Source organism: Fistularia commersonii, chromosome 10 (genome assembly GCF_037954325.1).
Source record: "Fistularia commersonii isolate RoL2024-O1a breed Wild chromosome 10, RoL_Fcom_v1.0, whole genome shotgun sequence".
NCBI classification, from domain to species: domain Eukaryota; kingdom Metazoa; phylum Chordata; class Actinopteri; order Syngnathiformes; family Fistulariidae; genus Fistularia; species Fistularia commersonii.
Window position 1 is genome coordinate 19,195,607 of NC_141293.1, and position 72,089 is coordinate 19,267,695.

Below are 72,089 nucleotides of genomic sequence, written 5' to 3' on the forward strand. Positions count from 1 at the left end.
ACATTTTGCTTCTTGTAATGGGATCAATTCTCCACCAGAGTTGTGAAGGGTGGGAATCAGCCAGAGCTGAGCAAGTAAGAATAAGAATAAGAATAAGAATAAGAATAAGAATAAGAATAAGAATAAGAATAAGAATAAGAATAAGAATAAGAATAAGAATAAGAATAAGAATAAGAATAAGAATAAGAATAAGAATAAGAATAAGAATAAGAATAAGAATAAGAATAAGAACAACTTTATTTATCCCGAAGGAAATTGTTGAAGTAAATGAAGTCAATATATTCACTTAAAATTGAAAGCAAAAAAAAGGCTATGTATCACCTTCATATGGGAAAAAAAAAACACTGCTTTTAAAAATCATGTTTGTTTTTTGTTGTTTAGAGGTTTATCGGGACAGTGTACAAATACATTAAGCACAGAGGCAGAGATGTCTGTACCAGATTATAGCTCATAGCTAATTTCCATCACATTACAGTTAACAGTTAAGACCATTTATATTTCATTGTATTTCTTATTCTTCCTCCCTCCTACTATTATCCATTACTGTTATGTTTTTACTTGAAACTCTGGCACAACAATTTCCTTGGGGATAAATAAAGTTGTTCTCATCTCATCATCATCATCTCATCCGTAGTCCTGATTTTAAATCTTTGTCCTTAAATTATGCAAGAAACCAAACCGAAGGAATTTACAATAACACAGTGAACAAATAAATAAGTTGACCTTCTAATCACATGCAATAAAACTTACCAGATAATCAAAATGCATGTGTGTGGATGTTGTGGTTATATAACGGTGGTTCTTAACCTGGGGTTCGGCGGAGGTCAAGACGCACATTGGTGATGACATCACCGGCTGCAGGTGATCACGCTACATAGCTTAGCCTATCCGTGCCGCAGGGATTTCGGCGCGCTCAGTTGTAGTAACTTGTGACTGTCGTGATGGTACGTCATGTGATTTCTTTCTTAATATTTTAATCCCTTCATACTAATCATGTCGGGCAAAAAAAGAAGAACACGTACAATACGGATTCACATGTACGACGGAACGCGATTGGAATCGATGTCCTAACGGCATGATTTGCAAAGACAAGATGAGCAATTCTAGTCCAGCGCCGGCAAAACTAAGGGAAGGCTTCCTTCAGCTGCATGGAGATGGGAGCTACAAGAACATAGCGCTTGCTGGATTCAAGGTGAAGGGAGCCAGATTCCATGAAAAGGCTCCTCCGCCTGTTCTTTGTACCCATCGACGAACCGATCCTCCATCCAATAAAGAAGGGTTCGGTGAATGCGCATGTAAAACAGGTGGGGTTCAGTACCTCCGACAAGGTTAAGAACCACTGTTATATAAACAATAAAATTGTCTCTTCCTCTTTTTTTTTTTTTGCTCCTGCATGTTAGAAGGTCTGCACTTTGCAAGCAGGACAAGGACTCAAGAGTCCAGAGAAGTCACAGCGACTCAGCGTGACAAATATCCACTCAGGAAGTGCCTCCCACTCTGCTGCCTCTCTAGCTTGAATCTCTCTCTCTCTCTCTGAGAATGTTACTCATGGCGATGTGTTGCTGAGCAGCAGCCAGTCGTGTGTTTTCCACCCAGCGAGCAGATCCTGCCTCCGTCCTCCTGCTCCGACTCTCTGCGGCTCGCCGGACGAAACCTCTATTTCTTCTCTGCGTTATTTCCGCGCATCTTCTTCTTTTTTTTTTTTTTCCCCCCACGATCTATATCTCCCTCTGACTCATCCGTGGAGGTGGCGTCGGTGGGTGGCGAGGTCTTAAAGTTTGTGCTCGAAAGAGTTTGCGAGTGTGTGTATGTGTGTGAGTGTGTGAGTGTTCGGGGGGTTTCGGAATGGAGGCGGTGGCACTTTATACGTTTCGTGCCACAGAAGGGGATGAACTCAGCTTCAACAAAGGAGATATGCTCAAGGTATGTCATTTTTGTTTATTTATGCGTTTATATGGTTTGATTGCAAAGTTAAAAAAGGGAAAAAAATGGACGGTGAAGGAAAAATCTGTGTTAGAATGAATCCACGCTGGGAACGTTCATATGAGTCATGCTCAACTTGATGTTTGTAGTTCTATTCTTACCACATTTGGACGTGCATTTCCTGCTCAGCTGGAGTTTCTGTGATAGAAAGTTGTCGGTGGTGAACATCTGAATAAAATTTGAAATTTTTAAAAAACCTCAGTCCTCCAGAATGTGATGCAGCTGGTGAAGGTTTGTTTCCACCACCGGTCAGAAGGCACGACACCTTCCCTCCATGATTTCTCATTTTTGGGTCTTCCTGAGTGTCCAAATCAGATTCTGCACGTTTGAGAAAATGGAACATGGAAATCTATTTCTTTTATTCATAAAAATATCTCACTGCAAGTGTTTAAAGACATTTGTCAGTTGTGTCTCTATTCAACTCGGTGGAACATGAATGAAGGCGGCTAATTTCCTTATCTTATCTTTTTTTTTAAGTGAGTTGTAGCACGAGGTGGTGCAAAGACAAAATGCTTTAAATTCTGCAATGTGTGTTAATGACCGTGTGCGTGATTATGTGTAAGCGAGACACAACCGAAAAAATATGTTACAAAACGTACTAACTCGAGTCAAATTAAAGCAAAGTACACCCAGATCCCATCATGTACTTGATTCTGAAATGTAAACCCCAAATAAAACATCTGGTAACGCTTTAATATCCAATGGTTATTTTCAACACGAAGGAAATAAAGGCTTCCATCATAGGGAGATAATGGGGGTTATTCAAATGGGTAACAGTGTTTTGACCCCCAAATAAAACATTAAAACTGAATTTAATATTTTCGCTGTCATCCGATATCCACCATATTTGATTTTGATGGTCCTCAATGCGTTGGTTAGCGCTCTGCGTGGCGTTTGCATCATCTCCCCGCGTCTGCGGGGCTTAAAATAATCCTAAATTACCCAGAGGTGCGAATGAGCGAGCGAATAACGGTTCTTCGTTTCCATAAATGGCCCCGTGATCGACCGGCGACCCGTTCACACAGATGATGAATGAATGAATGAATGAATGAATGAATGAATGAATGAATGAATGAATGAACGGTCGCAATTTTACATCCAGTTAATTTCACCGAGTGCTTCCACGATGTTTTACACCCAACGGCGTCATTTGTCTTTGCAATCACAAGCAGGTGCTTGAAAAAATGATATCTCACTGTAATTCAAAATGTCATGTCCTCATATGAGGACACGGGGTGGTACGAGGTTGAGAACTACTCTGTTTTGTTGTTTATTTTGGGCTCCCTGAAACAAATTGTTCTTGCCTCAAACAAAAGAGCTCTGAGTCATTATTGAATTTAGCAGTTTCTATCTTTTATTTGACCAGATTTCCCTGCAGAATCATCCCGTTGTACCAGAACAGTCACGACAAATTCAGATTCTTGGACAAAGGTGGTCTCCGACCAGCAGAAAAAGGCTCAAATCCAAGAAATAGCTGATAAATATAAAGCAGATAAATATAAAGATAAATCTCATTGATTTCCAGCATTAAATATCAATTGTGTAAACACCTCAGCTGCAGAAATGAATGTATTATTCATCTTTTCTTTCGAAACCAAACCGCACCGTGTTTTTTCAGCCTCATTAAGTATTTACTTCAGATGTTTACATCCAGTGCCAACTTTCAATTAGAATAAATTTGATTTATTTCATTCTTTCTTTGAAGCACAGCAAGATTGCACTTTTGGAGCTTAATCGCGTATAAAGTACGATTATGAAGAAGCGCGGGAGAGCAAAGACCATGTCGGGTTTCGATGTTTGACACGAATCAACAATTTATCTATTTATCTCCTTAAAGCTTTAGCTTTTAGCCGTTGCTTTGGCTATAATGAAATAAAAATAAATGATTGAATAGATAAATAAAATTAAAGAGTCGCACTCACGATATCACAAGCTGGGCTACTTCGTCCTTCTCGCTTCATCTGCAGGATATTTCTCCGGGTGCTACGGTTTCCCCGCTCCGTCCAAAAGGATAAATCGATAAAATGATAAATTGCCAAGATGTTTGAATGAATAAGTGAACGGTTTTATGTTTCCAACGGCTAAAACCCCCTGCCACCCTCAGCACGCAGACCTTCGCTGACTTATAAGCAAATAACAAAAGCGATTCATTTTGTCTTCACGCTTTTGGTAGCACTTTGGCGAGCGCCAAAAAAAAAAAAAAAAAAACTCCAGATGTAAAGATTACAAGTCAGGGTGGCGTGAAATCAAAATTTCCAACCTGAATTTGAATTTTCCAACCTGGACTCGGGTTTTTTTTTTTTTTACAAAAATCCAAAGAACGGATTCAGAAAACGGGAAGGAGATGATTTTCTTTCTTTACCTTTTTCGTCAAAGTGAAAAATCGGAGAAAACAACAAGTGACTTCCGGCCACGAAACGTCATTTCTGTGATTGAACAGCGATCGCAGAGGCAGTTAATCATTACGTACGTGCGCTCCATTTTGCACGCGTGCAGTTCCATTAAAATAGTCAGTGCGTGAAATGAACGGGGAAACTTTTTGAGCGACGGGCGACATCGAGCTCGAGTTGTTACGAGTCTTTACTGGCGGGATCCGTTTCAGACACGGAGGAATTTTCGATCCATCAAACCGCTAACCATATTGTCGGGGTTGAGCTCGAGGAGAAAGATAATCCAATCGGATTTCGGGGCTTTTGGATTGGATAACATCAGATACCAAAATGGCAAAATAGGAGAAAAAAAAAAAAAAAACGTCTTGGACGGATGACAATGTAAATACAACATGACAAAAGATGTAGATTGAGGACTGACAAGGACGGGAAATGGATGAAACGCGCTATTTATGATAGCGTGAAGCCTGCCTTTCCTTTCATTGCTGGTAGCGATCAGAAATCAATCTAGCAATATTAGTCTTATTGATTGACAATAAATCTTAGCTAAATAACATCCATTTACTGATCGTAAAAATTCCAAGTGCGATACTTATAATATCTCTTAAATTGTGGAATTACTTCTCCACGCTGACGCTATTCAACCCGCACTAATTTGTCGGTCCTCGGGTGTGTGTCGGTAAAGTATTCTCGCATTTGCTGGTGATCTTTGTTTACTCTTTGCCGCATAAAGATGGATGGAGCTGTTAAAAATACACAAGGAACATGATTGATAGCCACATGGACAGAGAACAAGAATTATACTGACCCTTTCACACAACAGTAATAGCCTGAGTTGACATGGGCAATGTTTCATTTAGGCATATGTGTGTGCATGTGTGTGTGTGCGCGCGTGTGTGTGTGTGTGTGTGTGTGTGTGTGTGTGCTTGTGTATCTCTTTCTCGGTCACAGATCACTAACATGGAAGATGATCCTAACTGGTACACAGCTGAGCTCCACAACAGAAAAGGATTTGTGCCAAAAAACTACATCAACTTGAAGCCGCACGCGTAAGTAAACACACACACACACACTCACACACACACACACATACGCTCTATGCATTTGTAAAATAGCTGAATAATGTTCACACATTGCACTGGTTTATCTAAACAGCCTATCAGCGAGTGTGTGCAGCTTCAGGCATTTGCTGCTCCGCTTTGGACATCTGTAGCCTCCCCATACTCATACACTGCCTTATATAATCACACACACTTTAGCCATGTGTGTGTGTGTGTGTGCATGTGTGTGTGCATGTGTGTGTGTGTGTTTACAGTGAAGCTGCTGGTACAGCCTCAATCTCCATCAGATGCTCATGCACCAGCTGGGCTCTGTTTTAGCAGCGACAAACCCAACTGACGGCTCTGGCTCATTAATGAACAAACCTTCGGGAAATGCGTTGGACGTGCGTGTTTGTGCACGTGCACGTGTGCGTTTGGCTTTCTCTTCTGTCATTCTCATTTCGTATGAGATTTACGGACTGAACAGGAAACGGTTTCACAACCTAGATGAAGACGGCAGTATAATTTGACCTCCCCCATTAGTCTTTGAATCATCAAACCAGACGCTATTTTGGAGAAAAAAAAAGCGATATTTCATAATTTCGTGCCTTAAATATCAACAAACTTCACACTCGAGATACTAATTAGTGAAAAACTGGGATGGATAATGACTTCTATTGCTCTCATTTCAAAGCTGACACTCAAAATCCAGCATTTTGGGAGCATATTTAGCAGCGTGCTTAAAAATAACTTCTAAAACATACTAATTTTAGGTCTTTATAAACCAGTCTTTCAATTATGATCAACGCTTTTGTTATTTCCCACTTTTATAGTCTCATCACGAATCAAAAGCAAAAAAAAAAAAAAACATGACATTACGCATCATGTGTTATTTTTACACATCCAAATATTTTCAACATGAGATCACACGTTTACATGTGATGATATGTGATGTCATCACTTTTACAAGAGAAAATGCAAATCACTTCCTGTGCATGTTTTGCACATTTATATGAAAAATGTTGCAGAAAATTGTCAAAAATGACCAAAGTTCACCTGGAAAAAGGTGTAATTTGACGCATCTACTGGGGTTCAATGTGCTTATTTTGCCTGTATTTTGCAAATCTGAAGTGCATCGTGTGTTTAATCTGAAAGCATTCTAAGTCAGTACATTTCCCCAAACGGTGGATGCAACTGAAAGTAATGGATTCAGCGCCACAAAAAGGAATAATAAATAATCTTATCCCCCTTTTGTGTTTTCCCTCTTGCCCACAGCTGGTTTGCGGGTCGTATATCCCGCGGCGTGGCAGAAAGTCGGCTCCGAAACAGGGAGTGCGGAGCATTCTTGGTTCGAGAAAGCGAAAGTGCTCCGGGAGAATTCTCCATGTCAGTCAGGTAGGACCAATCTGCATGAATGCATGCACGTGCACGTGCGCGCGGGACACACACACACACACACACACACACTCATTCACAAGCCGCTCCTGGTCAAATGTGTGTTCATACATCTCTCCACGGGGATGAATAAAAGTGTATTTGTCTCATCACCGTCCACGCATTCCAATAAATGTCCACTTTTGTCTCTGGGCCATCAGTGCATTTCACGTGTGTGTGTGTGTGTGTGTGTGTGTGTGTGTCGGGGAGGGGAATATGTGGCAATTGCGCAATGTGGCGTTGGATCAGAGCATCAGACGGAGGGACGGAGCAGGACTCTAAGGTGTTGGGTGCAGGATAAGACGGGCAGCTGCTGCTCATCCTGTCCTGCACACCAGGGTTCTGCAGCCGCTGATGAGCCCTGACAGTCGGAGCTGCCGACCAAACTCACGGCTGTGGATGCTGGAGGTCAGCTGGGGAGCTGGGGAGCTGGGGAGCTGGTGGCTGCCGGCCGGGCGCCGCGTCAGGGGGCCGCGGTCCAGAGTCCAGGGTCCAGGGTCCAGGGTCCAGGGTCCAGGGTCCAGGGTCAGGGGTCCAGGGTCTGGACCCGGTGGACAAAGTGTGGCTCCATGTTGGCTTCTCAGGCTGTGGAACAAATTGTCCTGGATTTGTTGTCAAGAGAAGGTGAGGGAAAGGAAAGGAAAGGAAAGGAAAGGAAAGGAAAGGAAAGGAAAGGAAAGGAAAGGAAAGGAAAGGAAAGGAAAGGAAAGGAAAGGAAAGGAAAGGAAAGGAAAGGAAAGGAAAGGAAAGGAAAGGAAAGGAAAGGAAAGGAAAGAAAGGAGAGGAAAAGAAAAGGAAAGGAAAGGAAAAGGAAAGAAAGGAGGATAGAAGAGGAAAGAAAAGGAAAGGAAAGGAAAGGAAAGGAAAGGAAAGGAAAGGAAAGGAAAGGAAAGGAAAGGAAAGGAAAGGAAAAGGAAAGAAAGGAGGATAGAAGAGGAAAGGAAAGGAAAAGGAAAGGAAAGGAAAGGAAAGGAAAGGAAAGGAAAGGAAAGGAAAGGAAAAGGAAAGGAAAGGAAAGGAAAGGAAAGGAAAGGAAAGGAAGGAGAGGAAAAGAAAAGGAAAGGAAAGGAAAAGGAAAGAAAGGAGGATAGAAGAGGAAAGGAAAGGAAAAGGAAAGGAAAGGAAAGGAAAGGAAAGGAAAGGAAAGGAAAGGAAAGGAAAGGAAAGGAAAGGAAAGGAAAGGAAAGGAAAGGAAAAGGAAAGAAAGGAGGATAGAAGAGGAAAGAAAAGGAAAGGAAAGGAAAGGAAAGGAAAAGAAAGGAAAGGAAAGGAGAGAAAAAAAGGAGGAAAGGAAAGGAGTGAGGAAAGGAGGAGAGGAGAGTCTACTAGTTTTTGTCTGTTTGTTTGGCGTAGACTAAAATTGGGTCAGGTGTGTGTGTGTGTGTGTGTGTGTGTGTGTGTGTGTGTGTGTGTGTGTGTGTGTGTGTGTGTGTGTGTGTGTGTGTGTGTGTGTGTGTGTGTGTGTGGTCCGAGCTGTCAGAGAAGAGGTTTTGGCAGCATCCACAGTGACGGCTGGACTCTGGGCTCCGTCCGGCTGTAACGTCTCTGTGAAACCGGATTGTGTTTCAGACGAGCCAAGAGCCGAACGGCTGCCTGAGCAGGTCGGGTTCTTTGTTGCAGACTAATGCCCCACTTTTTTCGCCTTTATAAAACGAATACGTTTCCGTTTTGAAATGAAGCTTTTGTTGATCGGAAGCGTCTTTATCTTTAAAGACAGCAGTTGAGACCGAAATAGAAACGTCGCTTCATCCCTTCTGATGTTTGAATCCCGAACGCTGTCTTTGAAAGGAGTCCGTCATCGGGTCTTTAGGCATCTTGTTCTGCTCTCGTTCCCTCGTCATAATGTTTTTTATTGATCCCCCGGTGGTTTGGACGCGATGGAGAGCGAGTTCAGTCTCTGCAGCTGCGTCGTTGCTCAGCTTTACAGGAAACACGAGGAAAATTCGAGCGACATTCAAATGTCGTGATGCCGTCGTCTCACAACCTCACATTCACACGCAGGGGAGACAGTTTTTGTACACTTTTAGGTTTCTTGCTATTTTTCTAGTTGATTCTTTATCATTATTATTTATTTTTTTTATTTTTTATTTATTTAATTTTTTTTATATATATATTTTTTAATTTATTTATTTATTTCTTTTGTTTTATTTTATTCTTTAATTTTTGAATTCTATCAAAAATAAATTGTTGGTGTCAATCATATCAATAAGTCATGTGGGCATTTTTTTGTGTTACTTTTTAATCTTGTTATTTTTTCGCGTGTTGATTTTCTATGTGTCGTCAGAAGCTTGAATTTTTAAGCCAAAAGATAAAATAGATAAATAGCTAAATAATTAATATCTAACAAAGAAAAACAAATGTGTATCTGCGTGTCTGCGTATGTATGTTTGTGAGTGGGTAAAAAAACATGTTTATACATACACACACATATACATATATATATATATATATATATATATATATATATATATATATGCATACATATATATGTATATATATATATTTGAATTAAATTTAATATATACTGTATATATATATATACATACATATATGCATATATATACATATATACATGTGTATATATATATGTATATATGCATATATACACACATGTATATATGTACATATATATATGCATTTATGCATGTGTGTATATATATATATATATACATACATATATATGTGTGTGTGTATATATATATATATATATATATACATATATACATGTGTGTGTGTATATATATATATGTGTGTATATGTATATATATATATATATATATATATATTAATGCATCAGTAATGAGTTATTGATCATATTATCTTTGGTTGCAAGAATTACAAGAATGATGACAATAAATAGATAAAAATGAAAATTAATAAATACATCTCGAAGAAATCGATGACCAATCGGACAGCTTTTTTTGTTTTTGGCCTCAGACCGTCTGTTTAAGGTGTGATGAGGTGGTTATGAAAGAATTTGCTCCTGGGGACGAACGTCAGACGCCGGTGAATCCGTCCCAATGGGTTATTTAGTAGTTTATTTTAGGAAAGTGGAGCAAAGCAATGCACAGCTGGACTGATAGAAGGAGTTTAAGGGTCCATTTTGTTTTCACAATGCTGCCTCACACACACACACACACACACACAGACATGCGTTACTATTACTCCATATGTTATGTAACTACGTATGTTACGTAACATTGAAGGACAAATATTTCATCAAGATTTTCATAGAAAAATAAACACTTCTTTCAACGTGGCTTTTACTTCTATTCTTATGCTGAACTATTAGGCAGTGCTTGGAATATTAACACATGTTCTGACCCTGATCCCCATCAAATTTGACCTTCTCAGCGTTGCAATATGAAGCGCTAAATGTAATTATTTCATATGAATGTGATATTAAATATAATTACTTTTCATTTGCGTAGCATGTTTTGTTATGTTTCATTCTGTTGGTGCAGAGTTTTGTTTTTAGAGATTAAGGGGTTTTTGGTGAAGTGGAAAATCTAACTTCCTCAATCTTGCTGAGCCCATGGTTTTCATATCACTCATTGGAGTCACGTGCACAACACGCTCCAATGAATGCAGCACCTTGTCAACACTAAACACAGAAATATAGATATAAAGCAGAGAACCGATAAGCATCATTTTAGCTTAAAATAAACTTTCAGAAAGATCATCATGTAGCAGAAGATTCAACCGTCAATCTATTCTTTGCTGAAACAAAGATGCCACTTGTGGTTCGGGTTTCTTGTAATTATCTCATAGACTTTGTCTTTCCCTTCTCGTGGCCAGGCCTTCTACACACAAACACACACACACACACACACACACACACACACACACACGCACACACACACACACACAAATATTGACTTCCTGTGACATCTTTCTCCAATGGCTTTGGGCCAAGAAGAACAAAAAAAAAAATACAATGACAGTTTAGATTGGCTCTAAAAAGCAACACCACACATTATTAGTGTGTGTGTGTGTGTGTGTGTGTGTGTGTGTGTGTGTGTGTGTGTGTGTGTGTATGTGTGTGTGTGTGAGAGAGATGTTGTGAAAAAAAATGAAAATCAACCTCATATTTCATATCTCAAGGTGTTAGCACTTTACCTTTATTTTTATTTTTTTAACTTTTATTTGTTGTCCTGTCCTGACAAGGTTACTGTCTGTTTTTCATTGATAATTTAAATATTTTTTTAATTTATCAAATAGGCTCGGCCAAAAAAATCCCGACAGTCATCTTTTTTTTTTATTTTCAATTTTTTACATTTCTTTTTTTATTAAATTTTTTTTTTTTTACAAAGACAGTTATCACATTAATCCCAGTGAGGATTTCTGTAACGCTGAAAATAATATAGAAAAAAAAACCCTCACGATTCAAACGAGCATCCGGATCGAAGCAGAATGCCAGTTTTCGAATAACTTTTTGTACCTCGAGACTGAACATCACTTGCGATCCGACAGCGATGTCGGTAAGCTGCTGCTTAAGTCGGTCCGAGACGCAAATCGATTTTACACGACCTCACATTTCGCCGCCGGCTCCCGCGGCAAGTGCTGAGTCGGGCCCTTTTGTCAGATTCCCGGCCGTCGGTCATTATCGGCCCCTTATTGGGGTCATTACTCCAAGGAGGAGCCATCGCGGCGACGTGACCCTTCGGCGGCGCTTATTTTACAGCTGCATAATCTCTTGGAAGCTTTGAGTAACTCACCATGAATCCAGTGTCCTGTGAATGTCACCAGTTAGGGGGTAATTTCACAGTAAGTGACTCTCCAACACCCTTCAGATACAAGTACATTGGATTAGCTCAGCGGCGCGTCATCGGCATAATGGAAGACTTATTTGCACGAGGCGTTGGAAAAACGGCGAGAAAAAATCGCGGGTGCCGATAAAGTCGAGGCGAGATACAAGAAATGCAACTTGAATTGAAAGTTAAGGACTTTTAACGCTTCTACCTGGCAATAAATCGTCCAGTGAATGAATTGCAAAAATGACGTACATTTGACTGGAAGTTTTATTGAGTGCAGAGAAAAATGATCTTGACGGATCAATTATTTTGTGCAGAGAATCCAGTTTCCACAACAAATTTGAACTTAACTCATGTTACTGAACACGCTTTAGGTTGAAAAATGTTTATTCAACAAGGAAATAGATTGATAACTTTTTTGTTTTATCGCCGCATCAAATAAGAACCCAAACTATCGCCGGGGAGTCGTGACATTCTCTGAAGCTCATTTTCATTTTTGATTTCGATCGTTTTAATTTCATAGTTCAATTTCCGGGAACCCGTGTTGAAGCCGTAGCTTCCTTTAAAATAACATGTGAAAAATAATACATTAGTAAATGTTTGAAATCCTGAAAAAGCCTCTTTCTTCATTTGAAGCACATTTACTTTAAAACAAAAAAACTTAAGATGTGCCGCAAACACCGCTATAAATTGTACAGAACTAGCCTGGATTGATCTGTACGATTTTGGCTTTTCTTGAAAGCTTACAATCTTTCTGTTATTATATATATTATTTTATTTTGTACTTTGGGACAATCAAGGCAGACGTGCGAGGCAGCATTATGAATAATGAGTCAACCTCAACTATGACTACTACTTGTAAAAATGATTATAACAGCAGTAATAACGGTATAACAAGTTGTGTAAGTGACAATAATAATGATAATGATTTGAATAATAATCATTCACAGCAAGAAGGTTGTTTGCATGTTTCTTCCAGGATATCTGGTTTTATCTCACCTCCTCCAAACGTCCAGCAGGTTGATTGGAAACCCCTAACGTCCCAGACGTGTGAATGAGAGGGTGAACGTTATGTTTTGTTTTATTTATTTGGTCTCTGGTTGCATGTCTCTGTACGTGATGGTCCAGGGTAAATCCAGAGTCTCCACAGCTTGGATGGAAGAGCCGCCATCTTGCCTTGCAGATGTCCGTCACCTGCGGCCGTCGCCGTGTCAGGCGTGACGTGTAGCACGCTAAAGGAAACGCTACGTCCTGTCGTGTTGTTTGTTTTACAGAGAAGTTGAAGGTGGAGGTGGGACTCCATCAGGGATCAGCTCTGAGACCCTTCTTGTTGGCAGTGGTGATGGACAGGCTGACAGATGAGGTTAGACAGGAATCTCCATGGACCATGATGTTTGCAGATGACATTGTGATCTGTAGTGAGAGCAGAGAACAGGTGGAGGAACATCTAGAGAGGTGGAGGTATGCTCTGGAAAGGAGAGGAATGAAGGTTAGTCGCAGCAAGACAGAATATATGTGTGTGAATGAGAGGAACTCGGGTGGAACGATGAGGCTACAGGGAGTGGAGATCAAGAAGCTGGAGGATTTCAGGTACTTGGGGTCAACAGTCCAGAGCGTAGGAGAGTGTGGAGAAGAGGTGAAGAGACGGTCCAAGCAGCTTGGAATGGGTGGAGAAAAGTGTCAGATAGAAGAACATCAGCCAGAAGAAAAGGAAAGGTGTACAAGACAGTGGTGAGACCAGCGATGATGTTTGGACTAGAAACTGTTCCAATGACCAAAAGACAGCAGGCAGAGCTGGAGGTTGCAGAGATGAAGATGTTGAGGTTCTCTTTGGGAGTGACCAGGATGGAGAGGATCAGGAATGAGTCCATCAGAGGAACAGCACATGTTAGATGTTTTGGAGAGAAGGTCGGAGAAGCCAGACTGAGATGGTTGGGTCATGGACAGAGGAGGGATGGAGAATATATTGGTAGACGGATGCTGGAGTTGGAGCTGCCAGGCAGGAGGTCTGGAGGAAGACCAAAGAGAAGATTTATGGACGTCGTGAGAGAAGATATGAAGGTAGTTGGTGTGAGAGAGGAGGATCCAGAGAATAGGGTTAGATGGAGAAAGTGGACTCGCTGTGGCGACACCTGAAGGGAAAAGCCAAAAGAAGAAGAAGAAGAAAGAAAGACTGTGTTGAGGCTCAAGACGCTTCGGGTGTCCGAGGTGTTTCTCTTCTTTCAGGCGTTGCAGACTTGATTCCCCCTCCTTGTTCTACCTGCACCCTCGTCGCCGCCGATGACGCCTGATCTCTCTTGACGTGCCTGCACTGCACGGCACGCCGGCATTTTGTTTTAGACTTCACTCCTTTCTGGTTTCAGAAGTAACTCGGGATAAATGTTCTTTATTACACTTGCTACACTTGATCAAAACACAACATTACTGTTTGTTGTCCTGTCTTGCGTTTTTATTTCTGTCCCGTCTCTGTCGACGCCCGGGATTGTGAGAAACATCATTTCAACTCCTTTGTATGTGAAAGGAAGTGACAATAAAAGCTGACTGGACTTGCAACACCTACAGTAGGAAGTGGCTCGTTCTCCTTATGAAGAGTCTCTTGGTTGATTTTTAATCAACAATTACATCGGTTAAAACGGTTAAAAATTTGAAAACAAGGAAGAGCGTCTGGGTTTAGCCGTGACGCTATCAGGTGGACGGCTGCAAGGAAGGACCGTACGGTTAAAATAGCAGTTAAACCCCCGGTTTATTTCACCCCAGATTTAACCTTAATGAAACACAGAATCATGAGTTGAATTGCATGGGCTCAGAGAAGGCCTCAAGTTGATCAGTTGATCAGTTGATCAGTTGATCAGTTGATCAGTTGATCAGTTGATCAGATGATTAGAACCCTGCGAGGGTTCTTAACTTCTCATCTTTCCACCTGCTGTCCCCCATTCTTCCCCAAACCCATTCTTCTCCCGATATCATGGATTCTTTCTCTCTTCACCGCTTTCAAAATCTTCTTCTTCTTCTTCTTCTTTCGGCTCATCTCAATCATCACTTTGTCTCGGTCATACATGTCCTGCACCCCTGTGACAGATTCTTCTTCTCCTTTGGGCTTTTCCCTTCAGGTGTCGCCACAGCGAGTCAACTTTCTCCATCTAACCCTATTCTCTGGATCCTCCTCTCTCACACCAACTACCTTCATATCTTCTCTCACTACGTCCATAAACCTTCTCTTCGGTCTTCCTCCAGACCTCCTGCCTGGCAGCTCCACCTTCAGCAACCTTCTACCCAGATCTTCACCATGGTTTGGACAAGAACAGAGGAGTGTTCCATGTCCAAACCGTCTCAGTAATCATGTTGTCTCGGTCATACATGTCCTGTTCCCCGTATGACAAATTCTTCTCTTCCTCTGGGGTTTTCCCGTCAGGGGTCACCGCAGCAAATCAACCTTCTCCATGTGACCCTTTTCTTTGGATCCTCCTCTCTCACACAAACTACCTTCATATCCATAAATCTTCTCCTTGGTCTTCCTCTAGACCTCCAACTCCAGCATCCGTCAACCAATATATTCTCTATCCCTCCTCTGTCCATGACCCAACCATCTCAGTCTGGCTTCTCTGACCTTCTCTCCAAAACATCTAACATGTGCCTAACCTCAACATCTTCATCTCTGCAACCTCTAGTTCTGCCTGCTGTCTTTTGGTCATTGGAACAGTTTCTAGTCCAAACATCATCGCTGGTCTCACCACTGTCTTGTACACCTTTCCTTTTCTTCTGGCTGATGTTCTTCTATCTCTTGGTACCCCTGACACTTTTCTCCACCCATTTCTCCAACCTGCTTGGACCCGTCTCTTCACCTCTTTTCCACTCTTCACCGCTTTCAAAATCAGCAAATTTAACGTCTCTTTTGCTCGACGCCATTTTCTTTTCTGTCCGACGCTCACACTTGGTGTAAAACGTCGTTCCACACGGAAAAATACGAGTTGCGGCCGAACAACAGGCAGCGTGTGAATCAACAGGATCTGCAGGCACGCAGATGGATAACTGTCTGACATGACCGGCCGTTGCTCTCGACACACACACACACACACACACACACGGAGTTATAGACAGCTGACAGCTGGAGGTGTCACCGCGAGTGTGTGTGTGTGTGTGTATTGCTGACATTTATAATGATTTAGCGAACCCAACATGCGATTGGAGAAAGGGACGGTTCGGACGGAGGGGGAAGTGAGAGTAGATCGACGGAGGAAGTCGAGAGAATGACCTTCATGCATCGTGAAATGTGCTGGCGCCGAGTAAAAGTTAAAGTCAGAAATAACTTTTGTCCTCCTCTCCGGTGCATATCGGCACCTTCTATCGCCACATCTTTTTCATTTTCTCTTTTTCAATCCGTTTTCTCACGCGCGTTTTCTCTCTTAATCTGCGTTTCGTATCCTCCCGCTCGGAAAAGAAACGTAATCTCTCCATCGCCGCCGGCCTTAATTACGTTGGATAAGGGAGAACTTTGTGAGCGCGTTTGGGTTTCTGTGTTTGTGCGCATCTGATGTAACCATATGTATATATATCATTTGGAAATAATTGGTTTCATGTCTGATATAACGATCTGGGTAAACACACCTCAATGTGAGTCAAAATCGAATATTAGCATTGAAAAAAAATCAATGTTGTAGAAGTGAACTCACTGTTTATGCACGTCTATTCAATAAGGTAACCTTTTTTTTAAAACTTTTATTTGAGATTATTTTTATTTCCTTGTTGCTTTGACTTGCTGAGCAGCTCAGGGTGTTTCCTAAGCAACCGCAAAGGTTTTTAAGTCATATAATGATTTTTTTTTCTTTTTTTCCTTTGTCCCAATACCATAAAAAGCACAAACTGGTCATTTCATATCATGAACAAAAACTGTATTAACTCCTGTGTCTTCTCAACAATGATTATATATGTATTATGATGATAGATTTGTGCAGCTCTTATGATCATGATAAAAAAATAAAGCTCATATATGATATTTCGCCAATAACCAAGGTTTATAAGAGAGCTCAGAGAAATGTAAATTAATATAATAGCAGATATTTAAGGTTGTTTCCAACACTGAATATTGCAGTGGTGACACTAAAACATAAAAATGCATGGGAAGAAATGTATTCGTTAAAATAATTAGACTAATAACTGTCTTAAAATCACAATAAAACATGCACAGTGTGTATGTACACACTCAGAGTGTGTGAGTCTTTTGCATGTCGTTATCCGAGCCGTGAAACACGAACAGAAAGTGCCAGATAATGAAGGATAACGGCGAGGCTCGTACAAATAATTCTTTTTTTTTTTTTTTTTTTTTTGTTGCGGCGGCTGAGAAGCTGAAGTCAGGGAGCTGATTGAGACGTGAAGAAAAGCCGCAGGGAGGGAAAAAAAAAAAAAGTGAGATAGAAGTCAGATAGAAAAGAGAACAAACCCAGGGGCAAAAACAGTCGCTGGAAAAAAGACAGAGAAAGAAATGCTCCTTAAAAAAAAAAAAAAAAAATTACCCTGATTTTTAACCAGGACTTACAGTTTTTTATTATTATTTTCAGGAATCCAGCCTGAACAGAGGGATTCGTATCAATCCACCTGCCAGTATTTTACCTTTTCTTTTGCTGCAAGGACAAATCACCACCAATTCACTTTCTATACGCCACAAAGCAGAAAAAAAAAACACAACTAGAGATTCAAACAATCACTAATATGAGCCCAACACACTCCTACTCTGTGATGTGTTTAGAAATATGGGGGTGTTTTGTATTGACTTCCTGCAAATAACATGGAGTTACATAACGCTGTGATTATGGTTGCGATTTCCAGATTTCTAAAGACAAACTGGTAAGTCACTTAGCAACCGGCGCTGAGGATGGAGAAGCGGCGATGATTGCCGTTGAAAACTGGTTAAACTCTTTTAATCATCATCACAAGGCCTTCATCTCTGTTGCATTTGTTTCTTAATTTATAGTATTTTATTTATTTAGTCCCAGTGATCTATTTTTCACTTCCACGCTGCCGGGTAGATTTGGAACGTGTCACTAAAATCACCGACACAGACGGCATTTCGGCATAAAAATATAGACGGTTATTTAACGTCGCAGCCGAAGAAAGGTGAAACATTAAAAATCGCGTTGACATTCTGTGTTTTATGCTTTGAAAAACATCCAAGATGCAGCAGTTTTATTTTGGATCCAGAAAATGATTCATAGATGAAAAGACTATTGTACTTTTCTGTTTTCATGAACGCACACACACACACACACACACACACACACACACACACACACACTGACTTCCTGTGGGATTTATGTCCGATGACAGCTTGTTTTGGGTCTCAAAAACAACAATATGCATGAAGTGTGTGTGTGTGTGTGTGTGTGTATTTGTGAAGAAACTGCAAGCTCAAATATAATTTTTATCACATAATGTATCGCTTCCTCCAGGTAGTTGTGCGTTAAGTTTATCTTTATTTTTGATCAATTATTATTTATTATCATCCTATTCTTCTTCTTATTTAATTACTATGTCCTGTTTTGACAAGATCACAGAATCACAAACTTGTGAACGGATGAATGGCGTCAAGTGTGAAGCAATTTTAAACGGCCGGGTGTGAAAGCGCAATATAAGCCGAAATTGTCTACTGTAATTGTCAGTGACTGACTTTCACTACATTTATTTCTCAAATTCCAGTTTCGTTCGCTTGGGGTTTCAAGAAATAGCTGAACTCCACTTTTCAAATGAAGTAAACTAATGGTTTCATTTTTCAAATGTACTCCCTTGTAATGGGAAAAATGCAGTCTGTCCCTTCAAATATTAAATTAACTGTCAGAAATAATAGTATAACCGGACACTTTCCGTTCCCCAGAGTACAATCTTCATTATTTTTACCTCTTGGGTTTCTCACTGAGGGCTCTGAAGAGTCAGTGTGCAGCAGAGGGCAAATAAATGCAACATTTTACACCTCAAATATTCATGGATATATGAAGTCAATTTTTCAAGCTTGGTTCTGTAAATTATTGTTGAAATATTGTAGAAAAAATAAACCCAACATGTTGATGTTTTGCTATTTGCGCCTTTAAAACAAGATTGGGTCACTTTCAGGATGTGAAAAAGATGACCAAAAATTATTTTCTTATTTGTTAAAACAGGAAAATGAATGGGAAAACTCACTTTTCTTAAAAAAAAAAAAAAAAAAAAAAAAATTAAATTAAATTATAAAAAAATGATTAAATCAAAAGTTACCTCTCAGTATTACTGGGAGTCAATTTTTCAAGCTTGGCTCTGTAAATTATTGTTGAAATCTTGTAGAAAAAATAAACCCAACATGTTGATGTTTTGCTATTTGCTCCTCTAAAACAAGATTGGGTCACTTTCAGGATGTGAAAAAGATGACCAAAAATTATTTGTAAAACAGGAAAATGAATGTGAAAACTCACCTTTCTTTTTTTTTTTTTTTTTTTTTTAAATAATTTAATTTAAAAAAAAAAATGATTACATCAAAAGTTACCTCTCAGTATTACTGGGAGTCAATTTTTCAAGCTTGGTTCTGTAAATTATTGCTGAAATATTGTAGAAAAAATGAACCCAACATGTTGATGTTTTCCTTTAAAACAAGATTGGGTCACTTTCAGAATGTGAAAAAGATGACCAAAAATTATTAGTAAAATTTCTTTTTTTTTTTTTTAATAATTAAATTATCAAAAAATGATTAAATCAAAAGTTACCTCTCAGTATTACTGGGGGTCAATTTTTCAAGCTTGTCTCTGTAAATTATTGCTGAAATATTTCAGAAAAAAAATGAACCCAACATGTTGATGTTTTGCTTTTTGCTCCTTTAAACCAAGATTGGGTCACTTTTAGAATGTGAAAAAAATGACCAAAAATTATTTGTAAAACAGGAAAATAAATGTGAAAACTCACCTTTCTTTTTTTTTTTTTTAAATAATCAAATTATAAAAAAATGATTCAATCTAAAATTACATCTTAGTATTACAGGGAAACTAAAAAAAAAAAAAAAAAAATTACAAACAAGCACCCAAAGTAGCCAGATGACATTTTAGGTCACGTTGTAAAGCACCCGAAACACCGAAAGGTAAATAAGCAACTATTGTGAAGGACCAGGTTTCACCTGCTTGGATTTACCTTCATGCCTGTAGCTATAAAGCGTGTCAAAACACTTTTCTTTTTTCTTCGTCTCGCTCTTTCAAACTCCTCTCTCTTCTTCTGCAGCTATGGAGACCACGTCCAGCACTTCAAGGTGCTGCAGGATCGCTGCGGTCAGTATTATGTGTGGGATGAGCTCTTCCCCTCTCTTAATGAATTGGTGGAGTTCTACCATAGCAACAGCATCGCCAAGGAGAGGAGCGTCTTGCTGAGAGACCCCGAACACTTCGCCAGAGTAAGCGTGTCCTTTTTTTTTTCCCCATCTGTGTGTGTGTGTGTGTGTGTGTGAGCTTCCTCTCTCGTCCACTGCTTTTAAGTTATTTGCTTCATGTCTGCCTGCATTTATGTATATTTCAACCACGATTACCAACAAATTGTTCCGTGCACAAGCAATTAGCAATTACTAGCGTGCAGCAGAGGGAGTAAAACCCACCCAGCAAGAAGGTTCGATTCCAGCAGGAGGTCCTTCTGTGTGGAGGTTGAATGTTCTCCCCATGTCTCTGGTTTCCTCACCTGCTCCCGAAACATGCAGCAGGTTCATCGGAGGCCTAAACTGGCCCAGAAGCCAGAATGAGAGTGAATTTTTTGTCTCCTTGTACCTCCTTCTGGCACGCCGACTGCAGGACGAGCCGTAAAGAAACGGAATATACGAAGGTTGCATTATGGGATATGAAACCTTGCAGAAAACTTTTCTTTATAAAAAAAAAAAAAAACATTGCTTGCACAGCTTTCTGTGCGTTGCCTCGAGGCAACGCTTCATTCTTTTAAACGACAGGTGATTTTTTTTTTTTTCTCTCAATTTATGTCTTTAAAAATGCATCAATTTAATTTCGAGTGTTAAAAAGTATTCAATTTTTGCTTTGACTCTAGGTTAAAACTGCATTTTATTTATTTACTTTGCATTTTTTTAAAGCCGTATTCGCGGATGACATTTCTAATTGTTATAATGCCGCGGCCGACTTTGAACGGTTACGAGTCAGGTGTGTGTTTGGAGGAGAACCAGAGTGTGTTGTGTGCGCCAGAAAGCCGGGGGGGAAACACGGCATCCTGCGAGAAAACACATTTCAATGTCAATGACCCGCACCAGTCACTATTAAACTGCCACAGCAACTTTGCACAAAATATACATAAGGTTTTTATGTTTTGACAATGGTTTCTCGATGGCGCTTGTTTTTTTAGCTTGTCCTGATTTAGATACGTTTGTTTACGTGCTTGATTTTTTTTGTTTACAATAATCTACCCAGTAACTTTCAGAAACATATTTGAACGTTACCAAAGAAATATACACGAATCACTCAAATGAGATTTAAGATATGCAGATTTGACATTTCCAACACAAGTAGAAAAGTAACTGGATATGCTTTCTAAGTTTATACATATTACATAATCATATCTTTATTATATTTGTATAATACTATGATATAACCTCATAAAGGGATTTCCTGATACACGGCGTCATAGCACATTTAAACTGATAAACGTGCATATATTTAGATTGAATATCACTATAACATCATTATAAAATACATTGACACAATCAAAGCAGATGCTTCATGTATCTTGGACATTTTAACAACCCAAAAATGTTCAAACTGTGGTTAACAAAGTGGGTAATAATGCAAAAACATGAAGGGACGTGAGGTTAAAAAAACTACTGACCAAAGATTTTGTCACAAACGGAACTTAAAAGGTACATTTCCCAGATTTTATTTAAATTGGTCTCCTGATTCTTTGTCCCACATTTTTGGAAGACCATCTTCCCTTATAGATGGATTCCCGCTTTGAGTCATTGTGTCTGGAAGTTGCTTCGATCCAAAAAACGCTCATATTTGAAAGGTAGAAACAGCGCTGATAGGCTCTGGCCTCTGGTCTTGACATCTCGCCATGGCAACGCGCCGGTAAAAAGCTCTCTACATACTGGCTGGTGTTTATGTCTTTGCAGAGAGGCTGTGTACGCCATAAGGCCAAAAGTATTGGCTCACCCATCCAAATAATTGAAAGCTGGTGTTCCAATCCCTTCCACGGCCACAGGTGGATAAAAACAAGCACCCAGACATGCAGACTGCTCTTACAAGCATGTGAAGAACTTCATGAGTCCTTCAGATGAGCTGAAGAACAGTGAGCAGAGAGCTTCATAGAATGGGCTTCCACGTCCGAGCAGCTGCATCCAAAGTGCAACGCAAAGCTGGGATGCAGTGGTGTAAAGCATGGAGACACTGGACTCTAGAGCCGTGGAGACGCCTTCTCTGGAGGGACCGATCACGCTTCTTCTCGTGATGGACGCGTCTGGGTTTGGCGGTCGCCAGGAGAACGCTACTTGTCTGACCGCATGGTGCCAAGTGTGAAGCTCCCTGGAGGGGGGATTATGGTGTGGACTTGTTTTTGGCCCCTTAGTTCCAGTGAAAGCTTCAGCATACCAAGACATGGTGGACAATTCCACGGGAACAGTTTGGAGCTGGACCCTTCCTTTTCCAACATGACTGTGCACCAGTGCACCAAGCAAGATCCAGAAAGACATGGAGGACAGAGTCTGACTGGCCCGCACAGAGTCCAGACCTCAACCCGAGACCGAGAGCCAGGCCTTCTGGTCCAACGTCACCGATGCGCTTCTGGAAGAACGGTCAGAAATGTCCATAAACCCCCTCCTGAAGCTTGTGGACGGCCTTCCAGAAGACTTGAAGCTGTTCTAGACCCACATCATCCTGAACCCTATGGATTAGGACTGGGATGGAACTGAAGCTCATATACAAGTCAAGGCAGGTGAGCCGATACTTTTGGCCATATAGTGTATATTCATTGTCCAGCTGAGTGCAATAGGTGTCTTTTTCCTAAAATCAAAATTGTCTGGTGGTGTGTGTGTGTGTGTTTGTGTGTGTGTGTGTGCGTGTTTGTTTTTCTACTATTTCCCACGCAGGAATAAATGTCAAAGAACAGGTTCAGGCAAGTTACAGCACATTAAAGTTCCTCGACTCACTCGAGGTACGAGATAAGCACTTTATTCCTTTTCAAATAGAGTGAGTCGTTGCTATAGATTGTATTTTGCTGATAAATAGCGTCACAACGTTCACATTTAAACAGTCGATCTTTTGTTTTTTCTTTTGATATCGTCAAACAGCCAGGGTCATATCTGAAGAAAACCCAAGCTGCAGCCACTACTTTTTAATGAGAATGATTCGAGTTTGCGCTTTAGCACGTTGATTTCTTGTGCTTCAAAAAGCAGAACCGCGTCCGAGTAATGGCCTTACACTCCGACGTGCCGCTCGGAAGGTCCAGTCGGATTCTAATTTTAAAAATACCCTCGACTAAAGCAGCGGGGTTTGCGGTACGATGGAGCCAAACTAAACCGAAGCGCTCGAAAGCTTCTGTCGAGCCGAGGAAAGTGGAAGACTGAAAGGCGAGAAGCCGCCGACTAAATATAGAAGGAGCGGCGAGACAATAAGACACACGAGTGATCAAACACACACTTTTGGCAGGAAGCGGATTAGAGGATTTAACCCAGATTCTCCACTTTCTGCCTTAAACCTGAGATGTTAGGGAGATAATATTATCTTGTACAGGATATTCAGGAATCCGCAGTAAAACTGGTATGTTTATCTATCTATACTGCGTATAAATGTATAAATAAATGATCTGTTCGATTTGTGAACAACAGACATTTACTGCCACATTCACATAATACATTAATTTCACATTTATTTACTTATTCGTCAATCCAGGTTTTATTTCCCCTTTTATATTAATTTAGTTTTTTGCAAATATTGCTTGCTGAAAATGTGAGGGGGGAAAAAATAGGATGCACGAGACAAACCTGGGGGAAAAAAATAAGAAAATAAAACCTTTGCTCGCCAGGTTCCTCCACGTGAAGCGTTTTGTGGCGTGACTTCCGTCACAACTTGTATAATAACAACAATATAATAATAACAATATCCACACATCTTAATGCTGATGCAGGTTCATCAGCAGGCAAAGATTTTCTGACCGGCTTAAAATAGTTGAAATTCAATACGATGTATTTTGACAAATGATCTACATTTATTGAAATTTATATTCATAAATCTTTGCAAATGCTTTCATGTCACGCCCTGGCTGTGTCATAAGAATGAGAATAAGAAAAAGAAAAAGGAAAAGAAAAAGAAAAAGAAAAAGAAAAAGAATAAGAATAAGAATAAGAATAAGAATAAGAATAAGAATAAGAATAAGAATAAGAATAAGAATAAGAATAAGAATAGGAATAGGAATAGGAATAGGAACAAGAACAAGAACAAGAACAAGAACAAAAACATGAACAAGAACAAGAACAAGAACAAGAATAAGAATAAGAATAAGAATAAGAATAAGAATAAGAATAAGAAAAAGTATAAGAATAGGAACAAGAAAAAGAAAAAGAAAAAGAAAAAGAAAAAGAAAAAGAAAAAGAAAAAGTATAAGAATAAGAATAAGAATAGGAATAAGAATAGGAATAAGAACAAGAAAAAGAAAAATAAAAAGAAAAAGAAAAAGAAAAAGAAAAAGAAAAAGAAAAAGAAAAAGAAAGACAAAGAGAAGAAGAAAAAGAAAAAGAATAAGAAAAAGAATAACTTTATTTATCCCGAAGGAAATTGTTGTGCCAGAGTTTCAAGTAAAACACAACAATAACAAATAATAATAGGAAATTGTGACGTAAAAACCAGATGGATTTTTTTTTTTTTTTTTTTTTTGGTAATTACATGTAGATTTGATCATACGGTAACAGCTTCTCCCAAACTAAAATGCAGATAAATCAGCGGATCTTACGCCGTCCTGGTGCCGGTTAAGAAAGGATCTCAGTGCCGGTAACGACGGTAGTTAAAGAGCAGATGAAGACAGACGTCCCATTGGAGATGAAAACTGGATGACCTAAATACTACACAGGAGCCTAAAGCAGGTCGGGATGAGAATTTTGTCTCTCTCCGAATTAACACCGGGCCCCGAGCGAAAATTTGATTCGGTGCCCCGTCTGGAGGATGAGCCGCGCGGGCGTCGAACCCCTAATAGAATCACGAATACGTCGGGTTTCCCCGAATCAGAACGCAGAATTACATCGCCGGAAATTTCGGTGTCACGACGACGGAGGTTGATTAAATGAGGTTCTTATTTCCTTCATTTTAGTTGATGTCTTCTAATCAAAATGGTGCTGCCTGCAATATTATATCTTGGTATTGAATGTCGGAGTGATTAAACTAAAACCTCCGGCGCTCCCAGATTCCATCTTGTATCATTACACGACTTTATTGGTGGAATACGTGGATATTTCTTTTGGGGCAATAGAGCTTCGCTGTGTGTTGACACGGCTGAAATGAAGGTTTTATTCTGAATATTGCTTGGTAAAATGTGACGTTAAATGACAATATGATGTATAAAATACATATTAATGGCTCATTACAGTTTTTCATTTAAACGACAAAAATCCCCATTGTTAAAAAAAAAAAAAAAACATGGTAATGAATTAAGAGTGTGTGTGTGTGTGTGTGTGTGTGTGTAGGATGAAAATGAGAATGAATATGAACAAATGCTCCACTGATGCGTTATAATGAGTCAAGATAAGCGTGGATATTTATGGGTTAGAATATATGGGAAGAAAGACTTAAAAAAAATAAAAAGAATAAAAAGAAATGTTTAACTTGTGCAACTTTTTGATAGTGAAGGAGGGATTTATCCAAAAAGTCATTTTTAAGGGGCGGTTCCCCGGGATTCTGTCCTCTGCCACTTTGTAAGATTTATGAATTAAATAATAATGAACTTTAAAACCTTCCACAAAATTAACCCTTCAACCGTCAAATTTTGAAATAAGAAAATAGGTTTCAAATATAGTGAATGTATTTTTTTTAGCATGAAACTACTGGAACTTCAGACTAGATGGAAAGATCAATAATTTGGCTTCATATATAAAATAAAACGGGATATCAAAGAACTGCCTCCTGACAGTTTGGGATTGGGTGGGTAGAGTGTTGATAATAACAAAATAACATAAAATAAAACAATGATTGCCTTGGAAAAGGAAGTAATCTTTGTGAAAAAGTCCCTATTTGAGGACAGCAGGTTAAAGGCCAGCATTTGGGATCTGCAGAGGGAATGCAGTCGCATAATCAGTATTTTCAAACAGGAAATGCAGAATAAGCATCCGTATAGTTAGTTTTTTTTTTTTTTTTTCATAAATACATATATTTACATAAAAACAGTATGTGTGAGCCCACACACTTCATATACCATATCTATATAATTTATGCACACACACACACATATATATATATATATATATATATATATATATATATATTGTTTGTGTGAATGTATGCACACATGTGTATATATATATATATATATATGTAAATATTTTACGTCTATCGTTTTTCAATTTCGTTTCTATGCTATGTTTGTTTGATTGGTGGAGCGGCAGCATCAGTGTTGTGATCACGTGAACATCAAGAGTAAAATAAAAATACAAGAGGAAAAAAAGAGATTTTATATATGTATATGCATGCATATGGAACAAAATTGTACAAATTGTCGGTATGAAATCGCTCCGCATTTATATAATAAATATAACATGGGGGGGTTATTATTATTATTATGAAAATTCTACAATTCAGGAACATTTTCCTTGCAATTATTTTGGATTATTTCCTGCCCTGTGTCAATTCTATTCATGTAAAGATACATACTGTGTACTCCAGCAGTGACCATATAGACTCCTGTGCAAGTACATGCAATTACTCCAAGGACTAAAAATAAGTACAATAGTGGTAGGTTTTACCTTGGTAGACAAATGTATCTAATTGTACCGCTTTATGCAACAGCGCATGTTTTCTCTGGCGTCGCCTGGAGATAATGTGTATCGCTGTCACAGTGCATCCCATAGCCGAGGGCGGTGGCGTGCTGGAGGTGCCGGCTTTATCCACGTCTCCCTGTGGCCTCGGAAAATATTTGTCTCTCCGAATCTCGTCACGGCCACACGGTTATATCCTTATGTCCGTAACCGTGCTTAGTCTTAGAGTTTACGATTCATTATTTTAATGAGGATCTCAAAGTAACGTGCATATTTTACTAGCCTATTTTAATAGCCCGACTGCGGCTCCAGGATTCGGTGAGCGCCTAAAATTTGACCTCCACAGGCAGAATTTGTCCACCGAATTCAAAATTGTTGGCGAAAAATGCGCATATTATAATCTTAAAATGTATTTTCAATAGTTAGTATTAAAAGTTGTTGTTTTTTTTCACTGAGTAATACACCAGCGCTATCAAGATTTATTTTAAATTTCATTTTATCCATGTGAAACACTCAAGAATTTGATATTTTGCACGTGTTAAAGGTGGAGTTGGTACCATTTTTCCAAAATCTGCAGCGTTTCAATTGTGTTTGGAACATTTTTACGTATAATGGTGTCATCATTTCACAAAAACTTTTGAAGTCAAATAGAAAAGATGGTGAATCCAAACACACGATCCATTTAGCCTGTCTGCTTTTTTTGTAATTCTTTTAGTTTCATTAAAATCCAATGTCAACTGCATAAATTGTGCAATACAATGTCATAGTTCATTTATCTTTTAATATTGTATTTAGTTCTGATATGAAGTACAGACACCTCATTTCTTATTTATCTTCGAGGAATTTTACATTTAATTAAGATCAACATATGCATATGTTTTGGGACTTTTCATGACCGCATTTACATGTGCGTTGCTGTACGTACACCTAAAATATTAACGATTAACACGCCAAAACATCCTCTTCCTATTCCACACAAAGCCGAGTCAGCAGCCCTTTGAGTCAAAAAAAAAAACAGGGGTAAACTATCTTTAAACTTCTGGATTATTAACTAGATGGAACCGGGGTCACGGAAAAGTCACGGTCGCTTCAGCTCATGTAACGTAAATGCTTTGCATGGATTCTGCCTCGGGTCGGTTTGGTATTTTTCTTGATTCTGGCGGCCGCTGACAGAACCGCGATGGCGTTTTTTTTGTATTTTTTCACTATATGGGTCAGTTTCAGAGGCGAACGGAGGCTAATCTCACTCCCTGCACGGAGTCGCTCTGCTTTCCAAACTAATTCCACATCAGCTCATTACAAGGCTCCAGATCGCTTCTTATCTCGCCGTGGCAGGATGAGAAAGAATTCTCGGCGTCCCCCTTTTTTTTTTTTTTTTCTTTCTAATTATTATTATATCTCCCCCCAACATATCTCCCCCAATGTCCTCATGCCACTTAGCTTTCACTTCAAACGAAAAAAAAAAAAAAAAAAGGCTGTAAATACAAAAACTTCAGTCTCTTTTTGACACCTCGCCACAAGAGGATAGAGTGTGTCAGGAGTCCTTTATTTTCCGCCTCGGACTCTTTGTGTGCGTGCAGACGAGCCTCCGTCGGCTCAGAACAAAACGCTTGTCCGTTGTCGTTACCGGCTAATTTGTTCCCTGTCAGGATCGGCGTCGGCTTCCGGCAGATGAAGCGGCATATTTCCGCTTACAAGTGGCTGCACGGCCGGCTCAATCGCTCGCTTTACATTGTGTGCGCACAACTGCATTACGTTGAAACACACACACACACACAAACACACACCACAAATCTTCATCCGGTCCACCTACACCCAGGACCGGATCCTCGGTCCGTCGGAGCCGACGCTCCATCTTCTGGTTACTTTCACAACTTTCAAAACGCCAGTGGCGTTCACATGGTAGAAAGCAATACATATATCAAAATAAAAAATGCGAAATGTGTGATATACAACACCTTGTGCAGGGGACGATGATACACTTCTTCTTCTTCTTGTTTGTTTGTTTGTTTGTTTAGAAGTTTATTAGGACAGTGTACAAATACATTAAGCACAGAGGCAGAGATGTTTGTACCAGATTATAGCTCATAGCTAATTTCCATCTGTAGTCCTGGACAATACAAATATTAAACTATATAAAATAGACAATATATATAAAATATACAGATAAGCAATAAAATAACATCATAATACAATATATAAACAGGCAATAGAATTTGTATTTTGCAAGTTGAAAGTGCTATTGTTGTGATATTGTTACTTTGGTCATCTGATGGTAAAATACCCGTCTGTTATTGTTAGCGTTAGCATGTTTGGAGCTCCTGAATCCAATTTTTAACGTCCCGTGTGAAGGTGTGAAAATCAGTCATGCTCTTAAGATGGTCTGGAAGCCCATTCCATTCTTTTATGGCTTTACAGGAAAAGGCAGGAAAAGGCAACATCTTCTTCTTCTTCTCCTCGTCGCCACAGCGAATCCACAACCTATTCTCCGTATCCTCCTCTCTTACACCATCTACCTTCATCTCCTCTCTCACGACCTCCATAAATCTCCTCTTTGGTCTTCTTCTTGACCTCTCCAGCTCCAATTCCAGCACCCGTCCACCAAGATAATCGCTGACCAACCATTTCAGTCTGGCTGAACCACTGGCTGAACCAAAATTTAGGGTTTCCAATGAACCCACTGCGTGTTTTGGTAGAAGGAAACCACGAAGACACGGGGAGAACATGCAAAGTCCACACAGAGAAAAACAACTTTAACCACCATGTTAACCTGCTAATTGGAACACAAAGAAAAACAAAGAAGCTGAGCAAATGGTCAAAGTCGGTGTTTTCGGCCTTTAACGGCTTCCAGACGCGTTGATGATGACGGGGACGAAAAATAAGTGAATTGTTTTTGGTGAATTAAACAGTTATGACACATTTAATAGACAGTATGGAGAGTATCTGTGTTCGCTGAGAATCCAATGTTGATGCTTTATCACGTGATCATCAGAATCACACACACACACACACACACACACACACACACACGTGCACATACATGACATTGACCTGCATGAGCTTGACACAGCTTTGTGTCTGTGAATGAACCCACTGAACTGATGAGCCTGTGTCCCATTTGCTCTCTGGCCCTTGTGTTCATGTATGCATGTACACACACACACACACACACACACACACACACACACACACACACACACACAAACAAGATCTATTTTTCTTTTCACTCCTGACAATCTGTTTCACAGTTACACATTCAAACTAGACACTTTTCTCATTTAAAAACACAACATATGGCCCATTATGGTGCATGTATGTTTAAAAAAATATACAATAAAACACACAACTTTATGCAAATGAAGTGTAGTGTAAAAGTGGCAGCTGATCCCAGTTTCAGTCCCACCTGGAGGCCATGGGTTCGAAACCTCTCGCTCAAACGCGTTAAAATAGATTTCTCAACTGTGGAAATTGAAATTATCTATCAAACGCTGTTAAATCAGCAACAAAACTGGTTTCTGCACTGCAGTGTGCGGTTTGACAACATTCCCGCAAATAAAACTGTTTTTTTTTTTTTTTTTTTGCTGTCACTCTCTTATCTGAAAACTAGCTTTCAGATGTGCTGAACAAAGGAAAGGAAATTCACAAATGATCCGGTGGTCCGTATCCTTCCTTTGTTTGCAGGGGAAAGACGCTTCATTTTTGACAAAGTTCTGACCCTGTTTTTAAAACTCGATGTTTCCCGTGATGATTTCTTTCTGGCGTGACACACGGATTCATGGTCATGGAGAATCAGGAAAATAAAGACCGTTGAAACAAATATTTTCAATAACTTTCGGGATGGAATTCAGAACCGGAAAGGAAGAAAATATGAAATGCACAAGGTTGTAAAGAGGCTTCAGATAGTTTTAGCATATTTATTTACTTGCATTTCTTACATTTCCTTCTGTTACCAAACACTTTCCAAACACTTTCTCTGAATCCTAAGAAAACATTGTTAAAATGATAATAGCTAATAATAATAATAATAATAAAACTTACAATTAGTTAAATCTGGATTAATAATATATATATGAATGATCAACAAATGCCACCTGGAATTATCAGAAAATCAGAAAAGAAAAAATAAGAAAAAAAAAGTATGTATGTACTGTATGCGTGTGCGTGTGTGTGTGTGTGTGTAAATATATATATATACTGTATGTATAATCATTTGAAGTAATGATCTTGGTACTGGACGTTTTTGCTGTTTATATACTCCTTAAAAATAAAGGGAACATTTGGAGTTACATTGTGTTGCCAAGTGTTCCCTTTATTTTTTGCACACTGTATATACATACATATCTACATACTTATACACATGTTAATAATGACTCTGTGTATATATATATATATTCATATACTAATATATACATATATAGGGGAGAGACAGCTCAAGGGAGAGAGATGTAAAGTGTGTGTGTATATATGTGTGTGTGTATATATATATATATATATACGTATATGTATGTGTGTATGTATATATATACACATATATATGCAGGTGTGTATGTGTGTGTATATGGATAGATAGATAGATAGATAGATAGATAGATAGATAGATAGATAGATAGATAGATAGATAGATAGATAGATAGATAGATGTGTGTGCGTATGTATGTATATATATATATATATATATACATAATACATATATATGCATCTGTGTATGTGTATATATAGAGATAGATAGATATGTGTGTGTATATGTATATATATGTGTGTATATATATATATATATATATATATGTAGGTAGATAGATATTTGTGTGTATATGTATATATGTGTATATATGTGTGTGTGTGTGTGTGTGTGTGTGTGTGTATCTACACATATATATAGAGAGAATATTTAAACACACATGCAAACACCTCATATCAAAAGGAGATTATTTTGATACAACATGAAACAACCAAACTTCAATGCGGAAAATAAACCTATAACAACAGTTACAATGACCCGCATTGTTTCGTTTCGACAGGAAGAATAGAAATATGTCGTCCCTTTCCGGACTTCCTTCTTTCAGAGGATAATTTGAGTGTCAAAGTGGAGTGTGATGTGGAGTTCATTAGATCATCTGGAACACACACTTCCCAAATCAATATTAGCATGTTGCTAACCATCAGCCATGAAATGAGTGTGTGTCCTCCACACTGATCCAAATAGTAAATACCAGATTCTTTCTGGGTTCAGACATGATTTTTTTTTTTTTTTTTTTTTTTTTTTAGGCCCGTTTAAAAAAAACAAAAAAAACAAAACAAAACAAAAACAAACAAACCTCCAGATCCATTAAAAGATGGATCTTATCGATTTGTTGAGGATTATCAGTGTGGCCAACTCTCCATGGTAACCGCTCAACTGGGGCTAAGACAGAACAGCAAGAAAGCCAGGAGCGAACACACACACACACACACACACACACACACACACATTGGTATTCCTTCCCGTCTCTGCATTCCCTCCCGGTTCATGACTACGTTTCACTGTGCAAACTGTTAAACTGACAGCCGAAAGGTTAGTCGAGTTCAAGATTCCCCCCCTTTAAAAATATCCTTTTCTTTTTAAAGCGCTTTTACTTCGGGCGCCGAGATCAGAAAGAACTTGCGTTCGGAAAAAAGTAAACGACACCGTCCTCGTAAGTCAGAGGAGGAATTCAAAGACCCTGAATCGCCGTCGACCATCGGAATTTTTTCACGGCGTTAAAGTTGCGCGACCAGATGTATATTCTTATCACGGCGGCGTCGCTCCGAGTCTCTCGAGCGTCGACTCTTTTGTCGTTTATTCTGTGTGAAGCCGCTTCGCCGCCATTTGCACTCAAACAAAAGAACGGCGCTCAGAAGGGGCCGTCTGATTCGTACGCTTCGAGAAGTTTCTACGTGCGGAGATTTTTACAAAATCCGCATCCCATTTGATGGTTGTAATTGAGATCTCTGTGATGTAAACTTGTCCCGGGCCGTTGTGCTCTATTGATATATTTTATTGTGTTGGCAGCTGGAAGAGGTGCTGTATGTTTAAAGCGTCAAAGTAAAATGTAAATATGACACCGCTGTCACTTTCCACCTTTTAAACTGTCTTCCAGCCTGCTCACCTTGCATTCTTTCTGTCTGGCTGTCAGTTGTCTTGTCAGTAACGGCCTTTTTTTTTTTTTTTTTTTTTCTTTTTTTTTATATATATACATAAATGTCTTCTCCGGATGGAATATGACACACGTCTATTTCTATACCTGCCTGCTCCGCCTGCAGCCACACCGCCCTAGGAAATTCACACGGCATTTTTTTTTATTTATTTTTTATCTTTCTCTCATTTTAAATGAGTCAGACTCACAGCGGGTAATGTAACACACAGTCTGGAGAGACACGCACTTCTGAGTTTTCACCTTTTCACGTCAGTCTTAACTCTATGTTACATTCCATAGCTTGTCTGGAGCCACTTGGGACGTGGAAGATTTCACCGAAAATAAATTGGAAACTCAGAAATGCGTCCATACGGGTTCACAAGATAATACCAGAGCCCATATTTTAGTTGACTTGATGTATCGTCCTTCTTCTGCATGCAGTAGATACACAATATATATTTTAGTGTTTCCTTTCTAATGCAGATCAGTCCAAAAAAAACAAAACAAAAGTAAATGTAGATATGATGCAGTGATTAGCGCCTCCCACTGACAGCAAGAAGCTCCTTGGTTTGATTCCACCAGGGGACCTTCTGTGTGGAGTTTGCATGTTCTCCCCGTGTCTGCATGGGTTTGGATAGATATATACGTTTATATATATATATATATACAGGTATATTTTTGTTCATCTGAGTTTCCAGTTTTTTTCTTACTTTCCTAATCATTTAAGTTTAACCTACTGTCAGGTAATCGCGGGAGATTTTGTTTTCATTTTTTGTAAATTTCATTTATTTTTTTTAATTTCATTTTTTTATTTATTTACTACTTTCACTCACTGTTATGTATTTTGGCTTTTTCTTTTTTTTGAAAGTGAACTCATTTATTTATTTATTTTTTATTTATTTATTGAATGTTCATTTGACATTTTTTCAGTGAGTTTTAAATGAAATTAAATACAAGTCAGATGGCAAAACGTGTTATGGATGAGTCCAAAGAGCAGCTCAGTATTTAGCACCAAGTTTTTACCTTCAAGTTCTCAGCCTTGTTCTGTTTTAGTCAGACCATCACTGCGGCATCAATATTTCATATGGATGGTCAGAATGACCAGGTCTGACATGATAAATGTTAAATGAAAAGGATAAATAAAATATATCTGAAGAGAGTATTGTTTATTCATTTGACACAAGGGCTGCGGGTCATTTAACCGTAGCACACGGACCGATTTAGAGAGATTTAAAGCTGCGAGGATTTATTGTGTAATCACTGCGGAAGCAGATGATACACAATTATTTTTTAATGAAAAAAAAAAAAAAAAAATTATCCTAAAACCTGTTTTGAAATATTTGGGAAATAACATAAGCCAAATATAAATATATATATATATATAAAAAAAATGACAATTTAATCTCAAAGGAAAAAAAAAAAGCATGATTTAAAACAAAAGAAGAGCATCTCCGTTCAGGAATGTGACCTTAAGGAAACAACATATGATTTTTTTTTTTTTTTTTTTTTTTTCTTTTTAAAATAAATAGCATGCATATGTCACCAGACAGATGACAATCTTCTCTTCTTCTTCCTCAGCGTCCCCACCACGCCCACGCGCTGTTCGACTTCAGTCCCCACCACCCCTCGCAGTTACGCTTCTTGCGCGGCGACGTCATCGAACTCATTGACTGCTCTGATTCGCAGCGCTGGAGAGGCCGTTGCCATGGACACGTGGGCTACTTCCCCCCGGCGTACGTCCAGCCTATTTACCACTACCAATGACCGCTTTCGTCGACGCGTCATCTCGACCCCGCCTCTCACAGCGCCGCCGCTCCCGTCCCCCTGCTTTTCACTCGACCCGAGCCGGAAGGGCGGCGAACGATCGACGCGCCGCCGCCGCCGCCGCCGAACGGCTCCTTATGTAACAAACTCATCGTTTCCCTGCGATGCCAAACGCTACAGGTTCCTCAAAACACCTTCAAGCGGAGAACTCTACCTGCAAACACACCTGGAAACAAACACTCTTAATCATTCATTGCGGCTTTTCGGAAGCGGTGCAGCTCACACACACACACACACACACACACACACACATGCAAACCTGACAAAAACAAAGGTTCAGGCCTCGTGGGACCCGGTGGAAGAAGGGCAGGGTTTTGCTCCAAACAGAGGAGCCGGTGAGCCAAGCACACACACACGCACACACACACACACACACACACACACACACACACACACACACAGAGGGTCATTGTGTGGTGGATATTTGTGCCAGAGGATACTGACACAGCAGATTCCTCTCACTGTGTGTGTGTGTGTTTGTGTGTGTGTGTGTGTGTGTGTGTGTGTGTGTGTGTGAGGTGGGGATAAAATATGTAAACATGCAAACTTTGTGTTTGTATATGTGTGTGTGAGGCAATGAACCCTCGAGACCAGGGGGGAAAAAAAAAGAAAAGTCACTGAATATTTAAATACACTGCTCCAAAAATGGAAGCTCAATTATACATTCAAATGTATGGATTATTTCTTTATATCTATTTGTTATTATATTCATGTGTAATCTTATATGATACATATACTACAAGTGAGTTTGAACTAAGAACGGTTGTTGATATGACAAACAATTCAAAGTTTGAAGGTCTTCCTGAACATGTACTGACAAATTGTTTCAATAAAGAAGGCGATGAAAGCCTTTGGATTCCAAGCTTGGATTTTACTTTCTTATCACAGTTCTACTGGAAATAGCAGCGATGTGAATTTCCCGTTTCCTGTTTCCCGACCAATTTAATACGCAGTAACTCGGCAGGGTTGCTGAAATGACAGATTTCTAAACATCTGTCCTTCGGATTCAAATGTTGGCCACGATTAAATTACCAGGAAGTTTAAATAAAATTAAAAAAAACGGTGCAGAAAGCTGCCGTCTTCCGGCGAATGCAGCGGCGCTTCGGCTCAAACAAGGCGAGAAGATGAAGGTCTTTCCCGAGGAACCCGTCGCCCTTGTTGAGCCGCATTTTGTAATAACGGTGCATTTTGTAATGAACGTCCAAAATGTAATCACTTTTTAATTTCATTTTGTAATAAAGCCGCATTTTGTAATAAACTGCCCCAACGCATTTTGTAATAAATTTTGCCGCATTATGGAATAAGTTATTTCATTTTGAGAAGATTATTACAAAATGCACTTGCAACTTTTTTATTCTCTAGGAAATGTAATAACATGGAATTTATAGAATATTCTCTGTTAATGCAACCTTTGAATAGTGTACTGATAGTAATTGCTAAGTACTGCTACTAGGCTAATACACTGATACTAATAATAGGCCTAGCTTTTACAAATACTTTAAAGTAAAATAAAATACAATTAACAAACTTATGCTTTAGAATTGTTATTCCATAATGCACCATGTTATTACATTTCCTAGAAAATAAAAAAGTTGCGAGTGCATTTTGTAATAATCTTCTCAATATGTAATAACTTATTACATAATGCGGCAAAATTTATTACAAAATGCGTTGGGGCAGTTTGTTACAAAATACGGCTTTATTACAAAATGAAATGAAAAAGTTATTACATTTTGGATGTTTATTACAAAATGCACTGTTATTACAAAATGCGGCTCAACACCCTTCTGCTCGGCTTCACACAATGAATGCGAGTCGATTCAAAACTAGCTAACTAAATAAAAAGTAAAAGAGCTATGATTGATGTGTTACAAAAGAAAAAATGACAAAGTTAGCGCTTCTTATCTGTTAGCTTTCTTATATGTGACTTTAAAACCCCCTGGCTGGATATTATTTAATATTTCTAGGCGGGGTTATGGATGAAGAATCCCGTTTTTTATTTATTTTATTTATTCATATATATTTTTTTCTCTTTCTCATTCTTCTCATTTCTTGTGTACTTTTTGTCTAAACGGGAAAGAAAAGAAAAATAAATAAATTAAAAAATAAAAAAAAAACAGTCCATACAGTAATAATAACAGTAATAGTAATAATAATAATAATAATAATAACAACAGTAATAATAATAACAGTAATAATCCATCTGGATCTAACAGATCCACAACAAACAAACAGCCTTAAATCATAAATTCAAATTGAAATGTTCTGATAATCACACGCGTGTCGTTTCCACGTTTTGGCACAAATACCGCAAACGGTGTGTTACATCACGTTGGTTATAAATCTCAAGCGAGAACCCGCCGCGGTGTAATTATTCCTGTCGCCGAAAGGTCCGACTGCGTGTTCGTGCACGGCCGAGGAGCGCGTCCTGGATCCTGCACGACACGCGTCGGACGATGCCGGGAATGCGGAGCGATTTCTCTCACCGGGACGTCGAGAAACGAACGTCACGGACGAGAAGCGACCGTATCGCCCTCCTCTCGATCTGCCTTTCTTCGTATTTTTAGAAACGCTTCCTGACAGTCACCTCTGGCCTGAATACTGACGGGGACTCGAGGAACCAGCGGGGGAGCAGAAGCGAGGATGTGGCAGGAAACCAAAGGTGTACCAGAAACAGAAATAGAAATACGGCTGCCGTTCGATAGTTTGATGTTTCCGTCGCCTTCCGGAAAACAGCCGAGTCACTTAAGAGTGCCTGCAACGCGATTTTTTTTTTTTTTTTTTTTCCGACGACAGCCTGTAGACTAAAAAGGGACGTAAAAATAAGGAGAAAGATGTAACACGTAAGGAAACCGAGAGAGAAGCTTGAGAAAGTTTGGTAAGAACGGAGGACAAAACTGTTCATCAGAAACCAAACAATTATTTTAGAACATTGGTGTATTAATTAAGTTCTATTTTTTTTTTTTTTTTACCATATTGCAAAAGCTACATCAATGTACTACTGTTGGAAAAAAATAAAAAATAAAATAAAAAAAATTAGCGAGACACCATGTGAATGGAGTGAGCTGAAAAATAAAAACAATAAATGATGAATTTATTTTATTTACATTTTTTTATATTTTATATTTTAATATTTTTTTTAATATTTTTAAAAGCTACATCAATGTACTACTGTTAAAAAAAACAACAAAATCAAAAAATTAGTGGGACACCGTGTGAATGGAGTGAGCTGAAAAATAAAAACAATAAATGATGAATTTATTTTATTTATATCTTTTTATATTTTTATATATTTTTTTATATTTTTTAAAAGCTACATCAATGTACTACTGTTGAAAAAAAAATAATCAAAAATCAGCGAGACACCGTGTGAATGGAGTGAGCTGAAAAAGAAAAACAATAAATGATGAATTTATTTTATTTATATTTTTTTATATTTTTATATATTTTTTATATTTTTTAAAAGCGACATCAATGTACTACTGTTGAAAAAAACAAATCAAAAAATTAGCAAGACACCGTGTGAATGGAGCGAGCTGAAAAATAAAAACAATAAATGATGAATTTATTTTATTTATATTTTTTTATATTTTATATTTTTATATTTTTTTTTATATTTTTAAAAGCTACATCAATGTACTATTGTTAAAAAAAAAAAATTGCGAGACACCGTGTGAATGGAGTGAGCTGTAAAATAAAAACAATAAATGATGAATCTATTTTATTTATATTTTTTTATATTTTAATCCTTTTTTTAATCCTTTTTTTTAATATTCTTTAAAAGCTACATCAATGTATTACTGTTAAAAAAAAAAAAATTAAAAAATTTGCGAGACACTGTGTGAATGGCGTGAGCTGAAAAATAAAAACAATAAATGATGAATTTATTTTATTTATATTTTTTATATGTTTTAAAGGTACATCAATGCACTACTGTTGAAAAAAAAATAAATAAAAAAATAAAAATTTAACGAGACACCGTGCGAATGGAGTGAGCTGAAAAACAAAAACAATGCATGATGAATTAATTTTATTTATATTTTTTTATATTTTTATATTTTTGTTATATTTTTTAAAAGCTACATCAATGTACTACTGTTGAAAAAAAACAACAAAATCAAAAAAATAGCGAGACACCGTGTGAATGGAGCGAGCTGAAAAATAAATAAAAACAATAAATGATGAATTAATTTTATTTATATTTTTTTATATTTTTATATTTTTTTTATATTTTTTAAAAGCTACATCAATGTACCACTATTGAAAAAAAACAACAAATTCAAAACATTAGCGAGACACCGTGTGAATGGAGTGAGCTGAAAAATAAAAAAAAATAAATGATGAATATCAGTGTGCAAGGTAACACTGCAGTTCACTCTTTTCTTTATAAAAGTGTGAACACAAACAAACTCATAGACATATTATATATATAAAGACAAGTATATGTGTGTGTGTAAGTGTGTGTGTGTGTGTGTGTGTGTGTGTGTGACCACCATCAGGTGTACATACACACCTTCACCTGTACAAATGAAATACATTAGAAAAATCTAATGCTCATATGAGGTTTCGGAGTTTCTCAGTTAGAGTCGCACAGAAAAATGACTGTGGAGCTAAAACCGATCGCAATCACGATTTCTCTGAAACCGCGGTCGTGTGTGTGTGTGTGTGTGTGTGTGTGTGTGTGTGTGTGTGTGTGTGTGTGTGTGTGTGAGTGTGTGTGTGTGTGTGTTTACAACGCGAGTGTAATCCAACCCATCTCCCAGGTTGAAATATGACAAACATGCCGCCTAGAGATGAGTCTGACTCGGCCGACGTTCTTGTCCAAACCTGTCCCACCCCAAGGTGGGCAATTAGACCGCCATGTGATCCGGAGAACCGTTCCATCTCCCCGTCCGCTCCCTCCAGGTGATGTCGATAATCCCCCGTAATCCCCAACGCCTAATCTGACGTTATATTCTACACTTTCCCTGAAATGACGCGGCTCGCTTTGCTTTTTCCAAACACAGACCTTGCAGTGATAGAACAGGTCAGACGGGATGACATTCTGCTGAGGGTTTTCAAGCGACGAGCAAGAATGGTTTAATGTTGTTTTTAATATGTGTGTGTGTGTGTGTGTGTGTGTGTGTGTGTGTGTGTGTGTGTGTGGTGGGGGGTCCTTGTTGTCATGTTGTCCTTTTTCTGGTTTCTCCAATCAAAACGCTCAAGGGATCTTACAGGGATCTCTTGTGGATTGCAAGTGTGTGTGTGCGTGTGTGTGTGTGTGTGTATGTGTGTGTGTGTGTGTGTGTGTGTTTGTGTGTTTGTGTGTGTGTGTGTGTGTGTGAGTGTGTGTGTGTGTGTGGTGGGGGCTCCTTCATGTCATATAATCATCCTTTTTCTGGTTTCTCCAATCAAAAAGCTCAAGGGATCCTACAGGAATCTCTTGTGGATTGCAAGTGTGTGTGTGTGTGTGTGTGTGTGAGTGTGTGTGTGTGTGTGTGTGTGTGTGTGTGTGTGTGTGTGTGTGTGTGTGTGTGTGGTGGGGGCTTCTTCATGTCATGTTGTCATCCTTTTTCTGGTTTCTCCAATCAAAAAGCTCAAGGGATCCTACAGGAATCTCTTGTGGATTGCAAGTGTGTGTGTGAGTGTGCGTGTGTGAGTGTGTGTGTGTGTGTGTGTGTGTGTGTGTGTGTGTGTGTGTGTGGTGGGGGCTTCTTCATGTCATGTTGTCATCCTTTTTCTGGTTTCTCCAATCAAAAAGCTCAAGGGATCCTACAGGAATCTCTTGTTGATTGCAAGTGTGTGTGTGAGTGTGTGTGTGTTGGTGGGTGTGTTTTGTTTGCCGGTACACACCTGTCAGGCGGTGCAGCCGCGCCGCCGCCTGCGGGGTTGAACCCGCACAATCTCGCGACATCCAGGCCAGACCGGTGCGCTTGTTTTTAATTTTTTTTTCTTAAATTTCGATCTCGTCCAAATCGGATTCCCGCAGGATTTAAAATCACGCAAGAAAAGCGCACGACGACGGGATGCGCGTCAAAACACCACCACTTTTTTTTTTTTTTTTTTTGTTATTACCTGAACTAAAACTTTGGAAAACTACTGCGTAACATTCCAAGAGGACTTTTTTTTTTTTTTAAAAATAGTGAAGTCGTGCGCGTCGCGGCCATGGCTCTGTCTCAGCTGCAGTGCCTGGACGAGAACCATGTGAACCCCCGGACGCACGAATCCAAGCCGGACTTCTTGTACTGCGAGGATCAGCGTCTGGCCCTGGAGGTCCTGCTCCGGGACGGCCGGGAGGCGTTCGCCGGGCACCTGGAGGCCCGCGGCCTGCGGGGCTTCCTGTCCGAGCTGGAGCTGGAAGCCCTGACCGGCGGCGCGGAGCCCTTCGACCCGGGCGCGGAGCTCCTCTCCCGGGCGGCGGACGACGGCGACGACCGCCGCCCGCTGTCGCTGCGCTACTGGCCCGACCTGTCGGATGTGTCCGAGCCGGAGATGGAGCTCGGCTGGCCGGACACTGACGCGTACCGGGGTGTGACGCGCATTACCGTGCACACGCAGCCGCCGCTCGACGGGCAGACGCACATCAAGGAGGTCGTCCGGAAAATGATTGCGCAGGCGCAGAAGGTATGATGGACGTCAAGTTGACTTGTTTGGATTAAAATTTGCAGAATGTCCAAGGAAGTCTTAAAAACAACAAAAAAAAAAAAAAAAAAAAAAAAGACTTTTGTTGCTATGTTTTCTTGTATATTGACAGTTTGGCAAGCAATCATTATTTTTTGTAAACCACTTGAATGGGAATCAAGGTGACACGTGAGAAAATATGACCCTAAAATAGGTATTTAAATTACATTACATTTTGCAGACGCTTTTATCCAAAGCAACTTACAATAGAGGACATAAGGACTGCAAATAACACTTGCAAATACAAGATGCACAGGAAATATACAGAACAGTAAGATTGGGTCAGTGAGGTTTTTTTTTTTGACAAAGACGTACACAAACACACACATACACACACACACAGACTGTATAGCCTAACTTGGTGCCTAAGCTGACCTGGGGCAGCTCAAGCAAAATAAATAAGTTGGTGCTAAAATTTAATCCTATAAGAATAAGAATAATAAGAATAAGAACAACTTTATTTATTTCGAAGGAAATTGTTGTGCCAGAGTTTCGAGTAATACAGAAGAATAATAGATAATAGTAGGAAATTGTATAAACAGTAAAAAAAACGGGGGGGGGGGGGGGGGGGGGGGGGGGGGAATAAGAAATACAAATAAAACTATAAAGTGTCAAAGTCAAGAATATAAAGTGTTTTAAGGTCTTAAGTACAAAGATTTTGAGATTCCCTGCAGCTGAATATGACAGTGACAGAGATGGATGGATGGATGGTGCTATTAACTCAGAACAAACTGCCAAAAAAATGATAAATTTGATTAAAAATAGTCACAAAAACATTGTTTAACTTTTCAAGATTTTTCAAATAATCAACAGATATTTTTGCGTGTTTTCATTTTTAGTTTATACATTAATTATTCCATTACTTTGACACATCCTAAAATAGTGACACTAGAAACTGTCCATATAGATCTACTGTATGTGTGTGCAACATTTATACTCATAACAACATACACGTTTCTGACTACTTTATTTTAGGGGGTGGAAACTTATGTATGTTTTATTACAAAAATGGAAAAAGCTGAATGATATGCATAAAAATGTACTTTCTTCAGATGTTTAATAAATGACCGATCCCATGGCCGCCTCACAGCGAGGAGATCCTTGGTTGGATTCGGGCCTTTCTGTGCAGAGTTTCCATCGTCTTCCATCGGATCCTCTGCATCGCAGCATCAGACGGTGTGTGTGTGTGTGTGTTACAAGACGGCGTCTAAACCAGCGTGTATTCGTTCAGGTCATCGCCGTGGTGATGGATGTCTTCACTGACGTCGACATCTTCCGAGATTTGCTGGACGCCGGTTTCAAGCGGCGTGTTTCTGTCTACATCCTGGTGGAACGCACGACGCTGACTCATTTCCTCTCCATGTGCGAGCGGGCCGACATGCACGCCGGACACCTCAAGGTGAGCCACATCTCCAAGTATGTTCTTCAAGAGCATCGCTTAAAATGGTATTTTCTGGATTATTGAGCGCGCTGGTCTAGAAGTTGCAGGAAGATGTTACAAATACATGCTTTTTGATAAACATGAAAAAGATTAATAACAAATAACACAAGGAAAAGTCCATCCATTCATCTAACGACTACTTTTAAAGTCGTCTTCTTCAAGTTTTCTCCTTTTTTTTTTTTTTTTTTTTTTTTTTTTTTTTACCTCTGAAAGCTTTTGTCCCTTTTTAAATATTGTGTGTGTTTTTTTCTCGGCGTCGATTGATTGATGCTTTGTTTCCTTCCTCGACAACCGGGTCGATCACCTTTTACTTAAAAGCTGCATCTTATGCATTTCTTGGTGTGTTTTCCATGATGGGTGTGTGTGTGTGTGTGTGTGTGTGTGAACAATTGCACAATTGCATTGGTCCACTGACGTGCCGAGGCTAAATGTTTTAGCGGCATGAAACTCGTCGGACCAAAACAAATTCATAAATTTGCCGCGTTGTTGTTCAAAGTGTGTGAAAAAAAATAGCGGCTTTTAGTTTGGAAAATACGGTATGATGATATTTATCAGCTAATTATGAAATAAGTATATTAAACCTGCTTGCAGTTTGTATTACAAGAAAAAAATACCTTAAAATAAACAAGAAATATTCAAAAGATTATTTAGAATTTATCTCCCCTGCTGAATCAAACCCCAGTGAAATGAAAGAACAAAAGAATTCCTGACATTTTTTTGGAAAGCGTTATTGCTTTAATTCCCCCCCTCCGTGTATTTCTTTGTTGCTCTTTGTGATTTTAAGAAACTTCATACGGTTTACAAATGGATCGCGACGTAAATATCAAGAAGTCGACATACTGGTGTCGCCTGGTGATACGAACTTTTTCAAAAGTCGTTCGTTTCCGATTCCGTTCCGAACAGGAGGGACTTGATTTTCTCACCAATTGTGGGCGGAAAGCGGGCGGCGTTCCCAGACGTCAGGTATTCCTGAGCTAATAAACCAGCCTGTCGGTGTCTCGTCTTCGGCGTGGTTTTCAAATTGTCGTTGACTTTGTTTCCAAAGTTAAACTTTACGAGCAAATGAACGTGACGTGGAGGACGAGTGAAAAGTCACACAACTGCTTGATAAACTAACGCTGATGTTGAAACAGAGTCTGTGATAAACCTGATTTTCTAAGTGTGGTGTTGACTGTGTGTGTGTGTGTCTGTGTGTGTGTGTGTGTGTGTGTTTGGCCAGAGGTGCCTTACACTGTCCCTGTTATTTTACTTACTTATATAAGTCATAGGTAAATAATGAACTTAAGTCGTCCAGTGTGACATTTAACTGAGCTCGTTAATTGTACAGCTCAAAATATGCTAAATAAATTGATGAAAAAAATTAAATAAATACGTCGTAAACACTCCATTATTTGGGGTAAAAATACATATTTATATACCTTTTTGAAGGTAAAATATTTTGGTTTTAACTTGAAATTTTTACCCTTTAATTTGACCAAAAAAAGGTAAAGTTTTGTTCTCACTTTCATAATTTCTATTAACACGTGAGCAGTTTATTATCTAAACCAGTGGTCGCCAACCTTTTTATCAGCGCGGACCGCTCAATGCTTGACCTTTGACCCCAAACCACGGGTGGATGGTTTTTGTCACGTAGATTGTTTATATATCGCAACTATAATAATAAACATGAATCCACTGTGTGGATTTATTTATTTCCCCTTTGAAAAGAAACTTTGCGTCTGACATCTGTTTTTTTTACACATTTTGCTCGCATGTCGGTTTTCAAAATAAAAGATTTTTTTTATTTTTCGTGCGGCCCGGCACCAATGGATCCACTGATTTAAATTGTAATTTTCTTGAATTTAAGTCCAAAGAAGAATAAGGCTATAGAATTTGTGGTAAAGAGTTCAGGTCATCTTTTTCCTTTTTTTTTTTTTATATAAATCTACCTTAATATGAATTATTTATGTTATACCAAACAGTATATCAATATAACATCTGATAAATTGTGTTTGCTGCTGCAGTGATTTAATTCCAGTCTATATTTTCCAAACTGTGTGTCATACTTTTAGTTTCATGATATATTCACACTCCAGGTACCTCCAGGCTTATATTTTGACGATGACTAATTTTAAGCAGCGCCTGAACATTTCTAACCTAGAAATAGAAATCATTTTTTGAAATCACTTTCAACTGCAGTTCTCCAAACTATCTCTGTGTTAAAAAAAAAAAAAAAAAAAGATTTAACATGAAACAAAATGGAATTTGAAGTTTAATATACTGACTTTAGAGTAAATCCAAATAGTTTCTATGATCAATAAATGTTGCTTATTATGCAGAACACATCAGTTCTAAGAAAGACCGATTATGCATGTTTAAGCAAAAGCGTATGACCCCACTCACACACACACACACACACACACACACACACGGAAGACTGTTGCGCTGCCTGATAGAAACGTCTACTTTGTGATAATTCTGCTCGACGACCGGTGGGTTGGAGGCGTCGGCCTTTTGCTCAACACGTCACATTATCAGTCTAGTTTGTCTTTGCAGAGAACGAGATCTGATTGATTCCCCGAGAATCGGGACGAGCAGATAAGATGATGATGAAGACGGCAAACAAAACAAATAGGGAGCGGAAAAAGATCTCAGATGTGACGCCAGAATGTTTTTGTAAAGTAAAGATTACACGTGTAGCTTTTAGCGGTTTGTAGGTACGAGTATTACCACATGGGGTGTTTAGTTACAGGTTTACGATACTTGGAGGCGGAGGTACGTCATCTTTCATGTCACAGAAAGACAAAGTTCTCCGCCACCTTCGCCGTTTTATCGGAGGAGCGGAAACACGAAGCAGATGCAGCCGGCGACGCCGCCGGGACTCGGCTGAGAAGCGTTACGGCAGAAAACATCTGCGGCGGTTTAAGCTTTGTAAACTATTGTCACCTTGTTGTTCAAACACATGGAACGCGGCTGCTGCGCGTCGGCGACTGTTTTTGTTTTGTTTTGTTATTATATTGTTTTGTTATGTTATTCGTCCTCTTGGTATCATCTGTTCTTTTTCTCCGACAAAGGCTTTTGTTTTTTTCTTTTCTTTTAGCACAGAAGTGAAGATTTAGCAGAGCTTTTAGTGCCAGTTTACACCTCATTTCCCTGCTATTTACATCTATCTATCTATCCATCTATCTATCTATCTATCTATCTATCTATCTATCTATCTATCTATCTATCTATCTATCTTTCCATCCATCATCTCACCGTCCATCCATCCATCCATCCATCCATCCATCCATCCATCCATCAGTCTTTCCATCCATCCATCCATCCATCCATCCATCCATCCATCAGTCTTTCCATCCATCCATCCATCCATCCATCCATCCATCCATCCATCAGTCTTTCCATCCATCCATCCATCCATCCATCCATCCATCCATCCATCCATCCATCAGTCTTTCCATCCATCCATCCATCCATCCATCCATCCATCCATCCATCCATCCATCCATCCATCAGTCTTTCCATCCATCCATCCATCCATCATCCATCCATCCATCCATCCATCCATCCATCCATCCATCCATCAGTCTTTCCATCCATCCATCCATCCATCCATCCATCCATCCATCCATCCATCCATCCATCCATCCATCAGTCTTTCCATCCATCCATCCATCCATCCATCCATCCATCCATCCATCCATCAGTCTTTCCATCCATCCATCCATCCATCCATCCATCCATCCATCCATCCATCCATCAGTCTTTCCATCCATCCATCCATCCATCCATCCATCCATCCATCCATCCATCCATCCATCCATCAGTCTTTCCATCCATCCATCCATCCATCCATCCATCCATCCATCCATCCATCCATCAGTCTTTCCATCCATCCATCCATCCATCCATCCATCCATCCATCCATCCATCCATCAGTCTTTCCATCCATCCATCCATCCATCCATCCATCCATCCATCCATCCATCCATCCATCCATCAGTCTTTCCATCCATCCATCCACTCTCGTCACCTTTTTTTGGATCCTAGATCACTTTTAGAAACCAGGCATTATTTTCATACATTGGGTCAGAACAGAATCAGTGAAGCTCTCTCAGCTCTCTCAGCTCTCTCAGCTCTCTGGCTTGATGGAGTTTAGAAACGCGTCTCATGACCAGAAACTTCTTGCGGACTGCGGAGCCCCATTTCTACAGAACCATCGCGGTCACCGGTCAGAGGTTTTCTTGCAACAAAACGGACGGAAACGGCGAGAAACGTCCCGACAAAACGGTCCAATCTCTCCCCGCCTGCCAGGCCACACTGATGTTTCAGGAACTCGAAACAAAAACATCGAATTTTTATCCAAAATAAGTATGGACTTAGCTAACAGTGGGGTTTTTCCAGATGTAAAGAAGCGCAGTGAGAAAAACCAAATAAATCCATCTCTCATCTCTTATCCATCTCTAATATTAAAAGGTTCACAATCACAAATCCCACTTTTTAATCTTTGCATTTTTTTTCTTCCTTCCCACAACATGAATAATAAATCTCATGAAAATAAACCGGTTTAAATGCCAAACAACAAATTCTGTCCAAAAAAAAAAAAGCAGGAGAAATCCAATATCTTAATACCTGGATATAAGCCAAAACTACAAAGATATTCATTAAGATGAGGGTTTGTTACTCGCCGACCGCTTTCCAACTGATTATTAAAAGTTATCTCATCCTGCTATTTGATCGGCGTAAACATTGTTTGTTCCGGTCCTCAATAAATCCTTCGTACGGCTCGGAGTTATTGCCTTCGGGAACAAATCCTTGATGACACAGTAGCGCCGCAGCCTGGAGTCTCTGACAGGGTTTATCGCCTACAAGACATCCCAGAACGCAAACCGCCAAGATCAAGCAATAACAAGCGGTGAATACTAAATTTGCAAAAGAGGGGGGGAGGGTTTAATCGGGATGAAATGATGACCGTCCTTAAGAGAAGGGGAGACATTTGTGACAGCGGGACGTCGGTGTTTTTTTTTTTTTTGTTGTTGTTTTTTATTAATCCGTGAGTGACGGAAGGGTGAAGATGCGGGAAAGGAAAGCAAAAGGTGGAGGAGCCGAAGAAGAAGTCGCTCGACCTCATCGCCGTTTATGCTGTCAAATGCCAGATATTTGCACCAGCGCCATTGCTTAATATCATAATTGAAAAAGAAGAAAAACTAAAAACACTCGCTGTATTTCTTTGCAAAAAAAAAAACATCCCTCGATGTCAGAGGCTCCGATGTGAATCGACAGACAAGCGATTATACTTTCGTCCGTTCAAATGAAGATCGCGAAGAGGCCTGACGAGCGTCTAAAATGTTGGTTAGAAACTTCATTTAAAGTCATTCGATTTCACCCAGTTATGGTGAAATATAAAAAAAAAAAAAATTGGTCGAACTCCCAAGTGGTTCGTATGATTTTTTTTTCTCTTTTACAAATTAGACGGGAGATGATGGTAGTTTTAATGCGAGTTATGTTCGCCAGTCTTTGCTCCTGTTTGGTGGTTTGACCGAAATCACATTTTTGGAACAGTTGAACGCTCATCCTCCGACTCTTAGGCACCAGCACAACATGGAAAAAATGCCGTTTGGTGAATTTATCTTAGCAGGCGGCCAAAGCGTCGCAGCGGGCAAGAATGGGGCTGAAAAAGGAGGAAAATAAGTTTTTTTCCTCTGAAAAAAAAAAGAAAAATAATTCTGCAACTCCAATGGCTCCACATTTTCTCCAGGTTGAATCTGTGCTTTTGAAATTAATTTCAAATTTAGATTATCACCAAATATATCCGGTTAATATCGGGTAAAACATATCCATGACATTATGCAAGCTTAACCATAAACAGCATAAAGCATCTGTTTTAATCGAAACAATCCTTTACTGCCTGACATTTAATTATTGGACATCGAGGATTGAATATCGTCACCTTTTTAAAGCCATTTTTTATCAAAAATTATTATTTTAAGAAGGCGACGATGTTTGATGACACAATTACTTCCTCGTTGTGTATTTCCTCTAAAACAGACCAAACTTAAGTACTTTCAATCAATATCGGATTTAGAAACTCCTTATTTTTTCTTTTTATTTAATTTTGTATGGATGATTACATACAAATTAATGCCGGTAAAATGCCAAAAAATGTAAATATTTAAATTGCAATCCTCACGTTGTCCAATCTACATGATACCTCATTGGCTCGCATTTAAAAATGAAATAAGAAGTGTGTCCCAGCCCTGCTGTAAAACAATAAAAAACCAATGTTCCCTTTCTGTGTGTTTCAACTTGTCATAAAGGAGTTCTGTGTCGTCAATCAGAACAGCTGAAGTCCATCAGAACATCTCAGGTCCGCCGGTCGCAATGACAAAACCATGCAGCTGCTGTGGTGTTTATTGTTCCGTCTGCGGTCGCCTGTCTTTGTGTTTTATTCCTTTCTTTGATTTCAGCGACAGGCAGCCCTTCCCTTCCTCCTGACTTCAGCCACCCATCGTAACGCCGCTCCGTCTTTCACAAGCTTCCCTAATAAATAGTCTTATTAAATACCAGCGGCATCCGGTTTATTGTTGCTCCTCTCTCAATATGAGCCGGGACAAGGAAGTAAAGAAACAACTGACAGACTTATCTACTAATGGGCGTTGTGAAAATATTTATTTGAATCTGCGTAATTATTTTGAGGTTGCGGGTTCCACGGCAGCTCTGACACCCAAAGTTAGGCTTTTTCATTTTAAACACTTTGAAACCACAAGTTGTGAAAGGGCTTTAAGTTGAACTCATTTACCGTCTGATATGTTTATGTTTCAAACGGCACATTGTGCATCATTTTTAACCAGCTGAGTCGTCAAAACAAGGTTGTGTCTTTTATACAAGAACTTTTGGAGATTTCTGGATTTGAATCCTGCAGGAACCTCTTCAGTTAGAAGATACTTGTATTTTCATTGCGAAAAAATCAGATCTTGAACTTTCTGTGCATTTTTTTTCACCATTCCAGGAAACTACTAGGAATGAATGGCAAGAAATACCTTTTGAACAAAAGAAAAACTGAACTGTTGCAATCAGTTTCCCTCATTTCAGACAGAAATGATCCTTACATGAACAAGAACGTATCTAAAATTAAACATGGATTTATATGTGATTGATTGGTGCTGAACTAAATTTACATTTTGAGTATTATGGGGAATTTGGTCAGGCATAAAACCCTATCATTATCCAGAATTGTCACAAAAAGAGTTTGCCCGAAGCACAAATAAGGAGTTTTCTCCAAAAACTATAACCATCTCTTTTCAGAAATATGTATTTATTTACACAGCTGACTTAAAATCATTTAAGCAGACATGATTTAATAACTTGTTTTATGATTGCATCACAAAATTATCCTGTCACAAACTGGCTTTGCCTTAGAGTTATTTACCACACCCTATGACAAAACAAAAAGGGAGGCATTAATACATGTTTTATAATTTAGCTTGAGGTCAAAACTCTGTGATGCATCAAGGAAAAAAATACTTAACCCAAGTGAATGTCATTGCTTCCATCAAACTAATACACTGGATAGTTATACAGAGTTATCACTCAACCAGAATAAAGAGTTAATATGCAAAAGAGGAATGCAATGCTGAAAACTAATAGAAAATATAAACATGCACGTGTTGAAATATATATATTAAAAAAATCTAAAGTAAAATGTAGAGGAAAATGATAGACGTGATATTTTCACAATTCAATTTTTCGCAGAAGAACAAACGAGTCAATTACATCTTTTCAAAATGAAACTGCATATTTTCCTATTGATGAAAAGATCCACGGAATAGATAAAACAATTGACTATTAATTTTATTTATTTCATCAGCTATCATTAGATGAATTTATTCCAACTTGAGAAACATGTGTTAAGTCATTTATGTTACTGACAATGTCATTGTTTATGATAACACCTTAAAACAATATTTCATCGTGTGTGTGTGTGTGCGTGTGTGTGTGTGTGTGTGTGTGTGTGTGCATTTATTCGATATGTTACAGCACCTTCGGGTTCGCTGCAGCGAGGGAACGGGGTTCTACACCCGCTCATCCAAAAAGGTCAGAGGTCAAATGGGACACAGGCTTATGTTCATCGACGGGGACAAAGCTGTATCCGGGTCATACAGGTCAGTGCTCTGGGCGTGTGTGTGTGTGTGTGTGTGTGTTTGTGTGTGTGTGTGTGTGTGTGTGTGTGTGTGTGTGAGAGAGCCCGAGAGGGAAAGAGAGTCCCGGTGTTTTTTGTTTTTTTTTCAACACACTGGAAAAGCCGGATGCAACTGCATCATCCAGTAATTGCAAGATAAATAAAAGTATAATTCTACCGGTCATATCAGGGTATGCAGATATTTATACTTGTGTTTTGTTGTTATAGAAATTTCAAAAACTAATAAATGAAGAAAATAGGCATGCAAACCCGAGTACTCATATGAGGACCGTTTGACTTCTCATCTTAAAATTAATTCCACTTAACTTTAACCTTATTTCCCCACATTTACCACACTTATTTGTGGTAGCCAAGTCAAAGACACCACTTTTTTATTTTTTTGGGGGGGTTGGTGGAAAAAAAAAAGCAAATAAGATAAGAAACTTTATTGATCCTCATAGAGGAAATTCCTTTGTCACAGCAGCATAACAGTTATAATGTAAAAAACATAAAATAAATATTAATAGAGACATAGACAGCAACAATAACATCAGGGATAATACTGGATGACATAGAGGGTGAAAATTACACAACCAAATGGATTCACTTTGCAGCAGATTCTGATGCAAAGGTGAACAAAATGCTAAAAAATAAAAGAATGGACTTTGTTGAAATATATTTTCAATAAAGTTAGCAAATGGAAAAGTCTTTGAGGACATATGAGGGGATAAAAATGGACGTCAGGGTGTGACATGAGGGAGGTCTGCAGGTTGGGAAGAGCAAAATGTAACATTTCAATAATTCAATGATTTACTGACGCTATTATACAGTGTAATAATCCTCTCTTGAAGATAATTTTTCTGGAAAAAATTCTACTTTCAGTGTAAAAATAGCATGAAAATATTGAAAATTTAAGTGAAAAAGTCTATTGCTCTTGATTGAATTGTAATGTCTGATTTTATTTTAATTGAAGTACCAATTGTTTTTCCAGGTCTTGTTTAAAATGTCCAACTTCTGTTATTATATGGTTTATAGTTTCACCTGGATGTCATCCAGGCTGGACAGGCACCACATCACCGTGGTAACAGGACAAGCGGTGGATACGTTTGACCAACTGTTTCGTTGTCTTTACCTGGACTCCAGCTTTGTAGACCTCCGCCAGGTCACCAAGTCACCTGAACCTGCACGGGAGCCGCTCCCGCAACCAGCCACCGTGGCTCCTGTTTCTGCCGCCGTTGCTAGGAAACTGTACAACCCCAAATACGCCTTGCTGATGGGAGGGAACCCCAATCTACATCCGTCCCCCCCTGCGGATCGCAATAACCCCAAAGATACCGAGACGCCAGAGGTCAAGAAGAAGGGGAGGAGCGGGGCTCGTAAAGATGACTGGACGGAAAGCCCGCCTCTTCACCCCGGACTCGTCGACCTGGAGAAAGCATGTTTGATGTCGTACCTTCCCACGTGGCCGGAACCGGATCCCCCCAGAGACGTGATCGGGTTCATCAATATTAAGGACGACAGCAAAAAAAATCAAGTCCACCTGCAGCGCTCCGAGAGGTTCGAAACCAGTCAGGCCGTCAGATTCAGCTCTCCGATACACATTCCCAAGGAAGTCCTGCCCGAGGTCGCCACGCCCAGACGGCAAGCGGCCGAACCTGTCAAGACCGAACTGCGGCCGACAAAGGAACGAAGGGAAGCCGGAGTCGAGGAGTTCGTGTCTGACGGTGTGCAAGGTACTGAACACTTCGGAGAGAACGGTGAAGCTGAAACGAACCAGCAGGACGCGTCTGAGCCGAAGTCCACCCTTGTCAAAGCAGCTTCCGAGCGTCATCCGCATCCAGTCGCAGAGGGTGAAACTAATTCTTGCGCCTCCGCTTCACATTCGCCTCCTCGATCCAGAAGCAAGACCCCCGGTTCAGACTGCGCTCAAACAAAGTCAGAGACCGTGTTTGAAACAAGTGTTGTAAAGGATTCCACGGATCTCAGGACCCGGGGTTTGAATTGCAGCTCTAACTTGAAGAGGAGCACTGATTCTAACTTGCAAAGGAAATTAAAGACATCACCAATCCATGCAGACGCTCCCAAAAAGGCTGTTGATAAACATCCACAAAGCTCTCTTGAACTGACTCCTCATTTCCACAACCCCACTATCCACAGCCCGTTGTCCGCGGCCACATCCGTGCTCTCCAAGCATGGGGTTTCCACTTCCCTTTCTGAAAATAACCACATCCCCAAAAGCGCGGCGCGCTCAGTCACAACAACAACCGCCTGCAAGCCAATGTCCTCCATCAGTGCTTCTTCATCCCTTCCCACCGTTACCACGTCCCTCCCTACTATCCCAACATCATCTTTGCGCTCAGCTGTACCTCAGACACAAGGAGAACGTGAAATTGAGACGAGTGGGGAAGCAAGACCACAGGAAGATGACGGAAACATAGTAAATCTTTTGGAAACTCAACTGCAAACTCAGAAACAACAGAACAAAGAGAAAGAAACATCCTTAGAAGTTGGTGCCAATGCCAAGGCAGGATCCCAGACGGGCTCTGGGACTAAACTACACACTCGATCTGATGCCTTCATTACTGCTACGCAAAATGTAAAAAATCTGGGTGTCCTAGAAATGGATAAATCTGCAGAAGAAACTGATCCCAAAAGTTCGATGCCTTCAAACCACAAGACAAGTCCAAAACAAGAGTTTGGAGGCACAGAAAAGAGAGGAACTATGGTATCGACAAAAGAGAAGGTATACCTTGCAAGAGCACATGTCCCTCAGAGAATATCTTATGGTGGTTTCAGTCCAGAGGTGCTGGACTTTGGAGGCATCGCAAACCAAACCCATAGGCCTGGAGATGCACCTGCTTCTGCAGGACAAACAAACAGTCAAAAAGGCAGTCGAAATATCTCCTCAAAAGACGGGACGGAAAGTAGAGCACAAAGACCCTCTGTCGTACCTCCGCAATCCCCCCAAAAAACGTCAATCTCCCACACACCCAACAAAACTCTGCAATTGAACCTCTCCAACACATTTGCGCCAGATCTGCATCCACCTCTAGTCCGCGCTCCAACTCCCGACGGCGTCCTTCCAAGTGTGTTTACCCCGGACTCCGGAAAACATACCCCGGACTCGCCGCCCTGCACGTCGACACCTGCCACAAGCGATGGATACGTCTCTCCGAGAGCAGACTCGGCTCTCTCCATGACCTCGGACGAGTTCTATGAATGCAGTGAATGTCTCTCTGAGCCTGTTTCAGACCGATCAGCAACGTACTCACAAAGGAAAGCAGACCTTTCAATGAATGACTCCCACACTCGAAGGGCTCCTACAAGTCCCGTGGACATGTACTCTCCTTGTGGCACTCGTGGAAATACAACTGAAGATCCACACATAGGAGGTAACGACTCCTCAAAGATCTCTGATCAAGACAAGGAGGCCAAACATCTGGTTCCAAAGACAAAGAGGTGGCTGAACAAAGCAGGAGTGGAGAAGCTTGCGGCTGAAGGAGCGTCAACCAGGAAGGGACCAGAGCCAAAGCCATCGTCCATAGTAGAGATAAAACTGAAGGATGCATCGCTGCAAGCTGAGACAACAGACATGTTGACCTCGGCCGGCCAGATGCTACTCGAACCCGACAAGAGGGAGAACAAGGGCCAACTCCTGCCGACCAGGAAAACGGTATGAAGAATTTAAACCCTTGTTTTTAAAATGAACTCACATATTGACTGTTCAAACTGTGTTTAGATCATCTGAACTCATTGATTTTAAAGTGGATGCCGCTGTGGCTTGTTGGAGAGGTGTCTTTCCTCAGAGCTATAAGGCAGCTTTGAGTCCAGCGGGAACCTTTCTGTTGCGTCTTGCGTCTGTCTGAACACAATTAACGCAACAAGCGAGAGGCGGCCAATCAGAGACGGGAACACTGTCTCCGCTGCATCCTTTGTGTAATTAATTTTATTCTATTCATTTATCTTACGATACAATATAAATCCTCCGATGAAAGGCGCCTTTCCCTCTGGACAAGAAACGAGGAAGAAAAGAACCTGAGCTGGAAAAGCAAGAAGGTTAACTTGTTCTATCGTCCCCAAGTTTGTTTTCATTGATGTAAAATAGTTCAGGTAATAATAAGGTTGTTTTAGTGCTGTCATTAATACTAACTAGCAGTGCTGCTCTGTAGCCTTGCTAGTTTATTTTACTTTCCAGTTCCACTGCCTCTCTTGTCATGTTTTTTTATGTGAAAAGAATTTGTTGTGTCACTGAGACCAACGGCAAGCGGCTCATAATGCAAATTCAGGTCAGGGAAAAAAAAAAAAGGGCAAATCCCATGTTAATGACAAATAAATATCAACAAACAATGACATCAAAAAATGAACTCTTCAATTTATGTCAGTTTACTCCCCCTCGCCCACTTTCTGATTAATAACAAAATAGATTCGACATAGTTTTTCGCCTGAAAATGGACTGCGCTTTAAACACACCGTATCAACGGAAATGTTTAAATGCAGTGAAATATTTTAAAGTAAAATGTGTTAAATCCAGTTGCAGGCAGTGAAGACTTGAAAACATGAGCATCTACACAAATGTATGATTTACGGCAGGGATGTAGATCTGCACGTCTGTCTTTCTGTTAGCCTCTCGAGATTTCATCAGCTACGCATCACTCGGTCGAATCATTTAATTATTGAACAAGGAGCGTGTCTGATGTCAATTGACTCACTTTTAATGAAGTGACTCGCTCAAATGCTAATCCAATATTTAAGTCGACATGAAACCGCCATTTCATATTGAAATGATCTGCTCCCGTCGTACAATAAAGTGTCAAAGTCAGTGATCCGTTTGCAGGTAAGTTTAACTCACTTGATTTTCCCAGAATACAATTTCCTGTTATGAGTTTGAGGTGACCTGAATGCTAATTGTTGGTACAAATCTGAATACGTTCATTCTCTGGCCTCAGCGAAAACAGGAGATCCGATCAGAGCCGTTGGGAGCCAAGGCGCCCAAAACCCCCTCCGGACCCTGGCAGGTTCCCGTCCCGAGAGCCGGACAGTCGCGGGAACGACCGCCAAACCCGAATCGTCAAGCCTCCCGTCTCGACGCACTGAAGGCGCAGCCGGATTCTCGCTCGCGGGACCAGACGGCGTCGACGCAGGAAGCGCCGAAGCCAGCGGAGGGTAAACCTCCGTTTAGTTTGAGCTTCGGCCGGTTGTATAATATCGGCGTTTTAAAGGACAAGATGAGCAGACGGTCAGAACAGAGCAGGAAAAGTAGCGCCGGATCTTCGGGACAAGAACACAAGGCCAAGAGCTAGTCTGGTCATTTCACGGTTGGTTTTGGGTCGACCATTAAAATACAATTCCGATCTCCAATCTACAAGTAGAATTTCCACCTGACCCATCATTGATAAACGACAAAAACAAATTTGTCTGACTCGGGGAAGTTTTATAGATTGTATGTTTATTTCCGCTCAAAGAATGGACCTCCCTCTTTAAAAGCTGATTCATTTGTGTTGTAGTTCCAGCTAGTTTTTGGAAACCCTCCAGAAGACCAGCTGACCTTTGTCCCTCAGGAGGACGCTGTATCTTCTCTGGAGTTATCTGGGACATGAACATCTTGAGATAAACCCCTGCTACCGCTCAGAACTTGTTTTCTCAAATGAACTTTGTCCATTCACACATCTGAGATGCAATAAAAGCTTGTCTACCATCTTGTCTTGACATGTGGAGACGAGCGTTTCTCTCGCGGAGATGGAAATTCCGCTCCTTCGCCGGTATTCCTCGCTAACTTTCATCGTAAACACTGGAAACCGTCGACACCTTCATGACCTCTCGGATAATATTGTTTATCATGTGACTTGCACAGCTTTGCTACCTCGTTAGATTTGCAGGTTCACCTTAGTGTCGAAGTGACCGTCCAAATCTTCCGATCGGTTAAAAGAATTTGGAGGCAGAAACGCTCAAATTAGAATCTCATTTGGAAACTCTGAGGTTCGGGTTGCTCCTTTATCGCAATTGGAGTAGATGGATTATAACAATTATACAGACACAAGCTATTGAACGTGCACACGCGCCTCAACAGAAATACAAGAGTTTTGTCTCCGCGATATTTTCTGCTCTCCGATCCATGTCGGCATCTTTTTATGTTTTTCTAAGTATCAAAAAAAAACGGAAATTTCATCAAGCTGCCAATCCAATGTCACACAGATGCCGTCTTTGCCAGTCATTGCTGTTTGTGTGACAGACGGTGGCGAGTAAACAACGAACGGCACAGCAATTAAAATACTCTTTTTCAGAGCAAACATGGGTCAACAAGGTTTTTGCACCAAATCACCTCTGACATTGGAGGAACTCTCAGGCCATATCTTGGAGCTTCTTTCATACATTCTGTCTTCTTGCAGTTTATTGATGATGGATCGGATTGGATCTGGATTTCAAGTTTGTCACGTTTTCGCCCTCCAACTTTCGAACCCCTTCAGACCTCGGCTGCTCTGAGGATCACTTCACTTCAACGGCTGAGATGTTACGTCTCTTCTTTCCGTATCAGTAAATTCACTCTCCAGCTCTGGTTGCCTTGTAGACTTGTTGCATCACAAGAGCAAACAGAGATCCAGTTTGCCTCCAAACAGACATGGCAGTCCTGCATCTTCTACAAACTGTTCTTTTCAAATCTTTCTCCAAGCTCTCGGTTGCGAACGTCTGGCTCATGAGACCGATCCTCAGTCGCCGTCCGCAGCACCGGGTTTCTTTCTTTGGAAGTAAAATCAAGGTCGACTTGCTTCGATAAACTAGAAATTTCCTCGGGTCCTGTATGTGACTGTGCCAAGCGTCTGCGGCGTCCTTGTTCCTGGAATTTAAAAAAGAAAGATCTGACCATCACACAGATCTCTTCTTTCATTTACCTCGCTAGCACGATCACCCGAGTCTGTAACGATGTGGGAATGAGGTGGAGAGGAAAGATTGCACCTGCAAAATCAGCTTTCTTCTAAAAGGGACGATATTCTCAGGAACCCGACGCCGAGTACGAAACCCAGACTGAGTTACTGATTTGTTAGAATGATGCCGTACAGAAGTGAGTCTTTGTCAATAACGTCTGACGTGGAAAAGCGTTTGGAGACGTCTTAATGTGAGTCATGATGAGGAGCTGCAACAGACAGGAAGCTCGTATGGGAGATAAAGACCTAGAAGATGAGATTTTCGGGACATGTGCTGATAAGGGATGGCTTTTGGAACCCGGCGTTGGAAAGTTTGAAGGAAAAATGAGGACGGAAATAGGAGAAGGCTGTGGAAGGCCGGTCTACATGAGTGGAAAGTAATGGATTGATTTTAATTCAACCTGCATGACAATAATAGCCAAAATAGGCCTGACTCATGGAGCACTTTCATACCTTGCAGTTTCTGAGAGCTTTACACTCGATAGCATTCACCTGTTCACGTGCACACACACACACACACACACACACCAGTGCTGTCATGCATGGCGCTAACCAGACCGTCGGTGTCTTGCTAAAAGACCCTTTTGGATGCAAAAAGGAGGAATTGGGAATCAAACCGCTGTCCTGTGTATATATACAGTATATATATATATATATATATATATATATATATATATATATATATATAAAATGTTATTTTTCAGTGGCTAAAATATCAAATTTGCGCGCTGCAGTGACAGGATGTGTGCCCGCGCAACAATTCTTTGACTTGAATGAATGGGAAATTATAGAGATGACTTTTATTATAAAATTCCAAACTACTGTGAAACCCAAATGTGTAACTTTGAGAATTCATGTTTGGTCTGGTAATTTCTCTCTGCGAGATTATTTTATTTTCTTCCCATCCAAGTTAACACGGCTCTGCACACATTTAGATGCTGCCTCTCACAATGCATTCACTGTGACTCAAATGCTTTTGCCAGAAAAGGCTATTGTCCGCAAAACTGCAGTATTATCGCCTAACCAAAAATGATCTAGTCTGAAAACTGTGTTGTTGCTTTTGTTTTTTTTTTTTGTTTTTTTAGCCATTCATTACCACTACTTGACAGTTAAATGGCATCATTTTCTATTGGGTGAAATATGACTCACTGTATACATGCATGAAATGACATTTTCAGGATAAAGTGCTTTACGCAGTGTGTCCTCTTTCAGTTTAAATTGTGTTATGTAAGTTATTTTTGATCCTGTCTTATGTGCCGCACAGTGAATAATAATAAAAAAAAAAAGTGTCAGGGTTATTGATTTAGTCTGTGTTTACATAAAATCCCATTTACATTCAGCGTGCTCTTGCCTGGAAGACAAATAGCGCTCTGGATACAGATTTCCTTCTTATTACCAACACATTTGACAAGACGGACTGTTGAATTCCTTTAAATGAACTGGAAGCAGTTGTTTTTTTTTTTTTTTTTGAAGAAATTAACCCAAGGAAAGACTTCTAAGAAGACAGTGTTACTTTATGACAGCAATATGAACATTAGCCACAGATCGGCGAAATAAGCCTTAAAAAATGATTATCGTGCAAACAAATAACAGGTTTTGGAAAAAAGCAATTTGCGGCTGTCGGCAAGAAGAAAAATCTTTGCAGAAACACATCCAGAGGTATCCAGGCGAGCCCTGACCTGCGTCGCTGCAGGAAATTACAAGATCAAATGAGACCTTTTTAACTCCAAGCACAAGAATGGCATAAACTGAAGTGTTGAGAAATTAATGATTTAACAACCAAAAAGGATGATCACTTACCGACACTCACGGAGTGATTTTCTTGTTCTAAGATCAGCCGGCAATTAATAAAAAATTCCCGCATCTGCCATTTAGTTCGTGGATATACAGTCATTTTAACAGAAATGCAGATATTTCAATAGCACGACTTGTTTACAACAGTTAAGAGTGTAACTTTTGGCTTTTTGTTTTGGCATTTGGATGCTTTAACTGACTGGCGTTGTAGTTCTGAGTGGTTTGATGCATCGGGGGTGAATATTAAACTCTTTTTCACAGGAATAAAATAAAATAAAAAATCGGGGCGATTCAAAAGTTGCTCCCCGTGCTTTTTTACATTAGCTTTCGGTCATTAATCATGGATGAAACCCTTTGAAACTGTGAAAAAACTGCTTTGCATGCCAGCTTCACGCACATGAGCAACTTGAGGGGGAAAAACGGGAAATAAACACGCAATAAATCCATCGGAATATTTACTCTGTCTTGTCATGGAAATTCAAATTTAACTGAGCACAGGACTGCATAGTCTAGTTTAATATTATTAAACTATCAACAGTAGATTTTGGCTTTATGACCAATATTCATAAATACAGTGGTGAAATTGTCCACAATGAAAGCATGAGTGAGGGGCACTTATTACTTTTAATAACATGTTTACATCTACAGCAATAAAGCTTAGAGTCAACTTGAACTTTTCTATGAGGAAAAAATAAAAATTTGTGATATATTTTGAGGGGTAGTCCAAATTATCCAAACTTAAAAACTCACAGCAAGCGGAGTATAAAATAAAAAACGCTGCCGTTAAAGGTTAATAATGATAGAATACAGACAAGAAAGCAATGTCATTCTGCCTATTTTAAAAAATAGATAAATTTAAAAAATGCAAAACTGAGGCGCTGTGGATGAAATGTTGTTTAAAATTCAATAGTTAGTTCAATGCAATTTCTGAAAATATTTAGTTTTATTTTCTTGCCCGTTCCTCTGTTACGGTCCTGATATTCAGTTCCTGTCTTATTAACAGCAATGGGAAAAATTTCCCTCTAATAATTCAGTTTTTAAAATTCTATAATCTTATAATATCTATTCCCTCCTCTGAGCGTTTTACATTTAATGTCTCAATATTCATTTCTTTATGTTCATTTTACTTCATAATAACCCTTTGGATCAGTGAACACACAATTAACATCATTTTTACAATAACAATATATAATTAATACACAACTTTGATTATCAGTTCATTTGAACCCTTTTGTGTTGTGAGAGGAACGATTATCCAACAGGTTCGTTTTTATAATCTTCTTCTTCTTCTTCTCCTTTGGGCTTTTCCCTTCAGGGTCTCCACAGCAAATCCACCTTCTCCATCCAACCCTACTCTCTGGATCCTCCTCTCTCAGATCGACTACCTTCATATCCTCTCTCACGACGTCCATCCATCTTCTCTTTGGTCTTTCTTTAGACCTCCAATTCCAGCATTCGTCTACAGATATATTCACTCTCCGTCTTCTGTCCATGACCCAACCATCTCTGACCTTCTCTCCAAAACATGTGCTGCTCCTCTGATGGACTCATTTCTGATCCTATCCATCCTTTTCTTTGACGTAACGGTTTCTAGTCCAGCATGGCTGCTCTCACCAGCGTCTCCTCCGCCTTTCTTTTCATTCTGGCTGATGTTCTTCTATCTCTTGGTACCCCTGACACTTTTCTCCACCCATTCCAACCTGCTTGGATCCGTCTCTTCACCTCTTTTCCGCACTCTCCTACGCTCTGGACTGTTGACCCCAAGAACCTGAAATCCTCCAGCTTCTTGATCTCCACTCCCTGTAGCCTCAGCATTCCACCTGAGTTCCTCTCTTCATTCCTCTCCTTTCCAGAGCATACCTCCACCTCTCTAGATGTTCCTCAACCTGTTCTGCTCTCACTACAGATCACAATGTCATCTGCAAACATCATGGTCCACGGAGGTTCCTGTCTCACCTCATCTGTCAGCCTGTCCATCACCACTGCAAACAAGAAGGGGCTCAGAGCTGATCCCTGATGGAGTCCCACCTCCACCTCGAACTTCTCTGTGACCCCTACGGCACACCTCTCCACTGCCTCACAGCGAGCATACATGTCCTGCACCAGTCTAACATACTTCTCTGCCACTCCAGACTTCCTCATACAATACTGGTGTTCCTCTTATGGCACCCTGTCGTATGCTTTTTCTAGGTCTACAAAAACAAAATGTAGCTCCTTCTGGCCTTCTCTGAACTTTTCTATTAACATTCTCAAAGCAAACTCTTAGGTTCATTTTTACAAAATATTCTGCAATCATCCCCAGCCTGAGAGTCAACTACCTCGTCATGCACGTGACAGACATCTCAGAAGTTGCAGCTTGATTCCTAGCTAAGATATACATTTATATAGCTTTTATATCTATGTATACTGTATATATTTATATAGAATGAGTCAGACAAATAAAAACACACAGGTTCATCTCTGGGAGGAAGTAGACGGTAGCAGTAATTGAGATGCAGAAAGCAGAGAAATGGAAGAAAAAAATAAAGAAAACTGAAAATCCCTTATTATCTGAAATGGCTGAGAGGCAAATGGGAGGGACAGAGAAGCTGCAGGAGATAAGAAGGGCAGCGAGATGTTGAAAAGAGATACGGCAGGAATGTAACTCAACCGCTTTGGTTTGAAACATTTCAAATGGATTTACTTTTTCCAGCCTATATATTGAGGCAAAGCCACTCCACACCGAAATATGGACGCAATCAAATACGTATTGCTTTTTTTGAAAATAAATAAATAAATAAAAATAACAATAAATAGAAATAAATAAATAATAATGATATAAATAAATAAATAAATAAATAATAAAAAATAGAATAAAAAATACAGGTGACCCAACCTGCTGGCATCTCACATTTACTCCAGTTTCAGTCTTATGTCATTGGTGATCCGGCAACATTTCTACCCAAACTAAGCAACAATCAACCTACTGTTTGCTTTTCAGTCTGTGGAAGGAAACCAGAGGAACTGGAGGAAGCCCATGCCTACATGGGGAGAACGTGCAAACTACACAAACACACACACACACACACATTCTCTTTCACACTCAGTCACACTAACTCACTCTTAATCCGTATCTGTCTCTCTTCTTTCAACACTACTTCTGTCTTGCTTGGTAAAGTTTTCCCTCCCACAGACGCTCTCAGTCACTTCTCACCAAACCCATCTTTTCGAACATATCTCGTCAATATAATGTGCATTATTTTGATTCGATAATGTCCATATATAGACATTTATCAGCTTCTCTCCAGAAATAAACAGGATTAATGCCATCGCAATATTTATATGGGTATCATTCATCAATGATTATTGAGAAAAAAAAAAAGATAATTATTTTTATTATGCATTTTATTATTTTGATAACATTTTATTTATCTTGTTTCATTTTATTTTATTATGTATTATTTTATTTAAATTTTGTGAATTAATAACAAATGGGTTGAAGTACTAAGGAGTCCCAAAAAGGAAACCCAAAAAGTTTCCATCAGTCCCAAAAAGTCCACAAATAACTAATAGAAGACATAAACTTTAGACCCCCAGAGGATCCAGGAAGCAAAGCATTAACCACTGCGCCACAGTGCCAACCCCAAAAAAAGCAATTCATGTAAGAAATATGCAAGGTATATTCTACTGCGTGATGTAAAACTACCAGACAGTTTATTTATTTTGTGTTTATTGTTTAATGTAACAGTTCCCTTCGCTGATAATTTGCATTACTATTATTATATTGTTTATATGCACGTGCCGGACATGCAGAGGAATCGACATGACGATAAAGCTGACTTTGAACTTTGAACTTTTATACGCTTCGGTGGCAAAATAAAGTAGATTGTTAACCAGCGACACAGATACGGGCCCGGAGCAAACACACTGGAGGAGGTCGAAAAGCTCAAATCTCAAGCCGGCGCGTCGAGAATCCGACAAAACGTCTTTTCCCCGTTTTACTGGCGCTGCCTCGCAATGAAGAAGCCACGATCGGCAAAGAGGAAAAACCATCGATGACGTAAACGGCGCCGGGTCCAAGTAACCTGTTCTCGACCCCGAGCGCCGGGGAAAATGTGAGGCCGGACGGCGTCGGCAAATCCAGATTCCAGGGAGACACGGATACGATGATTGTTTTTTGGTTTTGTTTTGTTTTTTGATGATTGGACGGCGCCATCATGGACGCGCTTGTTCCCCAAATAGCTCACCGTACACATTCAAACACACTCAAAATTTAAATGGCAACCGTCCCCTTTCCCTGAGGCCATTTATATGGAGATGAGCAACTAGGTTCCTCCGTGGGTTTACACACACACACACACACACACACTCACACACAAAGTGTACACACTCGTATGCACACAAACACACATGCGCTTGTTCACAATGTGGCATGTAGGGCTCATTGTAACATCATCCATTGAGCTAAGTCCTCCCAAGCTCATCAGAATTTATAATGCCACACACACACACACACACACACACACAAAGTGGTGACTCAGCCATCTTTTAGTCTTTGCTTTGAACAGCCCTTTGGGTCTTTCTGCTGCCAGCAAACACACACTCACAGACAGTCAGACAGGCGCACACACACACACACTCACAAAACACACACACACAAACCAACAAATGCAGTTCAAGACATTGGTAACCTCGTGTAAAGAAACACAGATATGACAGAGAGAGAGCAGGTGTGTGTGTGTGTGTGTGTGTATAGGGATGTGGACCGGCGGGGTTTATTCAAGACATCCTTTGATGTCAACAGTTAGTGACACACACGGGTTGAGTCATTCTGTAATGAGTGTGTTGCTGCTCAATCAGTCCGCTGGGTAATGAAGCCTCCTATCTGGCTGCTCTGAGACCATCAAACACACAATGTCACTTCACATTTCTTTATTTTTACTTTTAGGAGATGATGGAAGGTGAAAAAGCTTCATCTTCTCTATTTCTGCATTTCTTTTCCCTTTTTTTTTTTCCCCGGCGTTCCTGCAGGGACGAGAGTCCATCCGTGCAAATTAGCTTTAAGTTTAACTCTTAACTCTTCCCGGTGCAAATTATTATTCTACATATTCACCAGGTAATCTAAAAACCCTTCGCCTTTTCCTCTTGTCTGAACATCCAAACTCAGACATATTCTGCAATTACTGTCACCCCACAGCCTGTATGCGCTTTAGTTACCATGGTTACCATTCAGTCACCTGGTCATTTTATGCCACCCGTCCGCATCGCTATCATCAGTTTACATTTCTCCGAAATAAATCGGCCGACGAGAAAATCAAACCGCCAACGAGATGAAACTGTTTCGCTCGCGGGGAAAATAGAGATAAAGTTAAAAGAAATGCCAGGAAAGGACAAACAAAGTGATCGAAGCTTTTAAAACCAAAGCTCGGCTGGCGTTCGACATAAATGTCATTTATTTTAGCGCCATCTTCCCTAAAAGTTGCCGAATTCTTCTCGGAGCCGTCCTTCGAAGGGCAGACGGCCTCTTTTTGTTTAAGATAAGGGTTAAACCGCTCTTTTTGGGAAAGCTTATAGGCTAGGCTAGGCTAGGCTAGGCTAGCCCGGAGATATAAGATAAAATAACTATTGCTTGTGTCCATTGATAAATGCACAATAGTAACCTCGTGTTTTCTCCCAAGTCCTTGGACTTTCTCAATGTTCGGGTTTGTTGAGCCGCATTTTGTAATAACGGTGCATTTTGTAATAAACGTCCAAAATGTAATCACTTTTTCATTTCATTTTGTAATAAAGCTGCATTTTGTAATAAACTGCTGCATTTTGTTATAAACTGCCCTAACGCATTTTGTAATACATTTTGCCGCATTATGTAATAAGTTATTACATTTTGAGAGGATTATTACAAAATGTACTTGCAACTTTTTTACTCTCGAGGAAATGTAATAACATGGAATTTATAGAATATTCTCTGTTAATGCAACCTTTGAATAGCGCACTGATAGTAATTGCTAAGTGCTGCTACTAGGCTAATACACTGATACTAATAATAGGCCTAGCTTTTACAAATACTTCAAAGTAAAATAAAATACAATTAACAAACTTATGCTTCAGCATTGTTATTACATAATGCACCATGTTATTACATTTCCTAGAAAATAAAAAAGTTGCAAGTGCATTTTGTAATAATCTTCTCAATATGTAGCTTATTACATAATGCGGCAAAATTTGTTAGAAAATGCGTTGGGGCAGTTTATTACAAAATGCGGCTTTATTACAAAATGAAATGAAAAAGGTATTACATTTTGGCCGTTTATTACAAAATGCACTGTTATTACAAAATGCGGCTCAACAGGGTTTGCAGAGGCTCGACCCGCTTGGATTTGTCGCTTTTTTGGGCTTTTTTTCCCTGGCGATCGCATGCAAAACGCATTAATCCCACATATTGAGGAAGAGATGCTTTGTATCAGATGAATCCAAAGCTAATTTCCATCTGTTAGTCGCTGTCCTTAATAGATTTGGAAAAAATGACATTCAAATCTATTTCTCTTGACAAGTTTGTCAGTATTTTCACCTGCGGATTTTCCTCTCGAGCACAATGGAGCACACAGATCGCACGAAATCCCTTTTCTCTAGTCCTATTATTAGTATCAGTGTATTAGCCTAGTAGCAGTACTTAGCAATTACTATCAGTACACTATTTAAAGGTTGCATTAACAGAGAATATTCTATAAATTCCATGTTATTACATTTCCAAGAGAATAAAAAAGTTGCAAGTGCTTTTTGTAATAATCTTCTCAAAATGTAATAACTCATTACATAATGCGGCAAAATTTATGTTGAGCCGCATTTTGTAATAACGGTGCATTTTGTAATAAACGTCCAAAATGTAATAACTTTTTCCATTTCATTTTGTAATAAAGCCGCATTTTGTAATAAACTGCCGCATTTCGTAATGAACTGCTGCAACGCATTTTCTAACAAATTTTGCCGCATTATGTAATAAGTTATTACATATTGAGAAGATTATTACAAAATGCACTTGCAACTTTTTTATTCTCTAGGAAATGTAATAACATGGTGCATTATGTAATAACGATTATAAAGCATTGTTTATTTGTTTGTTAATTGTATTTTATTTTACTTTAAAGTATTTGTAAAAGCCAGGCCTATTATTAGTATCACTGTATTAGCCTAGTAGCAGTACTTAGCAATTACTATCAGTACACTATTCAAAGGTTGCATTAACAGAGAATATTTTATAAATTCCATTTTATTACATTTCCTAGAGAATAAAAAAGTTGCAAGTGCATTTTGTAACAATCTTCTCAATATGTAATAACTTATTACATAATGCGGCAAAATTTATTTCAAAATGCATTGGGGCAGTTTATTACAAAATGCGGCTTTATCACAAAATGAAATGAAAAGGTTATTACATTTTGGACGTTTATTACAAAATGCACTGTTATTACAAAATGCGGCTCAACAGACCGTCGAAGCCGCGGTCGCACAATCCGAGCCACCGATGTCCTTGGCGGTCGCTGACGGCTTCTGCCTGATTTGCGACCCGTTTTTTTTTTTACAAGACTTTCACCACCTGGCCAAAGGTGGTGGTTTTCCTCTCGGCCCCAGAGGGCCAAAGTACCGCCAAGGACCGCGAGGTCTGCGGATTCAGATGAACAGTTCTCATGCCACGCCATCTCCGGAGGCTACGCGTTGTTCTAATATCGTCCGACAGCACGTCCGCCGAACTTAGAGAAATAATGCACGTGTGGCACGAGATCCCACGCCACGCTCCAGTTTAAAATGATCCCGCTGAAGCCGGTGGAGATTTAACGCGCGGGGATGAAGCTGCACCCTGGTGAACTATGTCTGGATCTGCAGGAATAGGGGCGGGAGAAGCTTTTTTACATATTTCAAAGGGCTGTCAGGTGTACAGGCTTGTCAGGAGACCTTTAGCGAGCACGCCGGCGCCAACAGATAGCGAGAGGAGGAAAATTCCATCAAAATATGATCTGAAATGCACAATGTTCCACTAGAGGACACTTGCCACCTGTGTCATCAGCCTTAAAGTGTACATTATTTAGATGTCTGATAGTTAACATGCAGTGCCTTCCAAGCGTAGAACAAATCAACAGCGTACAGCATTTTGGACAGAAAAAAAAATGACTGAAATATTGCAAGCCTTTTATTATTTTAATATTGCTGATTATGGGTTACATCTTAAGAAAACTCAAAAATCCTATCTCAAAATATTAGAGTTTCATGAAAAAGTTTTTTTTTTTTTTTTTAATTGCATTACGGAAGATAAAGAACTTTATCACAATATTCTAATTTTCTGAGACAGTCCTGTTGGTAATGAATGAATACATTCATTGATTATGAATTCAATTAAAATACATTAATTGAATATGTATCCCAAATTATATTGTGAATATAAAAGAAATAAAAGCAACGAGGTTCTGCAAGAAATGAAGCCAGTAATGACCAAAATCTGTGCATTTAAATTGCTGGAAAACTAATTGGAAAGCTTTTCAGAAGTGTTTGGAATGATCCAAAAAATGGCATCATTAAAAAAAAAAAAATCAAAGCAAGTCTATAAATTACCTGACGAGCATTAAAAGTTTACTACTTTTGGCTTCCGGGCTGATCTATTGGATCTGCATCAAAAGGAGACGGCAGAACGGGAAAATTAAACTGACACACTCGCAATAATAACAGCCTTGAAACTTCACCCAACAATAGATAAATAAATACAGTTGGGCGAGAAAAAAAAAAAAGCATTTCCACAATCGTGCACGTCAAAAAGATGGTTTTCATCATAGCTTCACTTCAACGGTGAGAGACAGAATGCGGGGAAAGAATCCAGGAAATCACATTGTAGGATTTTTAATGAATTCTCGGCTAAATTAAGACGTATTTGGTCGCCGACAAACAAGCGAGAGTTCCGGCTCTCACAGACCTGGAGGTTCTTCTTTAAGAGGCTCCTCTGTCCTCCACATGTTAGCTGGATTAACGTTTGAACTGGTTAGCAGAATAAAAGACACTCCAAACTCCGCTCTGGCCGAGAGCAAAGAGAAACCATCGGTAGACCTGCACCAGGCCGGGGAGACTCAATCTGCAGGAGCCGAGCGGCTCGGTGAGAAGAAGTCAACCGTGGGAGCGTTTAGGAGAAAATGGAAGACCTACCAGAGCGCCGATGATCTCCTTCCATCTGGGGCTCCACGCAAGATCTCACCCCGTGGGGTCGAAATGAACGCAAGGACGGTGAGCAGAAATCCAAGAAGCACATTGGAGGACCTGGCGGCCGCCATCGGTAGCAGAACACACCGCCAGGGACTCAACCTGTCCCCCTGCTGAGACAGTACATGTCCTGGACCCTCATTGGATGATCCAGAAGAGGACTGGGAGGACGTCCTGTGGTCAGATGAAAACAAAATACAACTTTTTGGTAAAAACTCAACGTGTTGTGTTTGGAGGAGAAGGAATGCTGAGTTGCGTCCAAATAACACCACACCTGCTGTGAAGAACGGCGGTGGAAACATCATGTTTTCCAGCAAAGGGACCAGGATGCATCGTGAGATTTGTAGTGAAAACCTCCTTCCTTTAGCAAGGACACTGAAGATGAATCTTGCCGGTCTTTCGGCAGGACAAGGATCCCAAACACAGCGAAGGAGTGGCTCAGTAAGAAGCATCTGAAGGTCCTGGAGTGGCCTGGCCGTCTCCACATCTCAAGACCATAGAAGGTCTTTGGAGGGAGTTGAAAGTCCAGCGAGCGCCCAGAAACATCACTGCTGGAGGAGATCTGCATGGAAGAATGGAGCAAAATAGCAGCAACAGTGAGTGAAAGCCTTGTGAAGACTTGAAAAACCTTTGACCGCCGTCATTGGCAACAATGGGTACGTAAGAAAGAATTGAGATGAGCTTTTGTTATAGACCAAATACTTATTTTCCACCTTCATTTGCACATAAATTCTTTGAAAATCAATGTGATTTTCTGGATTTTTTTTCTGTCTCACATAGTTGAAGTGTAGCTCTGATGAAAATTATCTTTTTAAGTGAGAGAACTTTTGCTGTACAATGAGTGGCTGACTAAATACTTTTTTTCACCCCACTGTATATGGTGTTAAATAAATAGAACATAACGAATGTATAATGAGGGCGTCACGGTGGCGCCAAGAAGATTCATGGTTGGATTCTGACAGGAGGCCTTTCTGTTTGCATGTTCTCCCCCCGGCCAACCAGGTTGCCTCCAACAATCCAAAAATACGCAGGAAGATGATCAAAAAGACCCAAAATTGCCCAGATGTGTGGTTGAGAGGGTGAATGGTGGTTTGTCTCTGTGCAGTCTATCAATATTTTATGTTGTATATACAGCTACAGAAGATAATGATTGGATATACATATCCCTGACCTTTTCATTGTGAGTTAATAATGCCATATCATTTATAAATCCTCATGGAAACAAACATTTCTTGTTAGTGTTGTTGTTCTGAAGCCAAAAAAATGGTGTCAAAGTGAAACCCCTGCATGTCCGATGGTGTGACTTCTTACAACCAAATACAAAATATAAGGTTATTTGAAATATCTCCGCGGTAAAGACGAGTAACACGCATGTTCCTGGGAGGAGGAGATGTGATTCTGTGGGCAAACCTGTATCTTTTTGTTTTTCTTTCTCTTCAGGGACGATGTTTAGCCTCCTTAAGTATATAGAAAATCAATCAACACAAAAATACACATTGGAAACGAGAAAAATTGTTTTTTCTTTTCTCTCCAAGAGGGAATTCCACTGTGAAAGTAAAGAGGACAGAGTCAACCATGACAGAGGATCAGAGGAACACACACACACACACACACACACACACACACACACACACACACACACACACACACACACACACACACACACACACACACACACACACACACACACCAGCCAACTCCCCTCCTCTGCTGGCATGCGGTTTACTCAGTGAACGACGGGTTATTAATCCTTTCAGTAAAACAAACAAGACCTTGAAAATAAAGAGGTAGGAGGGAAATGATATGAATTTGGCAACGAAAAGACAATTTCACAACATTCGGCTCCACCCTGAAAACACTGATGTCGGTTTTCTCGCTGACAAATATTGGGGAAATATTTATTTGCATCTTAACGTCAAAGGTTAGTGATGCTAAGGTTATTATCTCTTTAAAATGCAACCACTTTAATATCCTATGTAGATTCCTTCCCCGGACCTGTGGTTTTATCTCATTTACAGATTTGCCGGTTCAACTCCACCGTGATGCCCCTCCAAAAACAAGCAGACGCATCGATCCAAAATAAATCCAAAAAATACGGCCCGAGGAAAATGCACAAGGGAAAGAAAAAAAAAAAAATTAAATCTTGAAACGCTGATAGCAAGAAATAAGACCATCTGGCAAGCGGAGTCTCGGGCCGGTGTCTTTATCGGCTTCAGACGAGTGTGTGTGTGGAGCAGGTGTGTGTGAAGCCAGAGAGGACGGAGCTGACTCCAGGTCAGATTACCATGCAGGCCGAACTCGGGCGTTTCTGCCGTTAATCGAAGACGGACAAGAAAATACAGGGGAAAAAAAAAAAAAAAAAAAAAGTGACCAGGAAAATTAAAAAATTGAATTTAAAAATAGGAGCGTCGACTCACATGAATGTACAAAGACATGCATTTATAAAATTTTTTTTTTTTTGAACCATATACGACAGTCCAGCACAGGGATGTGTGATTGAACAGAAATGTTCACTCCATGAACAATAGGAGACTCTCAAAAACCACGCTGGGAATGTGAGCAACTTAAAACTTTGCGTTAAAAGTACAAAGTGTCCTTGAGGGATTAAACTTGAATGCAACAGCAGAAGCTTCAAGGCTCCGACAGACGTATCGCAGAATTTACTTTGACACTTTAAATGTATATTGCTTTAAAGAAGCTCCGAAAGCTTCTTGTGGATGTTTGTCAAACGTGCAGAATAAAGTTATCTTCATCTCCTCGCCAAGATCATGTTTTAGAAACACTGACGGTTCTTTCAGCCTTCACCTTCTCACTCAGAACCTGCCTGACTGGTTCTCCTCTGCTGTGTTTTTCTTCTGGAAGCAGCTGCAAAGGAAGAACAAGCCGGTTGCAGATATTTCCGAAATCCGTCTCTCCTTCCTCTTTATCGCGAGTGGGCGTCCCTTTCAAGCCGCCGTCCTCTTTGGACGCTTCCTGTTCTGCCTTGTGATTCTTGGTAGGTTTTTTTTTTTTTTTAAAGAGTCGGACTTTCCGTCCCTATTTTTATTTCTCCTGTGGTTTCGAGGTGCTTCACACCCCATTAAACCCGCTGTAGTTTTGAAGATCCTAATTTGATGACTTTTCTTCCTTGTGTCGCTCGGCTAATAGCGTCGATAGCCGCTGTTTTCCAGTAATCTTTTTAATTTAGCTTCAATCTGGAAATAGCATTTCACTCGACGTGTTGTTTTGTCTGCTGATTCATAACTTTATAGAATTTTCCAGCAGAGCAAATACAAAAAGAAAAAACCCAGCATGGATAAGTTATGAATCTGACCAAAGTAATGCAAAACAATAAGAAGTTAGCCTGCGCTGCCTTGAAGTTGATGCCGGAAGG

The 72,089-nt window shown here is 39.8% G+C and overlaps 2 protein-coding genes across 2 annotated transcripts; both read left to right on the forward strand.

Moving 5' to 3' along the window:
* Nucleotides 1-1,574: 1,574 nt before the first annotated feature.
* On the forward strand, nucleotides 1,575-35,386 carry grapa (GRB2 related adaptor protein a). The gene is made up of 5 exons (XM_086154221.1): nucleotides 1,575-1,923; nucleotides 5,325-5,422; nucleotides 6,689-6,808; nucleotides 19,831-19,999; nucleotides 34,279-35,386. Exons 1-5 carry the CDS (start codon nucleotides 1,846-1,848, stop codon nucleotides 34,462-34,464), a joined length of 651 nt encoding a protein of 216 aa, XP_086010347.1. The 5' UTR covers nucleotides 1,575-1,845; the 3' UTR covers nucleotides 34,465-35,386.
* Nucleotides 35,387-40,527: 5,141 nt separating this feature from the next.
* LOC147230723 (uncharacterized) lies at nucleotides 40,528-56,203 on the forward strand. The gene is made up of 5 exons (XM_086154222.1): nucleotides 40,528-41,127; nucleotides 42,416-42,583; nucleotides 50,642-50,766; nucleotides 51,819-54,456; nucleotides 55,730-56,203. The coding sequence occupies exons 1-5, from the start codon at nucleotides 40,669-40,671 to the stop codon at nucleotides 56,081-56,083; spliced, it is 3,744 nt and encodes a 1,247-aa protein (XP_086010348.1). The 5' UTR covers nucleotides 40,528-40,668; the 3' UTR covers nucleotides 56,084-56,203.
* Nucleotides 56,204-72,089: the final 15,886 nt, after the last annotated feature.

Coding starts and splice junctions, on each gene's coding strand:
- grapa (XM_086154221.1), top strand. CDS start 1,846: ATGGAGGCGGTGGCACTTTATACGTTTCGTGCCACAGAAGGGGATGAA. Junction 1,924..5,324: donor ACAAAGGAGATATGCTCAAG/GTATGTCATTTT, acceptor TCTCGGTCACAG/ATCACTAACATGGAAGATGA. Junction 6,809..19,830: donor GAATTCTCCATGTCAGTCAG/GTAGGACCAATC, acceptor CTTCTTCTGCAG/CTATGGAGACCACGTCCAGC.
- LOC147230723 (XM_086154222.1), top strand. CDS start 40,669: ATGGCTCTGTCTCAGCTGCAGTGCCTGGACGAGAACCATGTGAACCCC. Junction 41,128..42,415: donor TGATTGCGCAGGCGCAGAAG/GTATGATGGACG, acceptor GTATTCGTTCAG/GTCATCGCCGTGGTGATGGA. Junction 50,767..51,818: donor GCTGTATCCGGGTCATACAG/GTCAGTGCTCTG, acceptor TATGGTTTATAG/TTTCACCTGGATGTCATCCA.